The sequence below is a fragment of the Lactuca saligna genome, chromosome 8, assembly GCF_052625555.1.
Source record: "Lactuca saligna cultivar CGN05327 chromosome 8, ASM5262555v1, whole genome shotgun sequence".
Taxonomy (NCBI): Eukaryota; Viridiplantae; Streptophyta; class Magnoliopsida; order Asterales; family Asteraceae; genus Lactuca; species Lactuca saligna.
Genome location: NC_136424.1, coordinates 109764723 through 109836811, shown reverse-complemented (window position 1 = coordinate 109836811; position 72089 = coordinate 109764723). Strand labels below are relative to the sequence as shown.

General features: G+C 35.7%; 4 protein-coding genes across 4 annotated transcripts; 1 reads left to right on the top strand and 3 right to left on the bottom strand.

Annotated features, from left to right (window-relative positions):
• Positions 1–25985: 25985 nt before the first annotated feature.
• Positions 25986–31014, top strand: LOC145010717 (two-component response regulator ARR12-like). Its single transcript, XM_078969230.1, has 8 exons — positions 25986–26514; positions 26778–26930; positions 27393–27761; positions 27848–27924; positions 28528–28951; positions 29827–29877; positions 29978–30588; positions 30736–31014. Exons 1-8 carry the CDS (start codon positions 26373–26375, stop codon positions 30814–30816), a joined length of 1908 nt encoding a protein of 635 aa, XP_078825356.1. The 5' UTR covers positions 25986–26372; the 3' UTR covers positions 30817–31014.
• A 432-nt stretch (positions 31015–31446) lies between these two features.
• On the bottom strand, positions 31447–32815 carry NKS1 (ubiquitin-associated protein (DUF1068)). Its single transcript, XM_078972153.1, has 3 exons — positions 32418–32815; positions 32007–32030; positions 31447–31925 (listed from the first exon to the last, which is right to left on the bottom strand). The coding sequence occupies exons 1-3, from the start codon at positions 32611–32613 to the stop codon at positions 31624–31626; spliced, it is 522 nt and encodes a 173-aa protein (XP_078828279.1). The 5' UTR covers positions 32614–32815; the 3' UTR covers positions 31447–31623.
• Positions 32816–39977: 7162 nt separating this feature from the next.
• On the bottom strand, positions 39978–40861 carry LOC145012018 (temperature-induced lipocalin-1-like). Its single transcript, XM_078970782.1, has 2 exons — positions 40409–40861; positions 39978–40324 (listed from the first exon to the last, which is right to left on the bottom strand). The coding sequence occupies exons 1-2, from the start codon at positions 40778–40780 to the stop codon at positions 40139–40141; spliced, it is 558 nt and encodes a 185-aa protein (XP_078826908.1). The 5' UTR covers positions 40781–40861; the 3' UTR covers positions 39978–40138.
• A 23906-nt stretch (positions 40862–64767) lies between these two features.
• On the bottom strand, positions 64768–65699 carry TIL (temperature-induced lipocalin). Its single transcript, XM_078971740.1, has 2 exons — positions 65266–65699; positions 64768–65125 (listed from the first exon to the last, which is right to left on the bottom strand). Exons 1-2 carry the CDS (start codon positions 65635–65637, stop codon positions 64940–64942), a joined length of 558 nt encoding a protein of 185 aa, XP_078827866.1. The 5' UTR covers positions 65638–65699; the 3' UTR covers positions 64768–64939.
• Positions 65700–72089: the final 6390 nt, after the last annotated feature.

Here is a 72089-nt window from a genome sequence, read left to right as displayed (position 1 = left end):
CCTTCATCCTTATTGCTAGTGGTGTTTGTGACTCCATGAGAGGTGCAACACTTGGGGGACTAAGCTTTCTGAAGCCAATTACAAGGAGTAATAGATTCCTATTGCTACATAACAATCAAAGGTATTCTCTAAACCCTAATTCAGTTTATAATATGTTAGATCTAGTTTTTATAGCTTTGGATAATTCAATTGCATGTTCATTAGACAAATTAGATCCAAAGCATTAGGGTTTGCATGTACACCATAGGATTGATGTAGTGCTCAAAATCCATCAGTGGTATCAGAGCCTAGGGCTATTTGTTGATGAATTTCATTCTTATTTGATTGAATATTAACTAAAAATCGAAAATTTTGAGTTTTTAGGGTTGGACTCTATAATGCCCGTAGATCCGGGATAGTCAATTTAGAGACAATAAGTGTCGAAAACGACTTTTCAACAAAAGATTATTTATAATAAATCATCTTAACCAATTTGTAGAATATGTTACAAGGTTTCCGTACATATAAAGAACGCCGAAATCCGAGTTATAACGAAGAAGTTATGACCCGTTGAAGTTTCGCGACGGAACCGGTACGATACCGGGAAGCGTAAATAGTGAATTTACGATAGAGAGAGATTTAGCCTTAGCAATCTAAACGAAAGTCATAAAATATGTTAAACAAAGAACATCGATATAAAGAACGCCCAAATCTGACTTCGTATGAAGAAGTTATGATTTTTCAAAGTTTCGGATTAGCAGTGTACAACCCGAAATTCAAATATTAGATCGGGCGATTTTTAGCCAACACGACCTAAACGAGAATCGAAGATCCCGTTAAGAGTAGCGTAATGAGAAAAATATGGGTGAAAACGGACGTCGGATGAAGAAGTTATGAGAATTTAACAGACCAATCCTGTCCCGGCTTGTTAATAATATAAAATATAAAATCGAGTCAAAATTTTCCAACGAAGTCTAAACGAAAGTTGTAGAGTACGTTCCCACCTTCGCATGGATATAAAGAACATCGAAAACGGAGCTCATATGTGAAAGTTAAGATTTTTAGAAGTTGAGAGTGTAGTTTGCGAAGCTGGTGATGATGTGGCAAGATCCTAGCCTTCGCTTGCTCCCCACGGTCTCGCATCCGATGACCGACACGCCACCCCCGAATTATGCCCCGCGTCCGAGATTAGTACGCCCAGCGTACCTTCGCTTCCTACCCACCGGTGTGCGAGACAGCTAGCTGCGAGCTAGCATCCATATCCGAGACTACGCCCAGCGTAATCCGAGCAGCTCCAACACTATAAATACCATGCGAACCCCCTCGGAAATCTCACACCTTTCTCCACACTTTCTCTCACTACTTTCTCTCTCTAAGGGTTTTAACCCTCCCTAAAGTCTAGGTGAACCCCTAGCACCCTAAGGAAGCCCCGAGGCTCCCGGAGTCCCGAGAAAAAGGAGTCTTTCGGTTTCGAAACGCTGCTCCAATTAAGTTCTGGTTTTCGATAAAACTCGTTGTAAGTGTGCTACGCTTACGCAACTTTTAATATAGCTTTCAAATAATTATAGGAATGTTATTAGGTCCTTAAAATAACTATTTGGGCTATTATTATGAGTTATATTGAGTGTTATTAACGCTTATATAATAATAATAATAATAATAATAATAATAATAATAATAATAATAATAATAATAGTCAGACTAATTAATTTGTCGCGGTTATCGTTAGACTAAACCCTAGTGGTATTGGTACTAGGTTTTATCGAAGGAAATTGTTTTGAGAGTATCGAAGCGCTGTTCGAGTACTAAGTCACCACCTTTCAAGAGAGTGCATGGTCCCTTTCATCTTACACATAGATATGAAGTATTTTATTATAAATTACGTGCTATGTGCGCATATCGTCTGAATACTTGCTGTCTATGTTGGTGAAAGATTTTTATACATGTTTTAAATAATGTAAACTGTATAAAGTATTTTATATCTACAAAATATGTTGGGTAAAACATGGGTAAATGAATGATGAGGGATAAAAGCTGAAATAGAGGAACATTACTAGCATGGACCTAGTGCCCTATAGGTATACATTGGCAGCAGTGGACCTAGTACCCTATAGATGAGCACTAGCAGTTGCACCACAACCCGTAGATGTTTCAGATCTACGGTAAACGTCCTAGCAGCTGCGCTCTAAGGACAGTATAGGCAGCTGCGCCTAATAGGGAGCCTTATGACCATGACAGTAGCGTTTAAAGGTCAATACCGGCAGAAGCGCCTCATAGAAAATGTCCCAATTCTGGCAGTTGCGCCTAAGTGACCAGATTAGCAGCTGCACTTGACCAATGTGTCATTAGCAACAATGGACTTCATGTTATTTCCTTAGGATGATCCTTAGGAATGAATGAATGAGAAATAGCTGATTCTTAGGGTAGATCCTTAAAAATAAAGAAGATAATGGGGATGAGTAATTGGGTTGATTGTTTGATTGTTTGAACATAATAATTATATTATTGTGGGTTGAAAACCCTATGTACTCACCAGGTTTCCCAACCTGACCCACTCAGTTTATTTATATCACAGGTGTTGATATTAAGTCACATTACACTGAGAGATTTAAAGAGATGTAGATCACTAGTGTAAATAAATGTAAGTTCTGTTTATGCTTATGTTTCTGTACTAACGATGACATCCCAAACGTTTTGAAATGAATAAATATGTTTCTCTGAAAATATTTTAATAAGGTATTTATCATGTTTTTCTGGGAACAAATTCCGCAACATTTTTATTAAAAGAAGAACTTTGATTTTTATAAAGCATAAACAAAATCGGTCTTTTATGGCCGTGAAAATGGGGATGTCACAGACTCGCTGAGTCTATGACTGAACTCGCCGATTTCATTGGGTACTCGACGAGTCAGCCAGTCTGCCAGCTGATTTTCACAATTTTCTTGCTGTTTTGGATTAGGATTATTACCAAAAACGTTTTTAATTGATAAAATCTGATTTTTATTGATTTTGGATGAATATTCTTACCAAAATAGAAGATAATTGCCAATTAATCAAATATTTGTTGCCTTATAAGATAATATTTAATTATTTAAGTTATTTGGTGAATTATCTTGCAAGAAATTAGATTAGGTCATAATTAGATAATTACCAATTAATTGTTAATTGCCTTATTTGAATTGTTGATCTAGAATGTTCTTGATAAAGTTTGAAAAAGTTTCAACTTACACCCTTAAGGTTTTATAGTTTTAAATTTGAACTTAATAGTTTTAGGTATTGAAATTTAAATAGATAAACCATAATGTTTTGAAAAGTTTCAAAACTTGCCCTCAAGTTTTGGGATTTAAAATTTGATTAAAAGTTTAATTTTGAAATATTAAATTTAAAACCCTAGTATTTTTGAAAAAATTCAAATTACATCCTTACGGTCTTATTAAGTTAATTAAATGTATAATTAAAAGAGAGTTAATAATTCCATAAAGTTTTGGTTTACATTTAACTAAATTAAAAGTATAATTTAATAAATTAGACCACCTAGTATTTTAAAAGTATAAAATACACCCTTATACTATACGTAACATTAAAAGTCTAATATTATATATGTATGAGTAAAAAGTTAGTCTTACCGTTAGTAGGCCTCATTCACGAAGTGAATTGGTCTATAAGGGGTATTTAAGGAAATTGCCTATAAAATGATGATTGAATGGGTATCCACTCTTACCCACTGCACTCTTGACTAGCGGAGGGTCGTTAGCCGAACGGGTAGGATAGGACGAAACCATCCATTATAAGTATAATGAAGTACAAAGTAACTAAATGCTTTTACTAATTCCCAAATCATAGTTACTTTAGGCAAAATGTGAAAGTGTATGATAATCCATGAAATTACACTTCATACCCTTGTCAAATGTTAGTGGGGCATGTGTGGTTAACCGACACACTAATTTGGGGTTGACATTGGTAGTGAAGGGTGGCTCGATCTTTATCATAGATCAATGGAACGTGTGTGGCTAACCGGCACATTGATTAGGTGATAGTAGCATTGAGTGCACCATGTTGATTCTCATGGTTATTCACACCTTGTTTGTGATCCTCGGCATCCCAGTCACAAACCTGAAGGGCATAATCGAGATTTAAACATGCCATTGAAAATTTCAAAGAATCTCAAAAGATCTAGGAGTTTCAATTCATTTAAAACTTAAACTTCATTTTCGTTTTTCATGGTGGAAATTAGTAAATCGTTATTTACTTACCTTCAAATATTCTACAACTAGATTACGGCATCCCTCTTCTAGGTTGTAGAGTATTGTGTTGGATCCTAACCTTGATGTTTCATTTGGGTGTTACATCAAGGATTCTTATCAACTATCTTGAATTTTCTCCCGGTTTTGTACATGTCTGAATCTTACAATGGTCTTCCCAAATTCCATAGAACAAGCTTTCCAAATGAAGATGACATTCCATGATACGATCGAGGTACTCGAGGTCATGCTTCACTTCCTCCACCTCCTCCTATTGTTCTCCCTAACCCACAAGTTCAAAGGATTGAAAAGTTCAAGCTCACTAAAGCCCTATTGGCAAGTAAGCATGAAGATGGAAAGTCTGTGTGTGCACACATCTTACGGATGAAGTCACACATTGACATGTTGAGTCTGTTGGGTGTTGTCATCCCCAAGGAGTTGGCTGTAGACTGGATTCTTAAGTCACTTCTTGAATCATATAGTGAGTTCGTTATAGAGTACTACATGATGGAGCATGACGTGACTCTCTTTGATCTCGCCTATTTGCTTATTACTGCTAAATCAACAATGATTTGGTGCAATGGAGAAGCAAAACGGATTGGTAGATCGGCCTTCCAAACCTCCATGGAAATAGGCAATGGCAACAAAAGGCATGTTATGGTCAAAAGGTTTGACCATAAGAGAAAATCAAGGTCTAAAGTAGTGTTGTGTGCTGTTCCAAAAGGATCAATTTGCTTTTATTGCCAAGAGAAGGGGCATTGGAGATGAAGCTTCCCTATTTACCTGAGATATCTAAGATATGGGAGAGTCAAGACGTATGGCTCTACTTCAGGTAAAATCCATTAACTAACTCTATAAGTTCCTAGTTTTTTATTCTTAATACATGATCTGATAAGGTTACATTTTGATGTTTTGCAGGATCGAAGAAAAGAAAGGAAGTTTAAGGAAGAAGTGTGATGAATCTGATCATGAAGAAATGGATCGCATGGATTCAAAGATCGGATTTTTGAGCTGCTATTTTAGAGTTAGAATAGATTGCTTAGAAATATGTAATAGCATAGTTTTCATTTGAATTGCATTGTAAGGACAAGGTTTTCCGCAATAAAATAAATTTTGAGTTTTATCTTATTTATTTATCCTTGCAATGGCATGTGTGAAAATGGATGTTTGTGTATTTCTAATTTTAGCAATGTTGAATTGGATTTGATTCTTAATTATGTTATTTGTGGAAATGTAGAGAATTTTCCAAATAAGGAGAGTTTTCTCATCGCCCAAGTTTCAATTGGACAGAAACTTGGAATCATGCAACCTGCATTGTGTGATGAATGAAAAACTTTCATATTTGGAAATTAGACTAATTCTTTGATAAAGAGTCAAATAAAGGACTAGGGATCAGGTACACTTGGTTGTGCGCTGGTCAAGTCCACCACAAAGAGAGATAAAATATTCGTCATTATTTTCTAAAGTTTAGTAAATATGATTATACTTATAAGATTAAGTATAATTCTGAGTTGATTGAAAATATTTTAATAAATGACAGAACGAATAAGAAGAATCAAGAAGGCAGAAAGATAAAAGTTTCTCCATTCTAAGAAGAAAGGAGAGTACCTTTTATTGTGTTTTATGATAAGTCTTAATGATTAAGAAACATTCCTCAATTGATCCTCTAATTGAGTCTTAGTGTATTTGTATGTCTAAGAAGAGGAATCGAGAATTGTGGAAATGATAAATCAAGAAGTCGATCATACTTCGTTCCAATATCGTGTCTTAGGGTCATACTCCAAGATTGTAAATTGAGTGACATGTTTTTGGTATGATTGTAACACTTATCAAATGTAGAATAAGAAAGTTTCTTATACATTTGAAATTGGTAAGTTGTGATGTCTTGGATAAGAAAAAGACCAACCGGGACCAATTGTGTGTTAAACTTGATAAAAAGCTACACTAACTCTTGAATATTTGTTTGTCAAGAAATGTTTCTTGACAAGAGAATCTTATATGTCAAGGATTCAACGGGAGTCTTAATGGTCTTGAAAAGGTTCAAGAACAAATCAAGAATAAACCTAGTTGATCATCACTAGCACGCGACTTGAGGTTTATAACCTATCGTGTTGACATAATTTTGTTTCTGTGCCATTCCAGTTGAGTTAATTATGCATGTGAATTCTATGAGTTCTAAATTAATTTCATAAACGCAAGATACCCTGATCAATGAAAAGTACATTAATAGGTAAGGGTGAGTTGCTTAACAATCTGGGAAGCAATGGTGGGCCCTCGTGCTGCCATGAGGCAAGAAATTAATATTGAACAAGTTCAGTCCATATGAGTTAGATTTGTCATAAACATTGTATTATGATTGTTCTTATGCCAAATTTACATGGATAGGAACACATACGCTATAAAAAATCTAAGTGTAATAAGGTTTCTCTCCTTCATGAAAATGATTGTTAGGAAATGCTTTCACTAAGAGAAATTTTAAGAAGATAGCAATTGTGAAAATTGTATTCTCAAATTTGATTATGATTACGGCATCCCTCTTCATAGTTCAAAGTGTGAGATTTGGCAATTAGTCTGAACATTTTGAGACTTAGTAACATAAGTTTTAGAATTGTTTAGACGGACATATAAACTATCTAAGGAAAAGTGTATGAGTTTAAGAAGCTTAGATAAAGGATTATCAAAGCATTAGGTATTAGAAATACGAACTTAAGGAATTCAATAAGCATTGTTTTCTGGAAGTTCAGCTGTTTTCTGAATACATGTCAAAGCTAGTGGGAGCATAAGTGTTATGCTAGTAAGAAAATAATCATCATGTTAGTGGGAGCATGATTATTATGGTAAATATTGCAAGTTAGCAATATTAATTATAGAAAATAAAGATTCACTTTGCAAAGTTGTAGAGGTTGAAAATTTGTTTTTCTATAATTAAGGGAGAGAATATTATACTTCGTTTCAAAAATCTAAAGCTTAGATCGAGAAATGTTAATAAATTTAGTCAAGTATACATAATGCATTCTCAAAATTTGATTATGATTACGGCATCCCTCTTCATAGTTAGAATTGTGAGAACATGGCACATAAAATATTATGGCAAAATATTGATAAAGTATCATGTCTTTATGCGAGACATTATGCATCGTGTCCAATACGCTTCGGGTAAAGGATCGATTGCATATGCTGTAATATTTGACCATTCTAAAACTTTTCCAAATGCCTAGTGCATTTAGAGGGAAAAGGGACTAGAATCGGCTTTGACTTAAATAATTAAACAACTATCAAAGGACAATCCAAAGTTCGTTGAGGATTGGTTGCTTTTGAGTAGATGGAAGTATAGTACTGGATGGACCATATCGACATTATTATGAATAGATAAGATTCCATTTAGAATGAGTTGTCATATGGTAAATATGGAAATGTTTCCATATTGGGAGTTGGATATTAAGAATTTTTTATGTCTAGATTAGAAAATTTTATGCAAAAATGATGTTCAAAGGAATGTACTTTGAGTGAGAAACATCACATCTATAGAATTGTTTTGTAACAATGTCTGATAGAGTGCTTTGTGATTTCATTGGCTAAGTCTTTGTAACTTTTGTGCTGTGACTTCATGAAAAGGATCATTGCATAAAATGTTAGAATCTAACATATTATAAGAGTGGAAAGAATTTGTATTCTTACACTAACAATGAGGATCATGAATTGTGAAATTAGCATCATTGGAAAAGTTTTCAATTGATCTATTTCACAAAGTATGGACCATGGGTAAACAAAGTGTGCATGCTTGGAGCATGGGACAGTTGTTAGTATAATTTAAGTGTCAAGTTGATTATTTGAAACATTAAACAATGAATAATGAGTAATCAATATGGTGATTAAATAAAAGGTGTTTTATTTATACTTAAAAGTTTGGGACCATATAGGATTAAGTATTATCGTTGTGTTTCAGTTTGCATGTTTTGACTTCCAGAATAATTGGGTTATTCAAACATCCACAATCGGTCATACGTTGGGAGTAGGTATGAAAGAAGATTGTCATGAATCTATCTGTAGATTGTCTGAAGTGTTTAGACATAGTACAAGTTTGCTGCACAGTTCATGAGTGCTTTGATAAGATTAAAGTATTGGATTAAACCCACACTCACGAGAATCACTTCATGGATTTTATCACGAGTAATTGTGAGACGATAATATTGTATATTCTTGAAACTGAGACGTGTGAGTTGTAATTTCGATTCGGTTGCACATTGATAATATGTAAACGCACCAGTAACTTGGTGTTATAAAACATATTGTTGTGTGTGATTTGATAAGTAAGAGCAAGAGAGCATTTGATTCGAAGTTTATCCATTCCTTTTACCCAAAGCAAGATAAAAGCAATATCTGTGGGCCCCTCGATGATTTAGTGATGACACCCTAAGTGCTTGGCCAAGTCGGGACTAAGTTGATGTGTTCAATTGTAGTCTATTGTCAGTCATCATAAATTGGATGTCGGGAAACGATACATAGATAGAGAGAATGATTTAAATCCATGGCTCGTGTCTATACGATATCTTGAAAATGGAGGAATATATGATCCCCTATCTAAAGGACACGCGTATTTGATAAGATCATAGTTGACAGTGGCTTTTGACAGCTACGATTATTGATCAGGTTCTAAAGTTATGCATAATAGTTATTAGACTCATCCAAGTGGGAGACTGTTGGATTAGTGTCTAATTCCCTAACTATTTTGGTATGCACTTGACCCGATTATGAGCATGGTCCTTTTGGGTTGCCTTCACAATAGCAACTTATAGGAAGAATTAAGGAGAGAGGAGATTAATTATGATTTATTAATATATTATAAGAATAATATATTAAAGGAGAAATCATATTGTTTAATTAATATTAGTCAATAATTAATTGATGGTTAATTTTGTGGCTAAAAGACATTAAATAAATAAAGGGGACTAGAACTGTCAATTGTGTAATATTTGAATATTAGGCTAATGGACTCCATAGAGGATGGAGTGGACGAATTCTATGAGGAAACCCATAAGAAATCGTCCAAGGCCTCTAAGGAGGGATTCCATGGACTACTTAGAGCCTAAGCAGTCAGATTAGGGTTTCCTAAGGTCAAAACCCTAATAGCCTCACATATTTAAGGACCCCTAGGGCACCAAAACGTGTCTAACTGATTCCTTAGTGTTTCTAGACGTTTTTAGGTGCCTATTCTCTTTTCCTCCTTCATCCTTCTTGCTAGTGGTGTTTGTGAGTCCATTAGAGGTGCAACACTTGGGGCACTAAGCTTTCTGAAGCCAATTACAAGGAGGAATAGATTGGTATTACTACATAACAATCAAAGGTATTCTCTAAACCCTAATTCAGTTTATATTATGTTAGATCTAAGGTTTATAGCTTTGGATAATTCAATTGCATGTTCATTAGACAAACTAGATCCAAAGCATTATGGTTTGCATGTACACCATAGGATTGACGTAGTGATCAAAACCAAACACCTGTTTGTTGAAGCAGTCATCTCGTATCGGGAATGGATTTATGTTACTGTTGAGGCCGTAAACCACCAGCCATCACCATCGCGCTGCCGCTGCAGCTGTTTCATCGGTCCTTTCGTCGTGCCACCATCTGCTGCCACCTTTCATCCCCACCAGCCACCATGGAAGGTGGTTGTGTACGTGTTTTACTATCTTTTTAGGTGTGTGTGTGGTTGTATTTTTCATTTTTAGTGTGTTTTGTGCGTGTTTTTTCAAGCCGAAAAATCATGAAAGCCATCGCCATCACCATGAGGTGGTGGCTACCACCATGTACCACCGTCGGCCACCACTAGAGTAGTGTGTGTGTTTATGTCAGTAAGTGTGTGTGTGTTATTGGGATTTGTGTTCTAAACTGTAATAGTGTAGGAATAATGAAACGAAAACTCAAAACCACCACCATAGGGTGGTGGCTGCTGCCACCTGCCGATGTGTTAGGTAGCGGTGTGCTTTAGCTTGTGATTAGTTTAATTTTGTGATGTTTGGACTTAATCGGAATAGAACCCTAACCACCACCGTGACCGTAAGGTGGTGGCTGCCACTGTTAACCACCACTACCTGAGGTGGTAGTGGGTAATGCCCAACTTGTGAAACCCTAGTGGGCCTAATGAAACCCTAATGGGCATAAGGACTTAGCTTTTGGGCCTAATTGGGTTGTGAGGGGTTAGAAACCCTAATTAGGGTTTATAAAACCCTAATTTTGGATATATGGGACTTGGACTTATCGGGACCCACATTTGGCCATTGGAATGGAATTGTAAATTACATCCTATCACAACATATGATTTATCTAGTAGATTGATGGACTTAATGGATTAAGTCCTTAAAGATTTAAGTAAGAAACACTTAACCCTAATCGTCACATTGGGCTTTGGTGATTACGCTAATAATGGGCCATTCAAGAACAACTTTATAGACTAAGAATATATGAATGGGCTTTAGGGTAATACCGTGTAAAGGTTTGGGCCCAATTTGGAAAATTAGGTCATATGTTGGGCTTTGACTCATAGTTGACTTTTGGGCCTTTGGATTAGGCTTTGGGCCTAAATCAAGGTAAGTTAGGGATAAAGTAGTCTTTTACCCCAAGCATGGACTTATGGATATGTGTCGGGACACAATTATTAATTGGATGTTATTTTGATGTTGACGGATTCGGGAATCTGCTAGCCAGCAACCACAACTTTATCTGCGAGACTTCAGTAGTGTGAGGTGAGTCTCCTCACTGTTTGTATGGTTCGAAGGCACCAATGTAAGCCCATTTGGTTTATGTATGTTAAGAAGACCAGGGGTTAGCCATAGGCAATATGTATGAAATACCAGGAGGTGGCTCTTGGCACACTATATGCTATTATGTATGGTAGGAAGACCCGTAGGTTAGCCCTAGGCAATATGTATGAAAGACCATGAGGTGGATCTTAGCACACTGTATGCTAAATGGATAAGTAAATTAGTATGCATGCTAGTTGTCTTTGTGATGCTTCCATAGAATACCAGGAGTTGGCTCTTGGCACTTGTCTGTAAGACCGAAGGGGTGGCCCCAGGCTTAGCAAGAAAGACCACGTGGCGGCCCGTAGCATAATGGCAAGACTATGTTCAGCACATAGAAACTTATTTGATATATGACAGATATGTATGGCTCACAGTATGTATGGATCAGCGGATATGTATGGTATGTGGTATATGGGGAACTCACTAAGCTTCATGCTTATAGTTTTTAGTTTTGGTTTCAGGTACTTCATTTTTAAAGAAAAGGAGCTGGCTCGATTGTAGTGTATCACACTATGTTTTCCGCACATGAGATCTTTGGAATTACACTCTGATATTATTTTATGATAACAAATTTGAGTATTGACACTTTGGTTTTGACATGAGATGTTATTATGGATGTTTTATTACTTATGTTTTTATAATAACTTATTTAAAATGAAACTTTTGGCCTTGATTTTTGGGATGTTACACGGGAGCAATCCAAACATGAGTTGTGGGATCAGGGGTAATCCATTTTATATAGCTTTGGACCCATTACATGCTGTTATTATGTATGTTATTTGTCACGTATCGGTATTTTGGGAGAACTCACTAAGCTTCTAGCTTACAGTTATGGATTTTGTTTTAGGTACTTTGGATGATCGCGGGAAGGAAAAGGTTTGATCGTGCACCTCCTCACATTTTATGTCAGGATTTATGGGATTCTTTGAACTTATACTATTTTGAAAATAATTTGTGAACAATGATTGGTTTTGCGATGTTTAAAAAAGTTTAAATTTTTCATGAATTTTATAGATGTTACACAACAAAAGCCCCAAGCAATCTAAGCCCAAATGATAGCCCAAACCCGAAATGACACCATAAGGCCCACTAAGGCGTAAATATCCAAATTGGGGCCAAACCCAACATGGGCCTAACCCGAGAAAGCCCAACATCCAAAAAGGCTCAAATAACCTATGGTTAAACCTGATCAAACTTCTGGTCAACACTCCATTGACAACAAGTCACGAAACAAGAAAAGCCCAACATGCCAAGTACACCCCGCGTACTCAGCTGGTACGCCCAGTGTACACCCTTTGGGGCTAGTACGCACAATGTACCAGATGGGTATGCCAAGCATACTCCCCTGACCCCTAATCTTTAATCACTTAACCACTTAAGTCCTTGATTTAAATTCTCAAATCTACTTCCCATGGATGACTTATCATGTAAAGTTGGTAATTTTACTTGCATGCATGGATTAATGGGACTCTAGAGCTCAAGAGATCTTAATGAAGGGTCTTAACACATGCATGAGTCCAAATAAACCATAAAGATCAAATTTTTATGCCTTTAGGACACCTAAAACGTACAGATCTACAAGATCAAGCCTCAAACAACCTTAGCTCACAAGGACCAACCAAAGGGGTTAAAATGACCATAATCAAGCCCAAAAGAAGATTTAACCAAGGATATGACAAGATCAATGCTTTTCACCTTCAGTAGATTGCAAAAGATGGAAAACCTTTGTATCTACAAGCTCCTTTCCAGGTGGCGATTCTTCAACAAGCTCCAAGCTCTTCAAAGTGCACAAAATACTCCAAGATCCTTCAAAATTTCCTAAAAAAATCCAAGATAAGGGCTAAGGGTCGACTTCTAGGGTTTAGGAGGCTTAGAGGTTGATAAAAGATGAGGCTCATGAAAGAAATTAGGTTTAAATATGGTCAAGGACAAAAAAAAATAGGGTTTTATGGATGAAGGGAGTACGCCCCATGTACCCCTTAGTATGCCCGACATACTCAAGGCTCACACACAACCATTTAGCTCGGTACCCCTCACGTACTAGATGGCCCTCCATACTCCAAAACTTCATTCGACTCTAACTCCTTCGTGCCAAGTCCAATTCTAATGAACTTTATATCCACGGAAACGTGACAACAAGGCCTACGCTTCTCACAACTCACCATTGCCTTAAAACTTCCTAAATAAGAACCCAATATTCATAAAGGATTGAAATAACAAATTACGATTATTCCCTTGGGCTCAGAACCACCATTGAACAATTTGATCACTTAAACTATAGCACCCACATCCAAAAGGGGAAAATCCTTCTTCCCCAAGGCCCTAAGCCTCATGATAAATGATGAGTGGGCCACAACCCCAAATAATGAAGCAATTTGAAACTGAGTGTTACAAAATCTGATCATGTGGAGTAAAAAAAGAGAGAGAAGTATTTTAGTTTAAGTGTAACGCTTGGTTCCTAGTACATTTTAATTATAATGTACTCATTTTCGTAGAGCATCTCAATGAGTTGGGAGCCCTAAACTCATCGAGTATAGACCAGAAGTGACGTGGGTTTAATGTAACATACTCGACTAGTTGAGAGCCCTCGACTCGATGAGTAGGGCTGCCAGAATGAAACCCTAATTTCGGGGTTTTGCACCCTATTTAAGCATCTTAATCCCCAAATGTTGGTCTCATTTCGAGCCTCCAAGTCCCAAACCCTAGATTCCAAAACCCTAATGCATTTGTGATCTTGTGAGCCATTTTTTAGTGGAACCTTGTGTGTGTTGAAGATTGTGAAGGAATGAGAAGCTTGGGGATTCAAGGAGAAGCTAGTAGATCTAGAGACTCCATTTCTTTATCATCATTTTCTGGTAAGCAAGTCTCACACTTTCTTAGTAACTTCTTAGATCTCTTTATTATCTTTTTATTGGGTTTTTGGTCCAAGAAGCTTGATAGTTGGGATATGGACGTCCCAAGTGAGTGTACCGTCATATCTAGAACCATGGAGGGCTTTCATGGCATAAAGGTGCAAACTTTATGGCCATTGAAGCCGCATGCAAGCTATAGGATGTCATTTTGTCCTTTTCAGCTCCAAAAGGCCATGCATGGAGGGAAAGGTGGAAGCTTTACGTGCTCATGTAGTATCTAGGGTCCAGATCTCAGTTTATATGCCTTGGGTTAGAGTATTTATGGCTTTAGGATCGAGATCTAGCTCCTAAAGAGTTAGGGTTTGAGCTAAACCCATTAAGAAAAGGTATCGATGGGTAAAGTTGGAAACTTTACCCTTAAAAGGACATTTTCAGTGTATATGAGAAGTATGAAGCTTAGATCTAAAGAGTAAGGGCTTAATCCATTAAGATGGCCCAAACAGACTGAGGAAGTCATCGAGTCCTTAGAGGAACTCGACGAGTTGAGTTGATTTTTCCCGATTCTGAATAAGGTAGAACTCGACGAGTTGACTCGCTTTATCACGACTACGAGTAGCAAAGGAACTCAACGAGTCAAGAGGATGAATCGACGAGTTAAGTCAACTCAGAGTGTTGAATTTGACTTTGACCAAGCGTTGGCTTTGACTTTGACCACGGTTGACCCATGAAGGGGTCTTGAGAAAAGAATGGTATCTAAGGGTTTGTTTCTGTATATGGCGTGAGTAGAGCCGGTTGCAGGAGCAAAGACATACAACTATTTCACCAGACATCTAAGGTGAGTGTTCTCCTATAGGAATGGGTCAAAGGCACCAATGTCGACCCGTTTATGTATGTTAGTATGTTACGAACTAAGGTCCAATGTCGGGCGGGGACCGATGTAGGTTTATATCTTTTTTGGGTTTCTATCTGATGATGGGGCGGTACCCAATGAATGTTTGTATGCTTGATGTATTTGTGATTCATGCATGTTTTGTATCTGTATGTTTCTGGACTACGGTCCGATGCCGGAGCGGTTCCTGAGGAATGTTTGTATGCTTTCCAGATCTTGTTCTGATGTCCGGCGGGGCCCGAGTAATGTTTATATGTTTATGATTAGGTGATTATGCTTATGTTAATGTGTATTAGTGCATAACCTCATACATATGTCGGTATTTGCTCGATGCCGGGTGGGGCCCGATACCGGATGCGGTCTGATGTCAGGTGGGGCCCACGATATGTTGTTATGTGATCATGTGATCATGTGATATGTGTATGGTATATGGTAGTTTGGGGAGACTCACTAAGCTTTGTGCTTACAGTTTTCAGTTTTGGTTTCAGGTACTTTTGCTAGTAAGGGGAAGAGCCTGGGATGATTGTAGTGCACACACCATTCATTTCAGCTTGGGATGTTTATACTCTGATATATATACATATGTTAATGATATTTTTGAGATACACGACTTATGATTTTTATATGATGAATGATGTTTTATAGTTTTATTAATGATTAAAAATGAAATTTTAAACTGTATTTTTGGGATGTTACATGTTGGTCTCAGAGCCTTGGTTTGAGGGATTCGGATACAGTCTCAAGTGTGCCTGGACTCAAACTAAGTACTTGGTATAAATACTTTCAAAAAAATCATTTTTATAAAAAAAATGTTGAAAAGAGAAAAAGGGTGTTGTGCACGCAATCAGCCGAGCTCAAGTATGTACTCCCAAATTACCCATACAAGTTATGATATGATTATGATAATTGCATGCTAGATTAGGGCTAAGGATCTAGTAATGATGCCTTGTATGCCTATTATGATATACTTATGAGGAATGCATGCTAGATTAGGGCTAAGGATCTACTAAGGATGCCTTATGTGGCTGTTATATGTGCATGAGCTTTATGAACTACATGCTAGTATTGATTACTCAGTGATATGATAGCCTGAGTAGAATATGCTTGATTATGTATACTCAATGCTCGAATGCTGGTTGCTTTGTCCTTTTAGGAGTTCTGGTTATCTTTAACTAACTAGTAAACGAATATGTTAAGTTATATATTATGAGGACTAAATAATTTCAGAAGGTTAGGTTCAACTCTATTTCACAGCTCTAGTCTGAGTCCAACCATTTTAGGGTAGGACCTCTAATTCGAAGAATTATCTAGTCTTAGTGATATTTAATTGTATTCATGAGCTAGTTAGGGGAGATAGTAGAGACTTCTTATGCAGCTGATGGCGGAGAGTGGGTTGGTGATTACTTTAGGGCAAGCCTAGGATGAGATTAGCGTGTGAAGCAGTTGTAGTAGAAGGGACTTGGTAGAGTCAAGGCAGTTCTTGAGGAAACTATGGACAGATGTCGAAGGTAGTATGGGCTCGTACTACTGAAAGTAAAGGATCCATATTCGAATCACGGAAAGCTGAGATGAATCCAGGGAACTAGTAGTATATGTGATCCCTCAAGATATGATGAGCATTCTGATGTTTATTATGGTGTATTTTCAGTATGGTCACTCTATGCACTAGACCGGTTGGCACTTCAGGCATTGGTGAGGGATCAGGCTTGGACTCTAGAGACGGGCAGCAAGATGAGCAGATGAGAGAGTTCATTTCATCTGAGGTGACATGCAATATTATTGACCAGACTCCTGTGATTTTCGGTATGATCAAGGAGGGTATCTTGGAGCTTTTGGATAAGAGACTAAGTGCATTCTACACCGAGGTGGTGGCCATGATGGGGTCGTGCATGCTAACGTTCAGGGAGTCCAGAGCTTATGGAGCTCCATCCTAATTATCATGAGGCTCGGGACCTCATTGCTAGCAGCAGGTGCTTGGAGGATGTCACCAACGCCTTCTATACCAGCAGATGTATCGAGGGGGACAAGGTCTGACTTGCTTCCTATCTCCTGAAGGATAGGGCACGCGACTGACCAGAGGAGGTTGGGCAGGCTATTGGTGATGCTGCCCTTGACGCTATGATTTGGAGTGATTTCTCGGCCAGGTTCAGCACCACGTTTACACCTGTTATTGAGGTGCAATAGCTTGTGAGGGAGTTCCAGGACCTCCAGCAGGCTACAGAGACGGTGGCCGAGATCACCGTTATGTTCAGGGAGAGCTCCCTTATATTGTTTTGCAGTATGTAGCGGACGAGGAGATGAAAAAATCTTTATACCATGAGATGTTGTGGAGTGATACCCACCAGTTTGTGAGACAATATAGCTTCAAAGACACTGGAAGATATGATTGCTAGGGATCGAGAAAAGGATTTAGAGATGGAGAAGAAGAGGAAACCAGATGGGATTCAGACAGGTAGTTCGGACATAAAGCCCAAGGTATCAGATCACAGATTGAGGAGCTAGCAGGGCCGCACTCGGTGTAGCAAGTGTGGAAAGATGCACGAGGGGGCGTGCAGGGCAAGGAGTTTGGGTTGCTTCAAATACAGCCAGACTGGTCACATGAACAGGGATTGTACTGCTACCACCACCACCACAGCAGTTTCAGATCTGATTTGCTTTCGGTGCAATCATAGGGGCCACAAGAGGGCCCAATGTTTAAGTTTAGTAGCAGCAGGATAGGTGGCAGCACCCACTCCTACGACGTTGAGGATTCTAAATGGTCGTCAGGGCCGGGCTGAGGTACCTCTAGCAAGGAGCAGAGCTTTCTAACTTAATGTGGAGGAGGAACGTGTAGCTCCTGATGTTTTGACAAGTATATATCCTCTCTTTATCTCTTTATTTGCATTGATTGTCTTTTATGTTTACGTGTCTTATTATAGGATCGTTCCTAGTGAACGGTATATCAACTATGGTATTGTTCGATGTAGGACTAACCGATATTCTATGTCGATCGCACTTAACAAGCAATTTGTTGGAGCTCTGGGGGAGCTAGAATGTCCACTGGATGTAGAGATAGCAGATGATAGGACCATTCGGGTTGTAGGAGTTCATCGAGGATGCACACTATAGTTATTTGATGAGCAATTTTTTGTGGATCTACTCCATATTCCCCTGAGAAGGAATAAGGTTACAGTTGGTATGGACTGGTTGAGCCCCAATGGGGCAGTGATCGACTGTGAGCAGCAACTAGTGAAAGTTCGGACTCCTAGTGGGGGATGGTTAGTGATTCAGAGCAAGAGGCCACAGTGTTGGACCGACTATGTGTTTAGAAGCAAGGGCTATGCGTTACCTTCATTAGGTTTGCGTAGGTTATGTCGCTGATGTCATGGATACCAGGGATAAGGGTAAGGAGACAATGGATGATGTACCGATCATGCAAGAGTACCCGGACATATTCTCGGAGGATTTTCCTGGGATACCTCCAGACAGGCAGGTTGAACTCAGGATTAACCTAGTCCTTGGTGCGGCTTCGATAGCCAAGAACCCATATCGTTTGGCTCCTCCCGAGTTGCAGGAATTGTCTACACAGCTGCAAGAGCTGTTAGATAAAAGATTTATCAAGGCAAGCAGTTCACCTTAGGGAGCCTTGATCATGTTTGTGAAGAAGAAGGACGGGTCACATCGGATGTGTAAAGATTACCGGGAGCTGAATAAGGTAATGGTGAAGAACCGTTATCCCCTCCTGAGGATTGATGACTTATTTGACCAGCTTCAGGGCGCATCCTGGTTCTCCAAGATTGATTTGCGATCGGTTTATCACCGGATGCGAGACAGGGACGCCAATGTGCAGAAGACAGCTTTTCAGACTCGCTATGGTCACTATGAGTTCGTGGTGATGTCGTTTGAGCTCACCAATGCTCCTATCGCATTCATGGATCTCATGAACCGCATATGCAGACTGATGTTGAATTAGTCTGTGATAGTTTTTATAGATGATATATTGGTTTATTCCAAGACTCAGGAACAGCATGTGGAGTACCTGAGGGAGGTGTTGGAGACACTAAGTAGGGAGAGACTATTTGAAAAGTTCTCCAAGTGTGAGTTCTAGCTGCGCGAGGTGCAGTTTCTGGGGCACCTTGTCAACCAAAAGGGTATTCTGGTCGACTCGGCCAAGATAGAGGTCGTAATGCAGTGGGAGGTTCCGAGATCTCCAACCGAGATTCAGAGTTTTCTTGGTCTAGCGGGTTATTACTAGAGATTCATCCAGGATTTCTCCAAGATCGTTGTTCCTTTGACCCGACTGACCAAGAAGTCGGTGACATTCTGCTGGGGGGCAGAGCAACAGGCAGCCTTCGAGACTCTCAAACAGCGGTTATGCGAGGCACCGATTCTGACTTTGCTAGAGGGCGTCAACAACTTCATGTTTTACTGTGACGATTTAATCACAAGCATGGGTGCGGTTTTGATGCAGTGGGGTCACGTGATAGCTTACGCTTCGAGGCAATTGAAGCCTCATGAGGCAAACTATCCGACACATGATTTAGAGTTGAGGGTTGTGGTTTTTTCCCTCAAGATTTGGCGGCGTTACCTCTATGGGGTTCGTTGTACCATTTACACGGACCACAAGAGCTTGGATCGGACGAACCTGAACATGAGGCAGCGTCAGTGGTTAGATGTGGTGAAGGACTATGATTGTGAGATCCTTTATCACCTAGGCAAGGCCAATGTGGTGGCCGATGCTCTGAGCACCAAGGCAGTGGCTGTTGGATTAGTGTCTAAGCCTGTAACTATATTTAGTAAGCATTTGACCCAGTTGTGCATGGTCCTTTTAGGTTACCTTCACCAAAGCAACTAGATAGGATGATTTATGATGAAAGAGGTTAATTATGGTTTATTAATATATTATAGGAAAAATATATTAAAGGATACATCATATTGTTTAATTAATATTAGACAAGAATTAATTAAGAAATTAATTATGTGTCTAAAAGAGATTAATTAAATATGGGGGGACTAATATTGTAATTATAAGATAATTGCATTGTGGGCTATAGATTCCTAGAGGGAAGGGGATTGGACGAAATCAATGGGAAGACCATATGATTTTCGTCCAAGGGCCTTCTAGAAAGGTTCCATGGGTTGCTTAAGGCCTAAGCAGAGAATTAGGGTTTCTCCTGAAACCCTAGCAGCCCACACAAGTATAAATAGACCCTAGGGCTCCCAAAAACGTAGCAAAGCTTTCTTGTAGAGATCTTGGATGGTTTTGGTGCTCCTCCCCTCTTTCTAATATCATCCTCTTGCTTGTGGTGTTTGTAAGCCATTAGTGGAGTGACACTTGTGACTCTAAGCTCCAAGACAATAAGAATCAAAGCCATTGTTCAAGAGGTAATCATCTAGATCTATTTTATTATGTTAATTTCGATTATATATGCTAGATCTAGGGTTTATGAGCTTTGGATGATTAATTTCAAAAATTTTACATGATTGCAATCTGTTACATGTTCAAAAGTTAATTACAAAACCATGCTTCAAAAGAGGTTATTAACACCAGAGCGTAAATCTCCAAAAGTAGTTGCTAACCTTGCTTAGCGGTTTTCTGAGAATATAAGTTATTTCAAGAAAAAGTGTCAACAATTAAGTTGGTGAGTTCATAAGTAGTGTTTTGAGAAAATGTATGTCATTCGAAAGTTCGTTTATGTTTTCCAGAAAATCCCTTATTTTCCTATAGACGTATGAAATGAGTATGACAAATCGTTGTATGAATTGTAAATAGTTGAACCAGGGAAATCCCTTATTTTCCAAATGTGAATAGTAGTCTTAAATATCCAAGACCGTAAAAATGTAAGCAACTGTGACATGCTTAAAAGAGATTGAGGTATAGTTTTATATAATAAAGCTATAAGAAGATAGAGTTCGAAAATGAAAAATAACATTAATAGTTACTTTCCCACGAAATCATAATACCATAATAATTGTTTATCCGGTGAGTTTTTATAACCATAATATCATAATTTTGTCTGTGGCGATGTTCTTCAGGCGTCGAAATGTTATGACATTTGTCACCCAAAGGACTATAGCTAACAGTCAGGATGTGGGATCATTAGTCCCGTATAGATCTATACACACTTATCAAGTTCTCCAAACGGTAGATTATGATTATAAAGAGGACTTTTGTTGGTACCTTTAACAAAAGGTAGAGTGAAGGCGAATCGTCTCATGGATTCTCAATTAAGTCACGTATTGAAAGTGATGATTTTGTATGCAATGGTTATCCTTTTTCACAATGTTAACAGAGGCATAATTCGTGTTTTCTTGAATGAATAAAATGGTTTAGCAAGAGTGGTTACCCTTGATATGATGCATTTGTATAAATGAGGTTCGTAATAGTATAGTTTTGTTTCATCCCATAAGGATAACACCAAGAAAAATGTGTTTTGCATGTTTAACAATTCCATTTTATAGACAAGATAATCACATACAATGTATAGCAAAAGTTTTCATATTTTCACTCGGGATTAACCGGGTGTTTACTTGTATTCTTCCCTATAATATGTTCAAAAACATTTATAAAACATTTAAAAGCGTAGAAACGGGGGTATGAACTCACTTGGTTGAAGAGGCAGGTTGAAGAAGATAAGGCAATAATCTAGCAAAACTTCGATAGGAGAAAGCGGATTTCTCGGGATTCTTGGGAATATCGAGAGCGTAAAACTTCCTTCGGGACTTGGATATGAAAACTGGGACTTCGGGATACTTCTTGCACGCAAAATGAGGTAAAAACGTGAGAGAGGGAGAGAAAATGAGAAAAGAAACCCGGAACCCTCACATCCCTTCTATAGGGGCTAAAACCCTCGCGTACGCGGGGCGTACCTCTGGGTTACGCTGGGCGTACCGGATATCATGCATGACACACTTCGGATGGGAGGTCCGATGGGAGAGCCTGTGGCCGATGGGACGAGGATCCTATCCTCTGGTACGCAGGGTGTAATCCTTTACGTGGCCGATGGCCCATGTGGTAACCGATCCGGGAGGGAGTGACTTTAATCAATCCTTTGCAGCTCCTTTAAATGTGACAGGAAGCATGCGTAGTAGCTGGATCTCGCGGGGCACATTAGGTATATTGAAGTAATCCGCCACATCATTTACTTCATCTAAGTGCTTATAGGCATCTTCATGATCTCTCCCGTGAAAAGGTATCTCCTTGAGTTGAGCGAGAATATGGCCCTTTAGTTCAAACGTAACGGTAGCGGGGATCGCGGGTTGCACAAGTCCCGGGCCGGTGTCATCACGCATCCTTTTCTTCCACTCCCCCATGGGGATTTCGTCAATATTAGCCATAGCGGTGGCTAAGTCTTCTTCAAACTCGGATGTGTGCTCGCTTTCTTCTTCGGTCTCGTAGTCGGTGTCTTTTGGGATCGGATCTTCGGTTGTCAACGATGCACTGGATTCTCCTGCTTTGCTGCTCCTTTTCTTGCTAAAAACGGATTTGATGTTTTTGAGTGGTGAGTTCTTTGAAGAAGCGGTTTCTCCAACGGTTTTGCCCTTGTTTCTTCTTAATGTGGTTTCCGGATCTTCAAGAGGGGGAACTAGAGGCGTAGCAGATCCTCGGGTCATTAACCAACTGCAAACAAAAACAAAACAAAACGCGTAAAAAAGAACAAAAATTAAATCTGATTCAGCGTCAGACTCGCCGAGTCGGGGCGAATGCACTCGGCGAGTTCAAGTTAAAATCAGCGATAATTTTTTTTTTTTTTGACTAAAAAAAAAAACTTAAACAAAAATGAAACAGAAATTAACTTTGTATAAGATAAATCTTACACAAATGATCGATTGAATTAGAATTTTAATGCTAATTTTAGAACCGTTCCCCGGCAACGGCGCCAAAAACTTGATGTGTGTAAAATTCACTTAGTTTTAATCCTACTTTAATTATCAAATAACACACAAAAGGCAGTGAACCTATCAATTATGGTATAGCTAAATAAGTAGGGTATCGAACACAGGGAACGGCAAATTAAATTAAAAACTAATTCTATCTAAGTTGATTAAGCAAATAGGGGTTTTTTCTATAGTTTTACAAGACTAGAAACTTACTAACTAAAACTAATGCAAGACTAGAAAAGAACAAATTAACTAGATTCAATAATGGGAAAGAAACTTCTGTTTAGTTCAACTCGGTTAACTTTATGGTTGATTTTAAGGTAATAGTGCAATGGATTAATTCTTTCGTTGGTTACCAATTCAAGTGATTAAGTTTGTGTTCACTACCCTAATCCTTAGCAAATAAACTAATTCAAACAGTGGCCAATTGCTTAATTTAATTATATTTACTAGATTAATTATTCGGGTTAAGTTAGACTTGCAATAGCTAATTAATTCGTTATTCTTAATTAACCTCTTGTTCGATGATCATCTTACAAGCTTGCACATGATTTAACTTAATTTCCTTATTAATCCTAGTTTCATGTTCATTAATTCTAGACATATGGTATAGTGGTCACATATCATATGAGGTTGATAATCAATAGATGTTCATGCTAATCAATTATCTTCCTATTAACAGAAAATTAATTATCATTCATACACAAGGTTCTTTAGCAAGCTAAAATAACAATTAATCACCAACTTGGAATTAATCCTACCAATCAATCAAACCATATTGTCAACTTTGTATTCCCAAACAGAAGTATAAAGAAATTAGTTCATAACTAGGGTAAATAACAGCAAACAAATAAGTTCAAGTTGCTTAATCATGTTGACAAAACAAAAGAATTAAATAGAATGGTGAAATTACGCCTTAATTACTCCCGGGATTGGATTCTAGCTTCTTTGGTCGACTTCTAGGGTTCTTCTGGCTCCTTATTCGCAGCTAAGCACTTCTAAAACTTCCCAGAATTCTCCCTTCTCGAATTGTAGAGTTATCTTTATATATGCGTTCCGACTCGTCGAGTCATATGGTGACTCGTCGAGTCCCTCTCACAATAGTCGTAATCTGATAACTATCTTGACTTCCGAATGCTTATCTTTCTGAATCTGCGACCGGACTCGTCGAGTCAAGGGGCAACTCGACGAGTAGAAGCCTTTTATGGGTGTTTTCTTTCTTCTTTCCACTCTTGAGCTCCTAACCGCTTCTCTTACTTCCTTTCGCTTCCGAGCTTCATCTTTGGACTGAAAAACATAATTTAACACTTTTAAGTACCTTTTGTCCATAATATGCAACAATTTAGCTAATATATGAATAATAAACTACACTTAATACACACTAAATATGCACATATCACACCATCTCCAATTTCTATTCTCGAATCGTCTGAAAAGCCACCACCTTCCCCATGACAAAAATTGACAATTTTAACCCAAAGAGGTCTATTGTCATTAAGAAACCGCCACTTCTATTTATAAAGAATGCCGAAGTTAAAAACATCCAAACTACCAACCCCAAAGACCTACAAGTTTCTTATTTAAAAAGTAAAAATTTGCTTTAGGGGTTTATAGTTTCATACGGGGATAATGACTTAGAAGGGTAATAACGTTTCTCGTTTGTCCATATTAGGTCCTTAATGTATTTTTTTTGTGTATTACACCATTAAGTTTGTTATAACCGTTTAGAAATAATCCATTTTACCGGTTTCTTCCTGTTAAAATGACTATTTGTAAACGGTTATAATAACCTTAATAATGTAATACGCACAAAAAATACGTTAGGAACCTAAAATGGATAAATAGAAAACGTTATTACACTCCTAAGTCATTATCCCAAAATAAAAATATCCCATTTTTAGGCCATAAACAATCACAAATCGTTGAATCGTGGCGATGCCACTATTTATGAATTCTTTATTTTTTACTACTATAATAAGAACACAAAATATTAAATATTTATATAGTATTACGAAACAGAATTTGTTCTCAATCTAACAAAAGTAACGAAACATAACATGTTTTTATTTACTATGAAGCAGTCAGTATCACCTAATGGCATTTTTTTCATAACATGTTTTTATTTACTATGAAGCAGTCAGTATCACCTAATGGCATTTTTTTCATGACGTTAAGAGTTTGAGTCCTTAAGGCATCCACAATACATTGAACTCGATAGAATTCAATGGATTGCTATATCATCTTTTTATAATCCATACAATTTTATCATTTTTTTTCCTACTATGCATTGAACTCTATAAAGTTTAATAGAATATTACAAAATATAATTTATAGTAAATATTTAAGAATTAAAAACTTTCATTTTTCTCATTAAAGAGTTCAATGACCATTGAACTCCAAATCCATTGAATGCCAATATGGCATCTCACAATAGTGGAGTTTCATCCATTGAATAAAATATAGATTTGTCACCTCATTCAACTCTTTCATTGTAAATGTTGTTAGTGAAATAACAAATAATTTTAGAAGTAAATTAAAGTGAATCATATCTCTTAATGTCAAATATAATCAATTAATAACTTTGAATGCAATGAGTTATTTTGTGGCTTCAAAAGATAAAAAGGGATAATTAAATGTAAAATTCCCATGATTGTTTAGGTTCCTAAATAAATTCATATATAAATAAGGTTTTTAGTGAGTTTATAGATATATTTTCCTTTTATTTACGAGTTTCTCTATTTACAAACATAATATACTAAATTTTATGATTTCAAATAAATCATCATTAATACTTTGAGATTCTCAACCATCTAATTAAGCAAAATCAATAAATAGTTTTCGTTGCTCCCCTTTAAAAGAAAATTTTCATATCATTGACATTTAAAACACAATAAAAACCATTATGACGTGATCATGTTTAGATTATTTCCTACCTCGAAATTACCATATTACCCCAAACATACCCCTTTTAAATTGCTCTTTCCAACCAATTGTAGGGGCATTTCGTGTCAATTCCGTAAGAAGAAGACATCATTGGTATCAACCTTAAAATTCTTCCCAAAAATATGTTTATTACCATTATTGTGAGTAACATATGATTACATTACTATATGGGGCCCACACAAGAATCAACGACTAAGATTAATTCATAATTTGGAACTTTTAAGCCTATATTTAGTCTATAGTGCATAGCTTCATTTTTCACATGAGAGCTAGAACGAGAAATCGACAAGAAACACTGTAATTGGAATCGAGGTATCCTTATCTTTTTTTTTTTTTTTTTTTTTTTTTTATCATTCTAAACATTATGGATTTAAGGTTTAGATTTTTTTATTTCTTTAAATAAAAATCTGAAGACAAAAACTCTTGAGAGAAAGTAGGGGGTTTTGATGAGTGAAATAGTAAAGTAATTTGATTCCTTGTATTATTTATATTGAAAGCCATTCTATTTGTTCTGGCAAAGTTCCCATGATTGTCCATTTGCGTTGAGAGCTCTATTCCAAGTCACTATCTTGTTTTCTCTTTCTAAGATCCGCTTTCTCTCTCTAAAATCTTTGAGTTCGTTTCGTTCGTTTCGTTCCTCTTCCTTTCTGGGTTTGTTTGTTTGTCTTCAACAAAGTTCAAAAAAATCCAAAATTCTCTAAATCTTTGTGTCTTTCTTGATTCTTGATTCTTGATTCTTGTTCCCTGTTTCCACTGTTTCATCACCCTGGACTGATTTTTAAAACTTTTTTCACCAAAAGGAAAAAAGATGACAGTTGAGGAAATTAGAGGGGGTGTTTTGGGTAATGAAATTGACAGGTTTCCCATTGGGATGAGAGTTCTTGCTGTTGACGATGATCCAACTTGCTTGAAATTATTAGACGGGCTTCTAAGAAAATGTCAATATCAAGGTTAGTTTTTTTTTTTTTTTTTTTTCAATTTTTTGTGCTTCAAATTGACTTGGGTTTTTTCATAAACAATCGTTCCTCCTTGAGTTATAAGCGAATTCTGTCTTAATTTGTAGTTCTAGTCAACAATTTTCAAGTATGGATATTGACACAATTATGGACTACATATGATGAATTTGACCTTTTTCTTTTAGGGTTTCAATCCATTGACCTTACGAATGTTTTATGTGTTCATAATCAATGGTTTCGATTTTTACTTTTCACAGTTACAACAACAAATCAAGCGATAACAGCATTAAAGATGCTAAGGGAAAATAGAAACCGATTCGATTTGATCATTAGCGATGTTTACATGCCAGACATGGATGGTTTCAAGCTTCTCGAACTCGTTGGCCTCGAAATGGACTTACCCGTTATCAGTAAGCCCAAAACACTTTAATTTTACCATAATTTTAAGGAATAATAAAATAAATGACCATTTTATAATGTAATATTTAACAAATTTACAATCTTTTTGTTCAATTGCATAAAATGACCACCAATTTTGAAACCGAATCCAAAAAATTACAAAATTACATTTTAGTTACAAAACCGTGAATTTTTTTTTCACTGTTCAGTTGAGAAATTCCAAAATTTTGCACTGACAAAAAGGGTGCAATTTGACAATTATATGAACAATTTCACAATAATAATTGCAATATAGGATTTATTTTTCAGAATGAAATTTTTATTTCAATTTTTTTTGGTGGTGGGGACCATTCAGAAATCAAGTTTGCGATTTGAGACTAAACAATTTATCAAATATCATAAAACGGTAATTTATTATTTGTGATTTAAGGTTGTTTTTCGAAAATTAATGAAGTTTTTCAAAATGGTTTCAGTGTTATCAGGAAACAGTGACCCAAAGCTTGTAATGAAGGGGATCACTCATGGTGCTTGTGATTATTTAGTGAAGCCAGTTCGTCTTGAGGAGCTAAGAAACATATGGCAGCATGTGATTAGGCGAAAAGTTGAGTCAAAATCGCAGTCAAAGTCAAAGTCAAACAACGATCATGATAAATCGGATCAAGGGACTGAAAATGGAGATCAGAATGTGAAGTCGAATAGAAAAAGAGGAATTGAAGATGAAGATGTTGAAGAAAATGGACATGAAAGTGATGATCCATCGGCTCCAAAGAAGCCTCGTGTTGTTTGGTCAATTGATCTTCATAGAAAGTTTGTTGCTGCTGTTAATCAATTGGGGATTGAGAGTGAGTCCTTTTTGGTAATTTTACATATTGGGTGTGGATAACAATTTGACTAAAAGTTGGTTTTTTGGTGTAAATTATGTATGCAGAAGCTGTGCCTAAAAGGATTCTTGATTTGATGAATGTGGATGGAATTACTAGGGAAAATGTAGCAAGTCATCTCCAGGTACGTGAATAAATGACCGTTTTACCCTTGTGTCTAAGGGAATTTATAAATTCAACAGTATGTTGCTTTTTTGGACCGAATGAACCATGTTAGTGTGAGTAAACGACCATTTTATCCTTCTGTTTACAAGGGCATTTGTAAGTAACTATGAAAGAAAAAGTTCATTCTTGGTGACTGAATGTGAAAAATAGCGTTTTTTTGGGAATTATATGCTCAAAAGTCTGTTTCGTTTTTGTACCGAAAGAAACATATAAATGTGAGTAAATGACTGTTTTACCCTTTTGTTTACAAGGGCATTTACAGTTAAGTTTGATAGAAAAGATTCATTCGTGGTAACTAAATGGGAAAAAGATCGACTTTCTTTTGACAATTATTTTCAAACTGGTTCTTTCTTTGTCCGAATGAACCATCTTAATGAGATTAAATGACCGTTTTACCCTTTCGTTTACAAGGGCATTTACAATTAACTTTGAAAGAAATTTTATTCTTTGTGCCTAAACAGGAAAAAGATAGGTTTTCTTTTGTCAATTATATGTTGAAAATGAAAAAAAAAAAAAAATCCCTTTTTTGGCAATTATGCTAATTTGATCTTCTTGTTTACAGAAATATAGGCTTTACCTAAAGAGGATCAGTCATCAAGCTAATATGGTGGTTGCATTTGGTGGAAGCAAAGATGCATCTTCTTACATAAGGATGAATTCTCTTGATGGACTTGGAGATTTTAGGACAATGTCATCTACAGGAAGATTGCCAGGTGGCGCCTATGCGCCATCTGGCATGCTTGGTAGGCTCAACAGTGCAACGGGTGTGACCCTTCATAGCCTCACGGGCCCACCCATGGTCCAACCAAACCATACCCAAAACAAGTTGCAGCCAGTTGTATCGGCTATGCCCCCAAATCAACAAAATTTGAATTTTTTTCAGGGGATTCCAACATCTTTTGACCTTGAGCATCAACAATATAGTAATAAACCGAATACACAAATTGCAGATTTTGGTTCGGTTGAAGAATCTCGAATCTTTACAGGTACCCAATTGATTAGTTTTGATTCTATTAATGAATCTTGAATCTTTAGAAATGCATCATTGATGGATATCGATTCCATTGATGAATCTTGAATCTTTGGGAGTCCTCATTGATGGAATCCGATTATATTGATAAATTATGAATCTTTAGTAACAACCAATTGACATATTCTGATTCCGTTGATGAATCTTGAATCTTTTCAAGTATTCCATTGCCGGATTCCGATTCCATTATGGAATCTTGAATCTTTTGGAGTACCCTATTGATGGATTCTGATTCCTTTGATGAATCTTGAATCTTCACTAGTACCCTATCTATAGATTCCGATTCCATTGATGAATCTTGAATCTTTACTAGTACCCTATCTATAGATTCCGATTCCATTGATGAATCTTGAATCTTTACTAGTACCCTATTTATAGATTCCGATTCCATTGATGAATCTTGAATCTTTACTAGTACCCTATTTATAGATTCCGATTCCATTGATGAATCTTGAATCTTTACTAGTACCCTATTTATAGATTCCGATTCCATTGATGAATCTTGAATCTTTACTAGTACCCTATTTATAGATTCCGATTCCATTGATGAATCTTGAATCTTTACTAGTACCCTATTTATAGATTCCGATTCCATTGATGAATCTTGAATCATTACGAGTATCCTTTTGATGGATTCCAATTCCATTGATGAATCTTGAACCTTTGGGAGTACCCCATTGATGGATTCTGATTCCATTCATGAATCTTTGATCTTTAAGGTTACCCCATTGACGGATTCCGACTCCATGGTTGAATAATGAATCATTACAAGTATCCCCATTGATAGATTATGAATTCATTGATGAGTCATGTATCTTTGAATATTTACAGGTACCAAACTGGCTGATTTCAATTCCATTGATGAATCTAGGATCTTTACAGGTGCACCCATTTAACAAGATTTCAATTCCATGATGTATCTTCAATGTTTATCAGTTTTCAACAAAAAAAAATTTTTTTGAATATTCTTGAATGTTTACAGGTTCTAGCACCTTCACGGATCCAAGTGCAGTTCTTGGAAGTCAATCTATTTTAAAGCTATCTTCTACAGGCCCGGAATCTCTTAATCTTCTTTCAACTAGTTCACCCTTTCTTGATAATCAGTCAACAAACTTCTCTTCAAATCAACTGCCAATCGAAAACTACAGTTATCCTGTTACTGTTAATGGCGGATTTGCTTCCAACATCACCACTACCGCCTCTGTGCCTCTTGAACCTACTGGTGGTGGTTTGGTTGGTGACATTATTCGGAATGCTAATCAATCTTTATCAAATCAAAACCAAAATCACATCCAAAAAAGCGGGCTATATACTGGTAGCAAACAAGATTATATCCAATACTCTCACAATGCTTTTAGCACACTAGCCTCTTCAGCTGCTGCTGCTGGTGGTGGTTTGGGTGGTGGTCTGGTGAGCCATGGTAGATCAAATGGTGGTGGTGGTGGTGGTGGTTCAACCCTTACCCAAACCGAGAAGCTAAGTATGCGCTCCAATGAAGATTTTCCATTTGATCAGACAAAATTGCAAGGTGGTTTTGTTGCAAACGATGGTTATGGTTCATTGGATGATCTTATGACTGGAATGATGAAAAGGGTACAATCTTTTCTTCTATTTTTTTTGTTGAAACTATTTCCTCTTTGATGAGTCGACTCACTTGCCATGGAAAACATTCAAAATGAGTCAAACTCTGTTCAAGGAACCCTAACTAACATCTTTTTGTGCAATTTTTATGATTCTTAGGAGCAAGAGTCTACAATCATAATGGATGGAGAATTCGGATATGATGATTATGGTTTTGGGCCGAATGATGATTCTAGTTAGGTGTTTGACTCGTAGAGAAAGATTAAAAAGAGTCTCTGCAACTTCAGCAACTTAGGTTTTTATCGTTTTCCTCGTATGTAATTTAGAGTTGCTCTGGGTTTTTTTTTATCATCATGGATGTGATGGCGAATATTATATTAATTTTGCTTTAGTATTTTTCAGCAATGCATGTTTTTCTTGCAGTTTAATGTTTCATAATGCAAAGGCATATCAATTTCTTGATACTTATGTGGCTTGTAGCACCATGCTTGAAAATAGAACTACCCCATGGTGGTATATTTGTAAATAATGTCAAAGGGTTGTGGTAGTTTTAATTTCAATATGAATTGGGCTTCTTCCTTGTCAAAATTCAATAGGTGTTGGGCTCTTTATAAGCCCAAGACTTTTTGACAACCACCTAACAGGTTGCTCATCTTAGACTAAATCCACATTGTGAGTGTTTTAATTCCAATATGAATTGAAACGTTTTGTTAATACTATGTGAGTTTTAGTTCACCTAATGATATGGACAATTTTATGTAAGTTTTAGTTCCACTATTTGGGTTGTTTGTAGGCACTTTTTATGCTAAGTGCCAAAATACTATTATGTACCTGATATTCTTTTTTAAGGGATAGTAGAAGAACTGGAAATGAGTCCAAATCCAACTAGAATAAACACAAATGATACACTACTTGAAAAGGGTCTTCTTGATGCAAGCTCAAACAAAGCTAAAATAATATTTAATTAGAACTATGCCTATAATCAGTAATACAACACAAACTAAAATGCATAAATAGGAAACAAGAATAAATATATTGGTAAAACATTTATTCTCCTTCCCAACCAAGTTCTCTAGCTCTTCTCTCCCATAAAGAAGTGATCTTTTTTTCTTGTCTCATGAGAGCCTCAGCTTGTTCTCTTGCTTGTTCGCATGTTTCAGTTGCAGTGTTGCATTTTTCAGCCTCTTTTTGATATTGGGAAGCAACCCTTCTTGCTTCACCAAATGTAATGTTCATATGGCGAATGTGTTCTTCCCCTACTGCTTTCTGTAGTTTAAGCTCTTCTGATAGTAAATCCACAAATTGTTTCTCCATTTCTTCTTTGAGATCTGGATCATCCTTCCCACAATCTGGTTTTTGGAAAAGAATCATTAGATTATACTATAAAAAAGGTAATCAAAGATAAAGAATGAGTTGGTGAGAGAGCTCACCTGTGACAGAAAGATTGACCAAGCCTGCAAAAAGAAATGTAGATATACCAGTTTTAGTATAATTTGATCTTAAGTAATCAAGAATTATGGGTATTTTGAAGTACCAAAGGTCCAAAACCTAGATCTTTCTCCTCATATTCAAATTCAAGAAATAGAAATCAAATTAGGTATTCGCTAATTTCGCAAAGAATGAAAAACTTATTAGAAACTCCGGATCAAATACGACCAAACTAATGAGGAAAACGAACAAGAAATCAATGAAAAGCGAGACATGGATAATAATAGCGAGCAGAAATTGGGCTTTATCGTCAAATTCTATTGAAATTCAAAATTTTGGATAAACCCAAATCATATAGGGTAAAAAAGCTAATAATCAGATCGAATACCAAAAAAAAAAAAGGGTTTGATTACCAGGAGCGAGCTTGAGAAGGGAGAGAGGAGGAGGGCAATCACAGATGCATGGAGTACAATGGATCGAAGAACCGGGTTTCAAATTAAACCCCCGTTTGAGCTTCCAATAAAGAGCTGGCCCAGATACACACAATGCTGAAATCACAGCCAAAATTACCAAACAACACCGGAAACAAGACCCAGATCTCCTTGTCATCTCTCGTCCACTCGCGATTCGGTTATCTCTCAGTGTGTGTGGAAGCTGTATGTGATCTCATGGAGTAAAGCTCTTTTATTGAAGAGTTTATTGGGAATCTATCGTGTCAGTATTTATGATGAAGAAAGGGATTTTGCACTTCCCCGACCAGCTCTCTTTAGAGGATTTATTATTCATCAGTTTTTGTACGCGATAACGGCATTTTGCCCTTTCAAGTTTCAACCCTAATGCTAAAATTATATATAAAATAAAAAAAAAATTATCACATTGAATTTTTGGACTAATCACAAAAATCCAGGAAAAGGTTGTGTATAGGATTGTATATATTTCAAATAGTAATCACAAAATAATCACATATTTAAAGAATATGGGTTTCATAAAGTGATAAAAACTACTTCAATTCGTAGAAGATTTTTTCAAAAATATTGAGTTTACAACTTTTTGCGAGACACTTAATTTCCGTGATACATCTTTTCTATGATAGTAGTGAATTTGAATTTTTAAGATAACTTTAAATTTCTTGAGGTATATATGTGTGCTAATTAGTGAGCATATTTTACATCTAAAAGTGAGTTTCAAATACCTAGGGTCTATGATCCATAAGAAATGAGATGTGGAGGAAGATGTTACACACGACATAAAGATATGATGGCTAAAGTGGAGGGCATCGATGAAAGTTTTGTGTGACAAAAACGTGCCCTTAAAACTAAAAGGGGAATTTTATAAAGTGGCGATTAGGTCAACGTTGTTGTATGTGTCTAGTTTTGTTGTATGAGTCCGAATGTTGGCCAATTAAAAAGGAATATGAGAGGAAGATGAAGGTCGCATAAATACGAATGATGAGGCGACCATGTGGAAGAACAACGGTGTACCAGATTCCTAACATGATAATTAGAAATTTGCTGGGAGTGGCATGAGAAATTAAGGAAATGAATATTATGATGGTTTGGACATGTTTATAGAAGACACATGTCGGTGGTTATAAAGAGAGTGGTGACAATCGCAATCGAAGGTGTGAAGAAGAGAGTTAGCCTGATGATAAAGTTGGAAGACAATGAGAGATTAAACTTGAAGGGGTTAGCTCTTATTGGGGACATGAAGGTTTACACCAACTCCAATGGAACACTAAAACAACATTTTAGAGGCAAAAAAGGGACTATTTCATTCCAACCAACCTCTAAATATCATCATTTTAGTGTGTTAGATAGCTTCGTATACCAAATATGAAGGCTAAAACACATTGCCACTAAAAATCACCATTTTAGTATGTGATTGGATTGGAAACATCATTTTAGTGTGTAAACATCACCATTTTAGTGTTTTCCATTGAAGTTGGTCCTAGAATTAGGGCGATCGAGTCATAGTGACCTATTATGGGGAATAATTTCCTTTTATTTGTTATTGCTTGCTTATCAGTTTCATCCACTTACTCATGTTTCAAACTGGTTTCAACGAGTGTTAGTATTGTATGTCATTTGCTTGCTTTTGTGTCTACTTCCAATACTTGTTTATCGATTCATGTTGTACCGATTGACCCTTCCCCTATCTACTTACATACAAACTTATCTCGTTTATCAATATATTTGTAGGTACACATCTTTGCTTTTTCTTGTTCATTATGGACTTATGTTTAAAATTCAAAGATCTTATATGTAGGGATCATTTCGGCTTGGACACACTACAATATTTCTTTATTTCTTTACTTTATATTTTATTCTATGCTTTTTTTGTATTTTTATACTTCTTACTCCCCATTACCCATCGGTAAAGGTATAGGGCAGTGTTGTTATGGTTTAACAAATGTGGAAAGTTTGTTTGTGGAATCACTTCATGGATTGAGTTCTCATAATTTCTTTCAATAGTCATGTTCTAATATCTCTTAGTATTGTTCAACAATTTGTTCTTTCAATCAAAATGTGAGTTCGTTACATGATTGTACCTTTGAGTTTGTGTAAACCATCGTACCTTTAAAAACACCTCTAGTCCAACTTTCACTATTGGCACCAAGTTCTGTGATAGATCTATCTAATTTTTGTATAGTTTTACGTACTACATTTCTTGTGAGATTCTATTACTGGTGCCAAGTTTTGTGACAAAACTTTCAGTGCAAAGTTTTGTGATGAATTCATCTAATTTTTTGTATGGTTTTCCATTGTCCATTTCGTGTGAGATTTAATTATTGTGGTAATATTGAATGTGAGAACGAAGAAATCAAGGAAGACAAATCTATTTTAATTTTTATTATTCAAGCTAGGCGTAAAATGCAGCACCAAAATTTGTTGGTTTGATTTACTGAATACCGATGGTTGAAAAGGAAAGTTGAAGCTCGCCCTACATTTTTAATATAATAGGAAATTTAATTCCTCAATTATTAGGAATGGTGATATTTTAGAATTTTAATACTTTTCTTGTTTGTGAAGATGAAGATTTTAGGGCCCAAGTTTATTTTAGAACGATGCAAATTCTGAATGAAAGATATTTAAGTCTAATAATATAGGCTTCATTGCCAAATAAATTCCATCACACAATCCCTCACTGAGAATGATGAAGGTTTGTGGGTTTAAACAGATGTTAACTATTAGTTATTTACTATATCGTTGGGTTCAAATCTATATAGCATATATGTATTATTGTGAAGTAGCTATTATTTACCATCCATTATACTTAACATGAAATACTCACATGTGCATGCTATACGATTTTCTGATTAAATAAAGTTACATCCAAAATCAAGCATAATGAATAATACAAAGTGACAACGATTAACATGAATTGGAAATTAAATGACTTTAGTGTTTGTTCAAGTCTAATATCAATGAAGATAGTGGCAAGATTAGACTACTGAGATGGTTGGTAAGTTGGTTATACCTTGGAGCTTTTGAACACATATCATCTCACGATAGTGTTAGCAAGTGAATGATTGAGTGGTAGGGTCATATCATATTCAGCAACACCTAAAAGCACCCAAAAAAGATTGAAAATCACCCTTGGATCATTAGGGATGATGGATGATTTACTTGTGGCATAAAGTTCTTATAAATTATAATACAAAATCGAGTTACAAGTTTTCTTAGTTGTACTGTTGTAGCTCCGATCATTCCCTTTATATTTATCGAGAAGGTCGAAGATATGATGTGTTTACTACTTTATGTCGATGGTACCATTCTTACTATTTTATTTCAATGATATTATTCTTATTACATCCTTTCACACATTAAAGGAACCTTTTTTTTGGGAAAATGTGTTGAAGTTTCCAAGAAAGATATAGGTATGTTAGTTATTTTCTCAATAAACGTGAATTTTCAAAACAATTTTTCGTTTTTCAAACAACATAAACCATCATTCAATATTCTCAAATCTCATGTTTAGCAAATGTCATCATAATAAAAATACATCCCAAGATCATAAAATAAATCTTCCGGCAGTGTGTACAGATCATGCATGCGCCTTCCCACGGTCCTCGCTCGTACCTGAAACACATAACACAACAACTGTAAGCATAATGCTTAGTGAGTTCCCCAAAATACCACTTACACACATACGCCGTTCCAGGCCATGACCTTTCGGTCCATGTGTCTCAGGGGACTTCCGTCCCAACCCGGTAAACCTTCCGGTCCTACCTGTGTCGACCTTCCGATCCATAACTCACTGACCTTCCGGTCCACATCATAATGCCTTCCGGCCCATAACAAGCATAACATACATAGCACATACAAAACGGTTAACTAATCACATACAATGCATATATCTTATAGCATATCCGACCTTCCGGTCACACATAGGTACCCTTCTAGGTACAGTATAGTGAGAATACTCACCTCTGATATCTCGGTAAAGCACTGACTCGGTAGAAATACGATCTAGCCTCCGCCTAAACACATAAAGCAAATACTCCCATAAATATAACTATACTCCAACCTTTCTTAACATCCTTAGAAGGGTAAAAGACCATTTTACCCCTCTTCTGGCTCAAAAGGCCTCACTGCTAACCAAACCCTAAAAGTCAACCAAAGTCAACGGTCAAACTTTGACCCGACTCGGCAAGTGCACTTGGGCAACTCGGCGAGTCCACTTGTGTCCACTTAACTTTTTAGTCCCATTTAACACGTCGAGTCCCTCCCTTTACTCGACGAGTCCCCAAGCAAGAATCGCGGGGCTACCCTGACTCAACTCGCCGAGTCCCAAGAACAACTCGTCGAGTACATGCCATGCACAAGTTCTATTAACCTCCTGAGGTCAGATCTGTTCCTCAAATCCATAGATCTGTCCTTCCCAAGCAATATAATTACGTAAAGCTCGAAACTTGATGCTTATATATATACATAATGGCATCAAATGGTGATTTAGTCCCAAAAATGGCAACCTAAGTCCAATCACCCCACAAAGACTCATAAAGCTTCATGGGTTGAAGTCTCTGGACCCCTTTGAGTCCAGATCCAAACACAAACTCGAGAGGGACTAAATACTCTACATATTCTTCCTCTAAAGGCCATAACAAAGCCCAAACTCTATGAATCAACACCCAAACTGGAGAAGGTCCGAAGGAATACCTTAATATGAAGCCTTTGATCTCTGAAAACACTAGCTTTGCACTTCCTTCAGCCTTCTTTTGCCTTGGTCACCTTTTCCTTCAAATTTTACCAACAATTGATCAACAATGGCCTCTCTTCTCTTCACAAGCGATCTAAGACTCTCTTTGGGGTGTGGTAGCCGCAATGGATGGCCATAAGGGCCTTTAAATAGGCTCCAACCACAGAGGATTAGGGTTTCATTAAATAGCGTGGACTCGCCGAGTCCACTCATGGACTCGCCGAGTCCAACGCGAACCCGGATGATCAACCACGACCCTACTCGACGAGTCTACGCATAAACTCGCCGAGTTCCTTCACATAATCCAAAAAAAATATTAAAATAATATATATGGGATTCCAGATGTTACAAATAATGTCATCCGACACGACTACTGATCGGTTCAGTCACCAAGAGAACATGCTACCGAAATCCAACATGTCGGACATGTAAAACAACAACGACACCTATTAACACTAAACGTAAATTAAGTGTAAACATAGGCCCTTTGTTTCTGGATCAAACCTTGTTTATCATCTTCTAGTTAAAGCCCCATAATGCCTTAAATTCATACGGCTAGACATTTCTTATGTCCCCCATCAAATTTATCTTTACATGCGTACTCCTCATAATGATTACATGACACCTCTCAAAAAGACCATTTGATACATTCGAGGCACTCAAAATTTCGGTGTATATGTCTATAAATTTGCATTCTCTTGACTTTCTACATATATGGATGCTAATCGGACATGTTGCATCAGTACTCGTCTGGATATTGTGTTTTTATGGAACCAATCTCATTTTAATGTTTCATGGTTTTTAAAAATGCACCCACTATATAATGTTCTAGCGCCAAACTAAATATCAAAGAGCAACAAACACCATTTCCAAAACCTGACGGATTCGAAATTTATAACTAGAGTTTCATATACCGGTATGAACAAACTTGTTTAATGTGATAATGTGACTGACATAGTGCCATTATATGTTTCAGTAGTCGTGTTCAAAATTAACATACGAAAGCATATTGAACTTGGAATTAACTTTGTTTGGGAAAAAATAGCTAAATGACAAGTATGGTTTCTCAATATCAACTTGTCAATATTTTTACCAAATAGCTAAAGTATCCTATTCTGGAAAGATCGATGGTATTGTTCCTTAACCTTACAAGAACGGTTCCCAAAGTTATATGAACTAGAGGTAGCGATATGTTTGGTCTCTGATAGGATCGACAGTTCAGGCTTTCACTGGAGATGGAAAACAAATGATTTACATGAGGAAGCATTTGATGATTTTCATATTTTTAGCTCTATGATTCAGGGGACTAACACACAACCGGTACTTAATGGATTTCGATTCAATATGAGCCTCGATGGCAACTACACAGTCAGTATCCTACGCCAAAGGATCGATTCCAATCATACCCCTCTCAATGGAATAGTGATAAATTCATCAAAGGTTGTTCCATTGAAAATTCGATGCTTCATTTGGATGGCAGTTTTGGACAGGCTTCATGTAGCATCAAACTTAGCCAAGAGAGGTGTTAGTTTACAATCTACCCTATGTCCCCTGTGCAATAATGAACAAGAAACAAGTGATCATCTATTAATTAGATGCAGTGTGGCAACGGAGGCTAGAGCTTGGATTCTCAAATGGTACGGCATACATGCCACTCCATTTGACAATGTGGTTGAATTTAGTAACTTTGCAGCTACGTGGGGGAATTGCCTAAGGAAGAGGAAGAAGATCATCACGGTGTTTATGGGATATTGTGATTCATCTGGATGGCTAGGAACAACAAGTTGTTTAAAGGGTTGACAATGAATCTTGCTAAGATTATTGATGAGGTGGTTTCCCTGACTTTTGCTTGGTTCAAGTATAGAACGTCGATGGTAAATTGCAGATGGATTGATTGGAGTATCTTACCCTTTTGTTAATCTTTATTTATGTTTTATGTTTTGCTGCACTCTTATTGTATGTTGTACTTTGCCCTCTATTTAGTTACTTGCTAATTGTGTGACCTTTTATTTTTATATATTTGCTGTTTCCAAAAAAAAAAAAAGTTATCAAATGATTTCACGAATCAGGAGTATATGAGCATGAGATGACCTCTTAATTTGATTGAGGTGGTGAATTAAATAAACATTATGTTTTAAATAGCAACTAGCTATAGCAACATTAACGATCAATGAGAAAGTCAAGCGATGTTTTCTTATAACATATTAGTTTTAGGTTTTAAAAAAATAAACGTAATTAGGTTTACCATCTCCATCCCCATCCCTATTCGCATCCCTATCTCTATCCCAACCCCGGTGGGTACGTAAAATCAAATTACTTCCACTTTGAAAATTGATCTATCCCAAGCTCATCCTAGTCAATCCTCGATCCATGGATGTAAACATTGTTAAAATAAATTATTTGATAATATAGTATGGGTTAGTAAAAAGATATAAAATTCCACCCCATCCTATTCAATTCAATGTCGATTCAGTTATAATGAGGACAATTAACGAACACAAAAATCCAGAGTTTTACTTTCTACATATTCTAATTTATAAGTACAAAACATAATTAAAAGACCCATATGGAAAAATCAACAGAAGGCAGGCTCCTAAGCTTAAATCATCTACCCAATACCAATAGTAAGCATATTTATTATGGGTCGTATGAGGGCGGGTTGAGGAATGAGCGCCTCAGACATAAGTTTGAACGCCATCTTCCTTTTAGGACATGTTGATCTAAAAAACCAAGTGAGTATCAACTAATTTGATAGTTAATGAGGCATATGCAAATTGCAAAGAATAACGACTTTGTGTTACATGTCCATATATGATTTGTGATATGTATTTTTAGAATTATACATGATTTGATGAAACATACAAACGAATACAACATATACATTACTACATGAACTAAATATACATAACCAGTAAACCACAATATCGACCATCTTTTATTTCCCGAATATTGATTTCAACCACCACACGCCCTTGGTGTCAGCCGGAGCACCTTCAGTCTCCGGCGGTGGGTCTGTGTGTGTCGTCTTCTTCAGATTGCTCACATCATACCCTTCTCCCTTCGCTTTCTCAATCAGCTGCTCGTATATCTCATCATCCAGATGGTTTTCTCTGCACAATATCTACACAAAACCCCAATTATACCAATCAATTTCAATACAATTGCACAAACCAATTAACACAAACTATGCGAGATTGAAACATACCCAGAGAGACTTCTTCGAAGGCTGACCAATCAAAGCATACTGATAATCATCATCTAGAAACAGCACCCAGTAATCGCCCGTAACAGGTATGATGGGCAAAAATGGCGGAAGGTAGAATTTCACCTTCAATTTCGCTTCATCGCTATTGGGATCAGCTTTATAAGCAGTTCCTTCAATGAATCCTCTCTTTCCATCACTCCAAGTCTCGTTTAGAACATGAACAGTGCCATCGTCTTTCAGTGTGTATGTAGCCCTTGTATCGGTTCCGTTTTTAGGCTGATTTCTTGATGGAAATGAAGCAATTTCGTACCATCGGCCCATGTATCTCTGTAGATCAACGCCCTTTACAACTTCCATCTCTTTCTTGGCCATGGAGTTTCTGTGTGTGAACTGTGAATAGGAAGGTGATGAATAATGGAAGGAAAGATTCTGGGGAGTATATAATTGATGGGGGGATAGATAAAAGGTGATGTGGAGAATTGATAACCTCACAGTTTATTGGATTGCAAAAATATTTTGAATTTATAAGTATTTTTTATTTTATGTTTTAATATTCTCCAGCTTCCCTCTAAAGATTTATTGTCGACAATGGTTGTCAAAAATAGTCAAAAGTTGAAGATTTATTTTCCAATTGTTGGGTTTTTATATATAGATTGGGAGATTAAACTTCTTTTATGAAATTATCATTGAAAGTTTAATACTATAGTGGAAATTATATAATTTGAGGATATGAATATATTCTGAGGTGAGAAGTAAAGATGTTAAAATATTTGATACTATGTTATAGGTAAAAAAAAAAAAAAAATACGTCCTTTCTTCATTTCCTTGTGTTTCTAAATAAAAAGATAAATCTTAATTAGCGTTAACGAAGACGGTATTTTAGATCTTATTTTGATGTTAAAAAGGATTTTTTGATAAAAATGACTTATTGATCTACGAATGAGAGAAAAAAAAGTTTTTTTTTAAAATGTTTAAATTAATTTTTTAGTGGAAAATATCAATAAGTCAATAAGTTAAAAAGTGTTTAGCTTAAATAAATTATTTGTTTTTTTTTTATCCTAATACGTTATAAGTCATTTCAAAAAATCACAATTTGTTCTTTTTAAAAAAACTCATTTTCAAATGCTAAACAAACAAAAGTTTTAAAAGTTATTGTTAGGTATCCAAACATTTTTTTAAATTTTAAATATTACTAAAAGAGAAACTTTATAACATCATCTTAAATAATCTGGACTATTGATTGTATTTCAATATTATTTTTTCCATCCTTAGATCTAATTGCTGACATCATCTTCCCCATATAGAATGTATTTAATTCCAATAAATTCTTTCCAATCATCAATCAATAACTTACATTCGTTGAAATGGAATGTATTTAATTCCAATAAAAGTTTTCCATATTTTACATCTTGAATTTTCAGTTATGAAGATTTTAATATGATCAATTTTAAAAATATATTACTAACAAATCATTTCAATCAAGGCCTTAATATCAACCATTAATATAAATCCGTTTATATTAGTAACCAGTAATATAAAATCTTTTTTTATTAGGAAATCATTAATACTGAAAAATCATATTCAAATTATCACATACATATACGATTCATCGTTGAATCTGCGACTCACATTTATTTTCAATCGTTTCTTTTCTTCAAACATTTTCCTACAACATCGTTAATATTGCTTATAACTTCCATCATCATTTTCTGCTATCAACATTCGCTCTTGTGTGCTAGAAGGTCAGTACCTTCTTTCGCTTTTTATATTTTTTTTCGATCATTTTTTGTTCCTATATCAAATGTATGTATTCATATATTTCGATTTTCTTTGTCACAAATTACATGAAATCAGTTAACTACTTTTTTGAAACTTTTCAAATAAACATGAAAATATATTAGGTACCTTTAACAAAACAAAAATTAACTATTTTGGAAACTGACATTAATTACGAAAATGTTACTTTTATATATTAGAGACTATTATGATTTTTTTTTAAATTTTTATGTCATAAGAATCCGGTTAATTTTGGCATGATTTTAAAATATCATTGAAATTATTATGTTTTTGTATATCATATCAACCTACTTTTTATCTTCGTATAATAACAATAAAATTTATTAATTTGCACAACAAATATAGATATTTCAAATTTTGTAATATTATTATACCTTACAAAATACAACTCCTTCCAAAATAAATTTTCGTCAGTAATTTCATCCATAATTTCAACAAATTTAAATTTGTATTTTCTTTATATAAATTTTTTCTAATGATGCTGATTTTTTTCTCCAAAAAGTATATCAAACATTTACGTTTTAGATAATGTTATCCTATTATAATTATTATTTTCCAAAAATATATCCATTTAATGAGGAATTTGATATAATAAAGGAAGTGAATGTTAATTAAAATGAGATATATATTCCATAATTATTACATGAGTTTATTAAAAAAAAATTAATATCAAGGTGTAAACATTAAGCATTTTTAAAGTGAAATTTCAGAATATATACAAACGATGATGTTGTATAATGAAATATAAAGTTGAATAGATTGAAAAAAACACTATTAAAGCAGTCAATCTTGAAAATAACATAGTTATGAAAAATTATAAAGTAAGATTAAAATTATAAGATATTAGGAGATTTGTAAAAAGTACATTTAGTAAAAGCATTACGGTTATTAGAAAAAATAAGACCGTTAAGAATAGTGAAAATACAATATATAAACTAAATTATCACAATAGTAATGAAATTTTATTATTTGATATTTCATATAGTTGACAGATATATCAAATTAAATTGATGATATACTAAAATTATTCAAAGTTGCGCCAAAACTAATGCAAAGTTTTTGCGAACACTAAATAAATAAGAACAAACATAAAAGCTAGCATTTATATTTATAATCAATTTAAAATAAACCAATCATAATTTAGAAAAGAATCTTCATTGATGATATACTAAAATTAAATATATATATATATATATATATATATATATATATATATATATATATATATATATATATATATATATATATATAACATTTAACATTTTATAAATTATATTACATAACTTTATTTGAATAAATGAAATAGTTGTTAATATTTAATGCAATAGAAAAAACGGTATACTGATTGTCAATATATGTTTAAATTAGGTAACATTATTATGCAAGGAACATCTAATTAAAATACTTATAAATATATAAATATCATAACTATATAAGACGAGGAAAGTCGTTCAACTAATAAAACAAAAAATGATATCTACAAAGAGATCTTTCAATGATTATATATATTTATCGTTTTTAATGTATTTTCTACACATTTCAATAATACCAATAACCATATTTTTTTTATAATCATTATACAATATCTATAAACGACTATATGTTTTTTTATGCGTTTCCCGCGTTTAACGCAGGTTATAATCTAGTTTATTAACTATTTAAAATTTCAATTAAGTTAATAAAGAGTTTTTAGATGAATCCTCAAACACTTTCAAAATCTAAATAGAACATTTAAATAAACAAACACCTTCAAAATCTAAATAGAACATTTAAATAAAGAAGCGTATAACCGTTTAATTAAGAATCAACTTTTTGCTGGCAAATTTGCGCTTCTTAGAGTATTTACAATACAAATTTGCAAATGAGTTGTTTTTGTTTTAAATGTTGCATGACTATGTATTACTTATTCACATCGGCCTACCTGAGGACAATAGGAGGTGTAGGAAGACCAGCAAGAAAGATTTCTTCAACTATGCTTTTCAGATGTCACAATTCCTTAGAGGATATAAGACCTGAAACCCTTGAACAAAAAAAAATACTATATTGATGTATATCTTTTAACAGGCGGATTCATTATGGATCGCGGGGTATCCCTGGATACCCTTCAAAAAATTTTAATAGTGTTAATTTTTTCAGAAAAGTTCGTTATATGTTGCGTTTTTATATCGGAAAATATATTGGGTTACCCTAAAAAATTTCAAGTTGTTTTTTAATGGACCAAAATACAAATTAGCCTAAATTGTCCAAATATTTTAAGCCCACACCAATTAATTTATTGAAACTAAGAGGTCTTAAGCCTAATAAAAGAAAAAAAAAAAAAAAAGGATGTAATCGGTATTGGGACTTGGGTTATTCGATCATTACTTCGTGAATCGTGATTCATCAATCATCAGTCGACTTCTCAATTGTCGACTTCCAAGCTCCAATTAGAAATTGTCTTCTGACTTCTCCAAGGATGCTGCAGTCATCGACATTGGAACATCAACCATTCTCAATTGCAAAATTCCGGGAACCTCCTCCGCTCCTTTGCTCTTCCATCACAATGAAACAAACTATAACCAAAATACTCATCCCTATTATGTGTTTAGGTTAATTCTAATTCTAATTTTTTGTTATTATGTTTGAAAAATTAGAAATTAATAATTAACTTTGTTAAATTAGGGACTTAGGGTTAATACTTAATGATTATTTGTTGTTGAAATTTGAAATCAAGCTAGGTTGTGTGCTTATGCAGCGAGGAAAGGTTATTGTCTATGCCTTGAGACAACTAAAGGCACACGAAGTCAACTACAACACTCATGACCTTGAGTTGGGAGTCGTAGTTTTCACACTAAAAATCTGAAGACATTACCTTTACGGTACCAAGTGCACTATCTTCACTGACCTCAAAAGTCTTCAACATATCTTTGATTAGAAAGAACTTAACATGAGACAGCGACGATGGGTAGAGTTACTCAATGATTACGAATGTGAATTCGGTATCATCCCGGTAAGGCCAATGTAGTAACGGATGCCCTTAGGCGAAAGGAACACTTAGGTCGTAGGGTGAAGGCACTAACCATGACAATCCATTCCCATCTATCCACACAAATCAAAGAGGCTCAACTAGAAGCCTTAAAACCAGAAAATGTGGCAGACGAAGTCTTAAGAGGAATGGAGAAGAACTTTGAGATCAAGGGAGACAGAGTTCATTATTTCATGAACCGGATATGGACCCCAAAGTTCGGTGGTTTCAAGGACGTAGTCATGAATGAAGCACACAAGACTCGATACTCCATCCACCCAGGTTCAGATAAGATGTACCTGGATCTCAAGAAACTTTATTGGTGGCCAAACATAAAAGCTGAAATTTCTACCTATGTGGGCAAGTGTCTAACTTGTGCCAAACTCAAGGTGAAATATCAAAAGCCCTCAAGTTTACTTCAAATCTAGAAATACCTGAGTGGAAGTGGGAACGGATTACAATGGATTTCATAACCAAGTTACCCAAGATAACGGGTGGTCATGACACCATTTGAGTAATCATTGACAGATTAATCAAGTCCGCTCACTTCCCGCCAATCAAAGAAACAAACAAGATGGAGAAACTGACCAGAACTTAAATCTGAGAGATAGTATGACTGCATGGTGTGCCCATATCTATTGTCTCAGATAGATACAGTAGATTAACCTCACGATTTTGGCAGTCACTTCAGAAGACTCTTCGAACTAGGTTGGACATGAGTACAGCCTACCATCCACAAACTGACGGGCAGAGTGAGAGAACCATCCAAACACCAAAAGACATGCTAAGACCGTGTGTGATCGACTTTGGAAAGGCATGAGATACCCATTTGCCTCTTGTTGAATTTTCCTATAACATCTATCACTCTAGCATCAAAGTTGGCCCGTTCGAAGCCCTTTATGGCCGTAAGTGTAGATCCCCTCTGTGTTGGGCTAAAGTGGGTGACACGCAGCTAGCTAAGGGACAAGTTCCTGATAGCACTCTCATTGGCCCGAAGATCATTCGATAAACCACAGAAAAGATTATCCAAATCCGAGAACGAATGAAAGGCTTTAGAGATATACAAAAGAGCTGCATGGATAAGAGACAAAAACCCTTGGAATTGTTGTGATACTATACATGACGTCCTCCGTCCCCGAACGTTTCTTCCGTTCCAGTTTTGGGGTGTAATAACCTGCAACAAGATCGTCTCATGGATCACTATCATGAATGATACTTGATTAAAAGGTACTATCTTTGTATCCTTAACACATGAGATACATAATGGGACTTAAGTGTAGGGAGTACTATGATTTGATATGGTCAAATATTATTCCTTAACCGGGGAGTTATAAAATCCATTTTCAGGTATGGTCTGAACTATGCAAGAGGCTTATGTAGTCAAGATGGGATTTGTTCCTCTTATGTATTGAGTTAGACATTTAAGGCGCCTTACCAAAAGTTGAACAACTAATAAGATTGATCGCGATCCATATCTCATGTTCAATATGATGTCTATAGCAAAGGGATAACTGATAACTTACCCTATACACCAAATGTAGCCTTGGGCTTCTAGGAATTGGGTGTTGATAGAATGGCACAAAGTCGTATGTTATGGAGGCAGTGAAATGTTGCTAGATGTTCACCATTATCTATATCAGTCTAATATAAATCTTGTGCAACTTAGAGATTGAAAGATCTAGTATGCTCAAGAATCATATTAAAGTGATATTGCTAATTAACATATGATACTAATGGGTCACACTAACAACAACTTGATATAATTGATTATTTATTAGAAATTGATTTTAATAAATATTCAATAAACCCTTATAATTAAATTAGAAGTTGTTTATTTCTAGGAAATATTAATTTTCATTAGCAAGTAACATTATATATAATTCAGATGGTATGGATTAATAAGTCATGCACAACATTTTGGACTAGATAAATTCTTTTGCCTTTTACCAAAAAGTTAAAGTTTATATTTTATAAACTTGGTTTATAAAATATAAAGCTTTTGTCTTCTTCCTTTTATTATTTTTTATAAAATAAGAGTCAAAAGACAAGAGTATGACTTTCATGTTTTTTTAATTAAAAGTAATAAGAAACATGGGAGATATGTAAGCTTTAGGGACATGCTTGTCTAAAGTGGAAGGGTCTAATGGTTAACGACTTCACTTTAAGACAATAAATTAAAATACGAGGCTTAGACTCTTGAATTAGGGGGCTTCATTCTTGCTTCCCAAAACCATACCCTCCTTAGAGGAGGTTACTCTATCTCTTTTCTTCTCTCTTCTTGAAGATTACTTGCATTTTCATGACATCTTTAAGTTCATATTGGTTATGAACTTAAATCTTAAGGGATTAAGAGTTTATGAGCTAGCATCTACATCAATTTGAGTCATTGTTGGTATCTCAAAGGTTCCAAATTCTTTATCAACTTCCAAGCCTCCCAAGAGGACCCAAAGAACTACAAAGGTTGTCATTTCTTCACCTCTTCTTTTGTTGGTGTTTAAATCCTTCTACAACTTGCAAGGATATCCTTGGTGGGTATAAAATGTTATGTTATGTTCAAAATTTTAAGTCTTCCATTGCCATATTTTTCTGGTTTATGAAACTATTTTTGAACTAAAACCCAACATAGCCTCCATAGTTGTGTTTTTTGAGCTCTTGAAAAGAAGTTGTTGTTTGTTTTGCTCATTTTGAAGAGATTGAAGAGGGTTGAAGGTGCATAGCTTGGTGAAAAGCTTAGAGATCCAGAATCATCACTCATATTGCAAGTCTTTTGAGGTATCAAGTTCATACCTTAATTTGTGAATGCTTAGATCTCTTCATATCTTAGTTTTTAAGGTTTTGGTCCCTTTTGGGTTGGTTTGATGAGTTAGGATGTTTGAGGGGTTATCCTTTTAGATCTGATCTTGTTATGAGGTTCTCAAGCATAAAGGTGCAAGCTTTATGAGGTTTATGGTCACATACATGTATTAAGTCACCTATTAAGTCCTTTTGAGCTTTAAGAGCTTTATTAAGCCATGCATTCATGTAAAGTTAGAAACTTTACGTGATAAACCAGCTCAAGGAAGTCGGATCTATGTTTTGGAACAATGTCTTAATGGATTAAGAGCTAAAAATGGAAAATGATCAAATGGGGGAGTACGTCGGGCATACAAGCAGGTACACTTAGCGTACAAGCCCTAAAGCGAGTATGTTGTGTGTACGTGTTGAGTACACCCCGCGTACTCAGTCAGATGGGCTTCACAACTTGGATCCTTGGTTTGGGCCATTCTTTTGGGTCTAGATGGTTAGAGCTTGTTGGGCCATCTAAATTCTTAAGTTTTTGGGCGAACTATATATTGGACTTTGGATTAAGGCCTATGGAAGGGATTTGAGCCCAATTTGGAAAATCAGGCCATGATTTGGGCCTTGGGTAGCTAATTAGGATTTGGGCCTTTTGGATTGTAAGTTTGGGCCTTAGTCTTCGACCAAACTAGGTAAAGGGTAAAATGGTATTTTTACCCTAATTATGGACTAATAGTTATGGATTGGAATTGTGACATCCCTTTTTTCACGGCCAGAAAAGACCGATTTTATTTATGCTTTTAAAATAAAATCAGAGTAGTCTTTCAAAAAGTGTTGTGGAATTTGTCCCCCAAAACAAAATATGATAAAAAAAATTATCAAAACATTTCTTAAAGAAATGTATTTTCATTTCATTAAAAAACTCAGGATGCCCACATCGATATAGACCAAAAGCATAAACAGTACAATATAGGCCTGACAACATTTATTTACATCTACTAGCCTATAATTGTAACGCCCGTAGACCCGGGCTAGTCAATTTAGAGGCAATAAGGGGTCGAAACGACTTTTCGACAAAAGAGTATTTAGAATAAATAATCTTAACCAAGTTGTAGAATATGTCTCAAGGTTTCCGTACATATAAAGAATGCCAAAATCCGAGTTATAACGAAGAAGTTATGACCCATTGAAGTTTCGCAACGGAACCGGTACGATACCGGGAAGCGTAAATAGTGAATTTACGATAGAGCGATATTTAGCCTTAGCGATCTAAATGAAATTCGTATAATATGTTAAACTAAGAACATCGATAAAAAGAACGCCCAAATCTGACTTCGTATGAAGAAGTTATGATTTTTCGAAGTTTCGGATTAGCAGTGTACAACCCGAAATTCGAATATTAGATTGAGCAGTTTTTAGCCAACACAACCTAAATAAGAATCGAAGATCTCGTTAAGATTAGCGTAACGAGAAAAAGATGGGTGAAAACGGACATCGGATGAAGAAGTTATGAGGATTTAACGGGCCAATCCTGTCCCGGCCTGTTAAAAATATAAAATTTAAAATCGAGTCAAAATTAGCCGATGAAGTCTAAACGAAAGTTGTAGAGTACGTTCCCACCTTCACGTGGATATAAAGAACGTCGAAAACAGAGCTCGTATGCGAAAGTTATGATTTTTAGGAGTCGGAATATGAATTTGCGAAATGTATTGTGAAATGATGATGTGGCTCGATCAGGTCCGTTGCTTGCTGAACACGGTCCTCGCTTCGGATCTTGACACCTGCCCTCGCTGTACGCCCCGCGTCCAAAGTCGGTACGCCCCGCGTACCCTCGCCTTATCCGTCCGATGTACAAAGCCAGCTGTATCCGACCTGGAAGCCTTATCCGATGAACGCCCCGCGTAGAGCGAACCTACACCCAACGTAGCGCGAAGTCTCGCACCTATAAATAGGGGTGCGAGGGCATCCGGTTTCTCACACCAAAAATCAACTCTTTCTCTCACTACTTTCTCTCTCTAGGGTTTTAACCCTCCCCTAAGCCTACGTGATCCCCTAGCACCCGAAGGAAGCCCCGAGGCTCCCGGAGTCCCGAGAAAAAGGAGTCTTTCGGTTTCGAAACGCTGCTCCAATTAAGTTCCGGTTTTCGATAAAATTCGTTGTAAGTGTGCTACGCTTACGCAACTTTTAATATAACTTTCGAATAATTATAGGAATGTTATTAGGTCCTTAAAATAATTATTTGGGCTATTATTATGAGTTATACTGAGTGTTATTTAACGCTTATATAATAATAATAATAATAGTCAGACTATTAATTTGTCGCAGATATCGGTAGACTAAACCCTAGTGGTGTTAATACTAGGTTTTATCGAAGGAAATTGTTTTGAGAGTATCGAAGCGTTGTCCGAGTGCTTAGTCACCACCTTTCAAGTGAGTGTATAGTCCCTTTCATCTTACACATAGATACAAAGTATTTTATATAAATTACGTGCTATGTGTGCATATTATCTGAGTACTTTTTGTCTATGCTAAATGAACGATTTTATACATGTTTTAAATGATTTAAACTGTATATGTATTTTATATCTACGATAATGTTGGGGTAAACATGGGTAGATATAATAGATGGAATATGAGTTGAATGATGAGTTGAGAGGTGTTATAGACCACGAGGTGAGGGTGAGAGGTGGATAATGTGAGAAGCCTTTTTCCCAAATGATGGCCCCGTCATTAAGCAGAGTATGGATGACAACCACAGACTATTCTAGACAGTCAGTGGAACACTAGCAGGCTCGCAACCTGTAGGTGTTGTGAACGATGTGTTCACTCGGTGTACTCTAAACCCTGGTGATCATGCAGACTTGATGCCTAAACCTTGGTGATCATGCAGACTTGATGCCTAAACCTTGGTGATCATGCAGACTTGATGCCTAAACCCTGGCGACTATGCAGACTTAGTGCCCGTTGTGTAAACCATGGCAATGATGGACGTTATGCCGATTCCTTAGGGTAATCCTTAGGAATGAATGAACGAGGAATAGCTGATTCTTAGGGTAGATCCTTAAGAGTAAAGAAGATAATAAGGATGGGTAATTGGGTTTAATTGCTTGATTGTTTAAACATAATAATTATATTATTGTCGGTTGAAAACCCTATGTACTCACCAGGTTTCCCAACCTGACCCACTTAGTTTATTTATATCACAGGTGTTGATACGAAGTCACTTTACACTGAGAGATTTAAAGAGATGTAGATCACTAGTGTAAATAAATGTAAGTTCTGTTTATGCTTATGTTTCTGTATTAACGATGACATCCCACACGTTTCGAAATGAATAAAATACGTTTCTTCGAAAATGTTTTAATAACGTATTTACCATGTTTTTCTGGGAACAAATTCCGCAACATTTTTATAAAAAGAAGTACTCTAATTTTTATAAAGCATAAACAAAAATCGGTCTTTTCTAGCCATCATCGTCATCGTCCAACTATCTCTGGTTCCACTACCTGTAAGGATGTAATACAGAAAGCTGAGTGGGTAAGGCTGAGGAGCCTGGTGAGCATATAGGATTTTCAACCCACAATAAATAAATTTATTAATTTCATCAAGCAACAATAAATTTATTAATTTCATCAACCAACAATACCCATGATTACCCGTTCCCATTATCCTCACTTTACGTCCCTTAAAACCTATCACAAGGGACCTAGCTTAAGGATGATCATCAGGATGGACTTTACTGCTAAGGGGATTCCTCGTCCATATGTGTTCGTAAGGAAACCATGAGGGCTATGGAGTATACCGATGAACACATCGTTCACAAACACTTACAGGTTGCAAGCCCGTCAGCGTTCCATTGGACTGTCTAGAAAGGTCCGTGGTTGTCATCTATACTCTACTAGATGACTGGAACAACAACAACATTGAGGCCTCTCATCATTTTATCACACATCAACTATGTCATCTACCCATGTGTTACCCAACATATTTGTAGATAACAATACATATGCAGTTTAAAACATGTGTAAAACATTCATTCAACACCCATCTCAAATAAACAAACAATATATATATACTCATATCACGTATTTGATAGAAAATACTTCATATCTATATGTAATATGAAAGTGACTACACACTCACCTAATAAGATGGTAATTAGACAACACTTCGTCCCTTAAAATAATCATTTTCGATAAAACCGAGAGGCTTCCTAAAAAACCGGGCTCTACGCAGGCAGAGTTTGGACTCGAAAAACTCTTTTTCTTGGAGACTTCGGACTCTCCGGGGCTTTCTTATGAAGCTAGGAAGGTATTCTAGGCTTGGGGTATTTATTGCAGCTTAAAAGAAAGAAAAAAGGGGTAAAGGTGTAAATTTTGTAAACAAATTTCGAAATGCCTCGCATTCTATTTATAGTGGCCGAAGCCTAGCATTACGTGTTGGATTAGTGTCTAAGTCCATAACTATTTTGGTATGTACTTGACCCGATGGTGCATGGTCCTTTTGGGTTGCCTTCACCAAAGCAACTTGATTGGAGAAATGAATAAAGAGAGAGAGGATAATATGATTTATTAATATGTTATAAGAATAATATATTAAAGGAGAAATCATATTTGTTTAATTAATATTGGTCAATAATTAATTAAGAATTAGTTTTGTGATCAAATGTAATTAATTAAACTAGAGGGGCTGATTTGTAATTATGTGATAGTTACAAAATAAGGTAAGGATTATCTTATTTATATGGTGGACGAATTTAAGGTTGGAAATCCTTAGAATTCGAGTATGATAAGGATTCAAGGATTATCTTATTGGTTGCTTAATGGATAATCAACTAGATAAGGATAATGACTGAAACCCTATCTCAACAACTATATAAACACCCCTAGGGTCATGAATTCGTGTATCCCTTCCCAAGAGGTCCTAGATACGAGTTCTAACCTCTCACTTCTCTCTTTATACCTTCTCCATTTGCTTATGGTGTTTGTGAGCCATTAGAGGAGTGACACTTGTGACTCTAAGCCTTCCAAAGTCAATACAAGGAGATTTGGGATTGTTATTGCTACATAACAATCAAGGTAACACTATAAACTTATTCTCATGTTAATATGATTATATGTATGTTAGAATTAGGGTTTATAGTCTTGGATCCAAAGCATGTACAATAGAGAAACCTAGATCCAAGCATTAGGGTTTGTATGAGCACATAGGATGTCTTATGACCAAAACCCATCAGTGGTATCAGAGCCTAGCTTGGTTTCAATTGTATTGATGCATTGTATAACTGAAAAAAATTCGATTTTTTGGATTGTGGAGGCTGGACTCGCCGAGTCCATGGCTGAACTCGCCGAGTCCATGCAGACTCGACGAGTCCATGCCTGACTCGACGAGTCAACTCGTCAGATAATGCTTATCTCGGGATTTCTTGCTGTTTTTGTATTAGGATAGTTACCTTATCATATTAGATCAATATAAATCCGATTTTATGATATATATGACTATATTCTTGATCTAATTAGAGATAATTATCAATTAATAAGATAATTGTTTCCTTATAAGATAATTGATTAATTATCTTGAGTAAATTGATAAATTGTTTTGCAAGAAATCATTAAATAAATCAAATATGGATAATTATGTGATTAAATGTTAATTTAAAATTATTTGTTATTTGATCCTTGTTGTTATGAAAGGTTTCATATTTTCCCCTTTAGGTTTTATAGTTTAAATTTGAACCCAAAAGTTTTGGAGTTTTGAAATTTAAATAGTTAAAACCCTAATGTTTTGAAAAAGGTTTCAAAACTTGCCCTCAAGTTTTGGAATTTAAAAGTTGATTAAAGGTTTAATTAGAAATGTTAAATTCTAAAACCCTAGTAATGTTTTGAAAAGTTCAAATCACACCCTTATGGTTTTATTAATTAATTAAGGGGTATAATTAAAAGAGATTTAATAAATCCATAAAGGTTTAGGTTAACTTTTTTAATTGAATTAAAAGTGTAATTGTTAAAGTTAACCATATAATATTTTAAAAGTATAAAATACACCCTATACTATATATAAACATTAAAAGTCTAACATTATATATATGTATGAGTAAAAGTCAGTCTTACCGTTAGTAGGCCTCATTCACGAAGCTGGTCTATAAGGGGTGTTTAAGGAAATTGCCTATAAAATGGCGATTGAATGGGTATCCACTCTTACCCACCGCACTCTTGACTAGTGGAGGGTCGTTAGCCGAACGGGTAGGATAGGACGAAACCTTCCATTATAAGTATAATGAAATACAAAGTAACTAAATGTTTTCAAATTCCCAATCTTAGTTACTTAGGCAAAAGTGAATTGATGCAATTCCATGAAATTACACTTTGTGCCCTTGCGAAGACGTTAGTGGAGTGTGTGTGGTTTACCGGCATACTAAATGGTTCTAAGCAAAAGTAGCAAAGGGTGACTCAATGTTTGTCATAGTTCGGTGGAGCGTGTGTGGTTTACCGGCACATCGAATAGGTGATTGTAACATGTGAGGGCACCATGTAGTTTGCATGGTTATTCACACCCGCTTTGTGATCCTCGGCATCCCAGTCACAAACTAGAGGGGCATATCGAGATTTAAATATGCCATTGAAATGTTCAATGAATCTCAAAGGATCTAGGAGTTTTCATAGATTTAAAACTTAAATTTCTTTTTCGTTTTTATGGTGGAAACTAGTGAATCGTCATTCACTTACCTTCAAATGTTCTGCAATTTGGGTTACGGCATCCCTCTCCCGAGTTGTAGAATATTGTGTTGGGTCCTAGCCTTGGAATTTCATTTGGGTGATTTACCAAGGACTCAATCAATCAACTAACTTGAATTCGTTTTCTCCCGATGTCAAAGTTCGACAACTATGGTCTTCTCAAATCCCGTGGAACAAGCATTCCACATGAAGATGATATTCCACGATTCGATCGAGGAACAAGAAATCATGCTTCACTTCCTCCTCCTCCTCCAATTATTCTCCCTAACCCACAAGATTGTAAAATTGAAAGGTTCAATATCACTCAAGCCCTTTTGGCAAGTAAACATAAAGAGGGCAAGTCGGTGTGTGCACACGTCTTAGGGATGAAGTCACACATTGATAGATTAAGAATGATGGGATCCGTTGTCGGTGAAGCGATGGCTGTTGATTGGATTCTTCAGTCACTTCCTAACTCGTATAGTGAGTTCGTAAGAGAGTACTATATGATGAGCTACAACGTGACCCTTATAGATCTCACCTATATGCTTATTGCTGCTAAATCAGCAATGGTTTGGCGCAATAGAAAAGCAAAGTTGATTGGTGAATCTGCCTTCAAGACCTCTATGGATATAGAAAATGGCAATGAAAGACATGCAATGATCGAAAAGTTTGATCATAAGAAAAAGGCGATGTCTGAAGTACTTCCATGTGTTGTTCCAAAAGAGTCAATTTGCTTTTATTGCCAAGAGAAGGGGCATTGGAGACGAAGTTGCCCTATTTACCTAAGAGATCTAAGAGATGGGAGAGTCAAAAGTATGACTACGCTTTAGGTAAGAATCCACTATCTAACTCCATTAAGTTCTTATTCATTGATTCTTAATACATGATGTGATAAGATTGCATTTGAATGTTTTGAAGGATCAGTGAAAAGATAGGAAGCTTGATAAGAGAGCAAGATGAATCTAATCACAAGTGATGGATCTCGATCGCATGGACTTGAAGATTGGATTTTGAGCTTAGATAGTTATGATAGAGTTGTTAGAAATTTTCGTTTACATAGTTTTCAATAGATTTTGCATTGTAAGGACAAATGTTTTTCCGCTGCTTTTATAAATAAAATAAATTTTGTTTGACTTATTTATTTATTTGTTTACTTCCTTGCAATGAAATCGTTATGTGAAAATTGATGTTTGCATATTTCTACAACGAATGGATATGATTCTTAGTTATGTTATTTATGGAAATGTCAAGAATTTACCAAATAGGGAGAGTTTCTCATCGCCCAAGTTTCAATCGGACAGAAACTTGGAATCATGCAACTTGGTTGCACGATGAATGAGAAATTTCATATTTTGTAAATTAGACTAATTCATTGACAAAGTGTCAAGTGAAGGACTAGGAGATCGAGTACACAAAGTTGTGTGTTGATCAAGTTCACCATAAGAGTAACAAAGATATTCGTCATGATTTACTAAAGGTTTAGTAAATATGATTATACTTACAAGATTAAGTGTAATTTTGAATTGATTAAATGGTTTAGATCAATAGCAAAACGAATAAGAAGAATCAAGTAGGCAGAAAGATAAGAGTTTCTCCATTCTAAGAAGAAGGGAAAGTAGCTTTTATGCTTTAAGAACCATATCTCAATTGATCCTCTAATGAGTCTTGGTACCATTGTATGTCCAAGAAGAGGAATCAAAGATTGAAGAAATGGTCAAATCAAGAAGTCAATCATACTTCGTTCCAAAACAAGTCTTAAAGTCAAGATTGTGACATTGAGTGAATAGTATTAAGAAGGTTTATAACATTCATCAATTGTGGAAAGTTGTGATGTCTTGGATAAGACAAAGACTAACTAAGACCAAAATTATGAAGTGTTTTGTTTTGATATAAGCTACACTAACTCTTGAATATTTGTTTATCAAAAAATGTTTTGATAAGAGAATCGTATATGTCAAGGAGTCAGTGGGAGTCTTAATAGTCTTGAAAAGGTTCAAGAACAAATCAAATAAGCCTTATCGATCATCACTAGCACACGAGTTGAGGTTTACAACCTATCGTGAAGACATTATTTTGTTTCTGTGCCAATCCAATCGAGTTAATTATGCATGTGAGTCCTATGAGTTCTCATTTGAATGCATAAAACACAAGGACCTTGATCAATGGAAAGTACATTGATAGGAAAAGGTGAGCTACTTAACTACTTGGAAGACGTGGTGGGCAGCTGTGCTACCATAAGGCAAGAAATCAAGATTAAGAAAGTTCGATCCATATGCGTTTGAATTTGTCGTAAACTTTGGTTTTTAACAAATTCACATGGATAGGAACACATACACCGTTTAAATCTAAGTGTCATAAGATTTCCTCCTTCATGAAAATGATTGTGAGAAAATGCTTTCACTAAGAAAGATTTTAAAGATAGTGATTGTAAAATTGCATTCTCGAATTCGATCATGGTTACGACATCCCTTTCCATAATTTGAATTGTGAGGTTTGGCAATTAGTCTTAATTGTTAAGACACACATATGAACTATCTAATGCAAAAGTGTATAAGTTCAAGAAGTCTTGATAAAAGATTATCAAAGCACTAAGTATTAGAAACATGAACTTAAGAAATTCAATAAGTATTGTTTTTCTGAAAGTTAAGATGTTTATGAATACGTGTCGAAGCTAGTGGGAGCATAAGTGTTATGTTTTATAATAATCATCATGATAGTGGGAGCATAAATGTTATGATTGTATGATTATTAAGGCACGTATTGCATATTGGCAATATTAATTATAGAAAACAAGAGTCATACTTTGCAAAGTTGTAAGAGTTGAAAGGTTGTTTTGCTATAATTAAGGGAGAGAATATTATGCTTCATTTCAAATCTAAAGGATTAGGTTGTGAAATGTTAATAAACTTAGTCAAGGGTACATAGTGTGTTCTTAAAATTTCGATTATGATTACGGCATTCCTCTTCACAATTCGAATTTTGAGAACATAGAAAATAAAACATTGTGCGTCGTGTCCCATACGCTTCGGGTATAGGATCGACTGCAAATGCTTTAATGTTTGACCATTCTAAAATTTTCCAAATGTGAAAAGGGACTAGAATCGGTTTTGACTAAAATAATTAAACAACTATCAAAGGACAATCCAAAGTTCGACGAGGATTGGTCGCTTGTGAGTAGTTGGAAGTATAGTATTAGAAATTATGGAAATGTTTCCATATTGGATGGACCATATCGACCTAATTACGAATAGATAAGATTCTATTAAGAATGAGTTGTCATATGGAAAATATGGAAGCGTGTCCATATTGGGAAGTAAATATTGAAAATCTATGTCTAGATTAGAAACTTTTATGCAAAAGGATGTTCAAAGGAATGTACTTTGAGTGAGAGACATCATATCTAAGGAATTGTCTTGTAACAATCTCCGTTAGAAAACTTTGTAATATCATTGGCAATAGTCTTTGTGACTTTGGTGCAATGACATTACGAAAGGATCGTTGCATAGAATGTTAGAATCTAGCATATTCTGTAAGTAGCAAGAATTTGATATTCTTACACTTATGAAAAAGGATTTGGAGTTGTGAAATGAGAATGATTGGAAATGTGCTCAATTTGTCTATTTCACAAAAGTAAGAACCATAGGTAAACATTGTGTGCATGCTAGGAGCATGGGACAAGTGTTGGAATTCAAGTAAGAAGTTGATTACCCGAAACGATAAATAATGAGTAATCGATATGGTGATAAATAAAATGTGTTTTGTTTATACTCAAAGGTTTGAGGTCATATGGGATTAGTATTATTCTTGTGTTTCACCTTGCATGTTTTGACTTCCAAAATAATTGAGTTTATTAAGAATAATCGAATTATTCAAACGGGCCACAGTCGTTCATATGTTGGAAGTAGATATGAATGAAGACTGTCGTGAATTGGTGTGTGGATTGTCTAGAAGAGTATTAGACATAAGCAAATGTTTGCTGCAACGTTCATGAGTGCTTATGAATATGATTTGAGCATTGGATTAAACCCACACTCACTTGGATCACTCCATGAATTGTATTACGAGTGATTAGTGAGACGATAACATCTTATATTCTTGAAACCGAGATGTGTGAGTTGTATCTTGCTGATCGGTTGCACATTGATAATATGTAAACGCACCAGTAACTTGGTGTTATAAAACATATTGTTGTGTGTAATTCGGTGAGTGAGTGCAAGCGAGCATTGTATCAAAGTTTATCCGTTCCTTTTATCCAAAGTAGGATAAAAGCGATATCTTTGGGCCCCTCGATGGTTTAGTGATGACATACGTAAATGCTCGGCCGGGCTAGGGCTAATTTGATTTGTTCAATTAGTCTGTCGTTATAAATCGGAAATCGAGATATAGTACAAAGAGAATGATTTGAAATCATATCTCATACGATATCTAGAATGGAGGAATATATGATCCCTTATCTAAGGACACGCGTATCTGATATGATCAGAGTTGACAGCGGCTTTGGAAAGCTACGATTGCAGATCAGGATCTGAAGTCATACGCAAAATAGTTGTTAGACTTATCCAAGTGGGAGACTGTTGGATTAATGTCTAAGTCCATAACTATTTTGGTATGTACTTGACCCGATGGTGCATGGTCCTTTTGGGTTGCCTTCACCAAAGCAACTTGATTGGAGAAATGAATAAAGAGAGAGAGGATAATATGATTTATTAATATGTTATAAGAATAATATATTAAAGGAGAAATCATATTTGTTTAATTAATATTGGTCAATAATTAATTAAGAATTAGTTTTGTGATCAAATGTAATTAATTAAACTAGAGGGGCTGATTTGTAATTATGTGATAGTTACAAAATAAGGTAAGGATTATCTTATTTATATGGTGGACGAATTTAAGGTTGGAAATCCTTAGAATTCGATTATGATAAGGATTCAAGGATTATCTTATTGGTTGCTTAATGGATAATCAACTAGATAAGGATAATGACTGAAACCCTATCTCTACACCTATATAAACACCCCTAGGGTCATGAATTCGTGTATCCCTTCCCAAGCGGTCCTAGATACGAGTTCTAACCTCTCACTTCTCTCTTTATACCTTCTTCATTTGCTTATGGTGTTTGTGAGCCATTAGAGGAGTGACACTTGTGACTCTAAGCCTTCCAAAGTCAATACAAGGAGATTTGGGATTGTTATTGCTATATAACAATCAAGGTAACACTATAAACTTATTCTCATGTTAATATGATTATATGTATGTTAGAATTAGGGTTTATAGTCTTGGATTCAAAGCATGTACAATAGAGAAACCTAGATCCAAGCATTAGAGTTTGTATGAGCACATAGGATGTCTTATGACCAAAACCCATCATTACGTTGGGCGTAATCTTCAGGTAAGCGTGGCGTACTGCCTTGTGGTGCTCTACGTTGAGCGTACTCATGTACACTGGTCATAAGAGTGGATTACTTCAGACGTGTTCATCAACGTGTCAAGCATGTGAAGGGTGTGTCGTGGATAATTTTGGACCGAGCAAATATAAGTATGTTGGGCGTACCGACGTCGTACGTTGGGCGTACATCAGTATGCTAAGCGTACCCCTTAGTACGTTGGGCGTTCTTCCAGCCTCGAAGTTTGTGCCTCGAATTTCAAAAATTCATAACTTTCACATACGAGCTCCGTTTTCGACGCTCTTTATATGCACGTGTAGGTAAGATTGTGCTCTACAATTTTCGTTTAGACTCCGTCGGCTAATTTTGACTTTATTTTTAAAGTTATAGTGCGTTAAAAATTCATAACTTCTTCATCTGACGTCCGTTTTTGTCTGTTTTTTTACCGTTAAACTACTATCGACAAGATCTTCGTTGTGTTGGCTAAAAATTGCTCAATCTATATTTCGAGTTCCGAGTTGCATACTATTATGTCAATTCTTAGAAAATTAATAATTTTCTCATACGAAATCAGATTTGCACATTCTTTTTATACACGCTCTCTGTTTAACGTGTAATACGACTTTCATTTAGATCGCTAAAGCTAAAAAGCACTTTATCGTAAACTCACTTTTTACGTCACACAGCGTTGTGTCGGTTCTATCGCGAAACTTCGACAGGTCATAACTTCTTCGTTATTACTCGGATTTCGATATTCTTTATATCTCCGGAATCTTTGTTTCAACCTCTACAACTTTCTTAATATATATCGTATTTATCTAACATTTGTTTTCGACACTTATTTTTATCTTTAATTTACTAAATCATGATAATTAAGTATAAAACACATAATACTCAAATAATATTGTTATTACTTCAAACGAGTTACAAAGGTGGACCTAAACTATTACATCATCTTTAATGCTTTAGCCCAGAAACACGGGAGTTTAGGAATTTTTAGGGTTTAGACCGTATTTAAACATCCTTAACTCTCAAGGCTTCTTTCTTTCATCAGCCTCCAAGCACCCATTTCGACCCTTTGCAACCCTAATCCATTTGAGAGCATCTTTGAGCTTGGCATGTGTTGTTGGTGAACTTGAGGAAGGAAGAAAGAAGAGGATACCATCTTAGAAGAGTGGAACACTTTGGATCCAAAATCACATCACCATTTGACACCCTTTGAAGGTAAATAGCTCTAAACTTGACTAATATGTGCTTAGATCTTGTTTAGCCATGAAGTTTGTGTTCTTTTGGTCCCATTAGGATGGTATTATGATCTTGGGTTACTCTAATTCATATAAGTTGTCCTTTCAGACGTTTTGGAGGGTTTAGAAGCATAAAAATGTGGTTTGGGTCATTAGTTCCCTCCCATGCATGAGCTAGGGTGTCTTAATGAGTTAAGATGTTAGTGTTTTGGTTATTAGCACTTAATAGCCATGCAAGACCTAAAGTTGGAAACTTTATGGTTAAGGACAACATTTGAAGACTACATCCAAATTTTGGGTAAAAGAGCTTAAGGATTAAGCTCTTAATAGAATGGAGGGAAGGCAGTCGTGTACGTTGGGCGTACCAAATGATACGCTACACGTACGCAGTCAACGTCAAGTCTTTTAGTCAAACTCGAGTAAGTGCAGCGTACTCTAAGTTGAATTAGTTGACTTTTTGACTTTTTGATTTTGATCGGGGATTGACCAAGTTTGACCTAAGGGTATTTTGGGTATTCTAATTATAAGTTAAGTTTGGTCATGTTCCAATGAATATGTGACTGGTAAAGCAGATATATGGAGCTGTTTCCTGTTATACGATCTTTTCAGACTGAGAGGTGAGTTTTTCCTCACTATACTTGTGGGTCGAAGGCACCAACGTCGACCCACTAGATTGTGTATCATGGTATCTAGGATGTTGCTATGTTGTAATAAACTGTTAGATATGCATGTTTGTTTGATGACTGGTTATATGATTATCTGTTGATAGATATCTATTATTTGTTATGTATATATCGACATGGTATGGTGGGGTTGAGACTGTAATGCTTTGTGTTGTTAGTCAACAGACGGGGGCATTCCAACCGAAAGGTTGTGGTCGGGGGCATTCCAACCGGAAGGTTGTGGGTCAGGGGTAATCCAACAAGGAGGTTGTGGACCTAGTATGTATTATGCAATCGAACCAAAAGGTTGTGGGCCGGGGCATTCCAGTCAGAAGGTTGTGGGCCATGGGTAATCCAACCAGGAGGTTGTGGACCTAATATATGTTTGATTATATGTTTGCAGTACCTTGGGGGAACTGACTAAGCTTTGGCTTATAGTTTTGGTTTATTGTTTCAGGTACTTCAGATGATCGTGGCAAACCGAAGGCGTAATCGTGCACATCTTTCGAGTTTTATGTTATTAGATTTTGGGATTACTCTTATTTATGAATTATACTTTTGAAACAACATTTTTGTAAACAATTATTGTCTTGGAGTTGTTTTGGAAAAATGAAAATTTTACTTTGATTTTTGGGATGTTACACTACCTCCAAGAACCACCCTCGTCTCACACTCTCAGGGCCCCTTCCTTATTCCTATGGCGCTGCATCGAAAGCCACCATCCTCATCTTAGCCCCTCCCTCTTCCTCACAAAGCCTTCATGTCATCATGATCACACCCCTAACATGTATATGCTTTGTCCTTGCTCCACCTTTGCTTGTTTCCAATTTGGATATATATATATATATATATATATATATATATATATTATTGCATTGATCTAGCTTTGCTTTCAATTTTAGATGCATGTAACCACAATAGTTTTCATTTCATGACACCTCCACATTATGTGATCGATATAATGTCAATATTTTGGTGTTTCGATATGAGCTTTATGAATATATTTGTGTACTAGTTAAGGCTTTTGCTTCAGCTACTAAGATATATGGTGCATTTGATGCAAAATTAGATGCATCTAATACATATCCTTAGGGATGAGCAGAAGTATGGAAAGACGTGTAATGATTTAGTGTTCAAGTATGTTTGTGGGTTGGTTCAACTTAATTTGAAGTGTTCAAAAAAAAAATTGCTACATGACTCAAATTAAGTTGAACCAACCCTAAAAACAAACAATATAACAATATAGTGGGTTTCAGTTATATCCTTAATTTGGAAGCTAAAGACATATGGGTTTGGAAGGGCAATTCCTCACGGAATTTCTTTGGTCGATCCTTGAGATTGTTAATTGTGGATGCCAAGGCGAATGGCGTTTCTTGTATGTTCAATTGGATGAGTTGGGATCCGATTAAAGTCAATTGCTTTACTTGGAGAATCTTCCTGGATGTGATTCACGTTTCTTTAAATCTTGTTGTTTGGGGGTGCATATGATATTTGACATTTTCCCCTTATGTAGTAACGTTGTTGAAAGTGTTAATCATCTGTTTTTTATTGTTCTTTTGTGGGGGCTATTTGTTTTCTTTCCTGTCCCGGAACATCATCAAAGCTTATGGTTGGTATCGATAACTTAAATCTGAGCAAGAAGGATAGGAAATTATGTTGATCTCTGATCAACATATTATTTTGATCGATGTGGAAGACGTGTAATGATTTAGTGTTCAAGCATGTTTGTGAGTTTGCGATGAAGACAATGGATGATATACAAATCATCTCTTTCAAATGGTTAAAATCATAAACTAAATTGTAATTTTTTAGATGGTGTTGCTCTCCTACGTATCTAAATTGAATTATGTAATCTTCTAGCATATTTGCTAGTTTTGCCTTTATAAAATTTTACCGTTCAAAATAAAATAAAATAAAAATCTAATTTTTTCTAGTGCAAAAAATAACAAATATAAATATAATAATCAATTTCATTCTCGTTTAATCACCTTCTAATAATATTTTCGATCTTGATCTTACGATTTTGAAATCCTACAAGCCAAAAACAATATCGAACTCACTAGGATGTATATGAAGCAGAACGATATCGAACTCACTAGGATATATAGGATATATATAAAGCAAGATTTACATGTGAGATCTTAAAATCCCAACAATGCTCTTAAAATCTTAATGTGATCAAATTCCACCTCTCTAGTTTATTATATAGTCAAAAATTGATCATCGCAAGTTCTAAGAAACTTCATATATCATCACTTGATCAATTCATCGCATTTTAAACATATTACACTCATATTATTTCATTTATATATTAAGCCTTTAAATTTTAGACATATTACATTCATTGATATTAAGCCTTTAATTATATATCATAATGATCTTGTTCCATTTTATAATTGAGATGTTTTATTGCTAACTTTTATAAATTTAAGTTTTACACCAACAAAGATTATGGTTCATTTTGGTAGGATCCTGATCCAATCTTACTAACATATAAAAAGATCTTAGTAAAATTTCAATATTTGACAGTCTTAATATACCTATTCAATGGATTATGGTCAATAAGCGTGCACACAATATCATAAAACCAGGAAAACCAGTTCACTCGTCTATTCAAGATAAAAGTTAATTGAATTGGTTTCTTGTGTCTATCATTTTCACATAGACACGTCCCAATCCCGCGTTTCCATACAAGCAACCCACCCACATGCCACCAGACCCACCGCAAAAACCCATAAACATAATTTCAATCTCCAAATTGCGATCAAACATTCAAACACCAATAACATTTTCATTGATCATTACCATATGAACTAGAAAGAAGTTGTACCACACACAGGTAAGCAATATGTACAACTACATAACCACTACATTCTTCCACACTTCAACTGAATTTAACATCAATATACGTTCATTTATTAAGAGTCTTCCTGTTTTCAAGGTCTATTTGCCAAATAATGATTTAAACCACCAAATCCCTTTGGTATCGGCTGGAGCATCTTCGGATTCCGGCGGCGGTTCTGTCTGTGTTGTCTTCTTCAGTTTGCTCACATCATACCCTTCTTCCGTCGCCTTCTGAACAAGCTGGTTGTATATCTCATCATCGAGATGAGTTTGCCTGCATAGTATCTACACATACCCAAACCACAGTTTTCAGATTACAAATCTCAAATTCCCAAATCGAAATGGCTGAAAATGTATTGAATTTCAACAGAATCTCCACTAAATGAAATTAGAAACAAAACAAACAACAGGAAATAGAAACGTACCCAGAGATAACTTCTGGAAGGCTGACCTATCAGAGCATACTGATAATCATCATCAAGATACAACACCCAGTAATCACCTGTAACAGGTATGATGGGCAAAAATGGTGGAACGAAGAATTTCACCTTCAATTTCGCTTCATCGCTTTTGGGATCAGCTTTATAAGCAGTTCCTTCAATGAATCCTCTCTTGCCACCACTCCAAGTCTCGTTTAGAACATTAACAGTGCCATCGTCTTTCAATGTGTACGTAGCCCTTGTGTTGATCCCATCTTTGGGCTGAAACCTCGATGGGAATGAAGCTATTTCATACCATCTGCCCATGTACCTTTGTAGATCTATGCCTTTTACAACTTCCATGGCTTTCTTAGACATGATTTTGGGGTTTTTCTCTATCGGTGAGTGCTAACGAAGAAGATGAGTAGAATGGAGAACAGATTCTGCAGATTTTATAACTGAGGGGGTGTTGATAAGTGTGACATGGAGAAATCGTAGCCGTCCATCTGTAAAAGTGAATATTTTGATATCGATCATTCTAGAGTTTTTATCATCCATGAGATTTTTGTTGAAAATAATCTTATCCCTTTCCCTCCAAGTTTTGGCTTTTGGACTGGTTTCTAGACATTGAATTTTGAGAGATTTGAAAACTATGTGCCAAAATTTCCTCTACAAAAATATGGCCCAAAAGGTTAATATTCCGAAATTATATCCGTATATTTATCATTTCTTTCAAAAACACCAATTTTATTTACTTATTCATATGTTCATTTTATGCTTCCCCGTTTACTTTCCTTCTATATATTCTCCTTAGCATTATTGCTAATAGACTTTCAAAAGGAGGTCAGGTTATTAATGGTAGTGAATCTCGTAAATACCATACGAACCCTTTCTTTAAAAAAACTTCCATCTTGAAAAAATTACAAAAATAATAAAATTATGGGATTTTGATTCAAAAAAATTTGTTGATGCATACCTCGTCTAAATTCGGATACCATGTGTTGTCCCTTCGTTTATTATTTTTGTGTAGTATTGATTCATACCCCACATGATTGACAAATATACATTTCATTACTTCTTTTTTAATTTCTTTTATTTAATTTATTATTATTTTGATTAAAAAAAGAAAATGAAATATCATCCACCCACTTATTTACTCTGTCTGTGTGTGTTTTGTGGTGTGCTCGAGAAAACCTTAGCTCCAACAAGAATTGTGATGTTGCTCCAGCTACAACAGGAAACCCAACTCCTACTGACTCTGTTTCTTTATCACTTGCCTCTACTTCTTTATCACTGTCTGTCGGATCTGCATCACCAAAAAAATCCGACAAACTTGAAAAGAGTGATGTATATCTACAAATTCAACTTTTTAATGAAAAACCATGGAGCTTATGATTGCTTTGCTAATATTTTCGCAAACATAATTTTGTAGATAAGGAATGTCGGCTTAGAACAACAACAGGAAGCCATCTTTTGTTCATCACAGTAGAATAACAAGAACCAACCTGTAAATATCACAACTAAATCTGCAAACCCAAATTCAAGCTTCTGGTTCTACAAATCTATAAATACCTTTGTAACCTCGTCAATTGTGAATCCAACATTATCCCCTTTATTTGGCTTCATTCATCCCGTTTAAGGACCTTAGATTGTTGGACCATAATTAAATAATTAATTGTGATACCATAATAACCATCTACATCATCTTTAGAAATTAATCATTGGATCTTCACGAATCTCCGTTTTCACCGGACATTCGACGTTCTTGAAACATCCATTGCTGATGTTAATCAATGCTTGTAGATGATGAATCGAAGAAGATGTTGTAAATTGATTTTTCTTCACAGTTTCAGATCCACCACCATTAACCTTCGTCGTTTGATTTTAGATCATGATATAAGGAATTTAGAGTACAAAATGATGTGTTTTCCTTACACACAAGGAGTGGCGTGGGAGGCGGACTAGCTGTTGGGGATGGCAATTCTATACTCTTCGAGAAAGTATGGAAGAGAAAGAGCTGACATGTTGAAGGAGGGGAGGATATTACCGACAGTGGAAGGCTTGTGCAGATGACCGGTGATTTGGAAGGGTTTTCTGATGAAGGTTATAGACGAAGAAGGGAAAAGGGAGTACAATAGGTTTTTTGTTTTCGAAAAATGTAATTTAAATTAATTCATGTATTACAATAATTAAAGAAAATAGAAAATATAAATCATAAGGGCATAATTGTCTTTTTAAGTGAATAGGGACCAAAACCAATAAAAAGATCCAATTTTGGACTATTGGTGCACCCTCGAAACTTTTTGGACCAAAACCACATAATTTTATCAACCATAAGAACGATTTTTGCAATTTTATCTTCCATTTTTTGAAAGGAAACTTGGTCATCACATAAAAATAACATCACTTTTTTTTTTGAAATGAAACTTTCCTAATGATGGTTTTCAGAACAAGTTTCGTGTACCGATAAATCTTTTGTTATGAATATGAGGCGATGCCTCATGTTCATGAATCAATTCAGGCAAATCTTCATGGTCATAAGGACTGAGTAATGTTAAGATTTGAACACGACTCAATCGTTTCACCACATTCCAAGTGGAATAGTTTTTAGTATTTTGTTTCAAGTTCATCTAGTATTTTATTCAAGGTTTGACTGCATTCCATTATTATGATATAATTTATTTATTTTCAATTAACCAGGAAAATAAGTTAATCATGATTGTAAGTGGGGATAAATAATATAAATAGTAACTATATTTTAATTGTTCCATTTAGACAACTTAATCTATTTGAAATTGATTAAGCACTCAAATTGTTATGTAATATTTATACAAATACAATATAAACAATAATTACCACATTTCACTCCTAACAATATCTATATTAATACTAATATCACTATGATACATCTATGTTACTCCATAGTCAATATCACCAAGAAGGCCAGTCGTATATTCATGAATCATGTCTAACCGTTTAGCAGTATAAATATAAAGATTTCATGTCCTCATTTCGTATAAAGTATTATAATGATAACAATGCATAATATGTCGTGTCTCCATTTTGTTTAAGGTAGTGAAGGAATCAAAATTGTGGTTATCTTTTTTATATTTTGAAACAGTCATTTTGAATTTCCATTAGAAGAATGCATAATCTTTCATGTCTCCAAACTTATGGTTCCTTGAGAACATGAATACTCCTTATTGTATGTTAAAAGTTATAATTTTCCTCCACATGTGTTGATTTGTTGCAAAAACACTCTCTAAAACGAAGTTTTGTTACACTTTATGGTCGTGAGATCATGTAATTGCCCAAATGAACGGCGCAAGACAGGAGCAATTTTTCACTTGATACTACCGGAAACACCCTTCTGGTGACTCGATACCAAGGTTTTTCATCATGTATAGGATACATATCCCGTTCCATCCTCATTTAACTGCATCATGTTGTAACATCCCGATGTTAAGGTAATTCTAATTTCAACCCTTTAATTTTATTATGTTGCATTTTGGTTCATAAGTCTAAGAAATTGTGCATTGGAGCGATGATGGCATTTTTGTAATTATCGCAGGAAGGAGTACGCCATGCGTACTAGTGTGTACGTTGAGCATACTAGGGTGTGCCCTAGTACGCCGGACATACATCTATGTATGCGGGGCGTACTTGATAAATGTGGAAACCCTAAATTAGATTATTAAGATAGCATTTAAGCATCCTTATGGCCTCATTTCCCTTCACCTTAACAACCTTCACCCTCTCTTTCATGATTGTAACCCTAGAACCACCATGTGAAGCCATTTCAATCATTAACGTGTACATTTGTGTGCTAAGAAGAAGAAGGAAGGAACCAAGCTCATCTTGGATCTGGAAGTTTTGCTCCATTATCCATCATTTCAAGGTATAAAGTTCATAACCTGATGGCTAGTGATATGGGCATATTTAGTTATAAAATTCATGCATTATCTTAATACTTTATGTTGTTTTGTCTCATTTAATGAACAAAAGGTGCTTAATTAGTTTATAATTTCATTTTTCAGTAACAATAACATGCTCAGATGAAAAAGGAAGCGGAACTAGCGATTGGAAGCTTGGATCTTGGATTTTGAAGAAAGAAGGATGTTGCTGGACAGCTTGACCCCTCTTCAGTGTTTTGGACATATCTCATGAACCGTAACTCCGAATGATGAGATTCAAAATATTATGAAAACTAGACACAATTTAGGACGACTTTCATGTTTTGAGAAAATGTTGATTCCAAACGGACTCAACGAGTAGGCCATAAACTCGACAAGTCACTTCGAACTTTCGCGATTCTGGACGCACTGACTTGCCGTACACGGGTTTTAAGTGACGAACTCGCCGAGTAGTTCACTGGACTCGCCGAGTATCCCCTATTTTGTGAAAATCTATATAAAGGGACTTTTAGATCGATACCCTAGCAGATAGATGAACCCTTGGAGGCTAATTGTCGACTAAAGGTACTGCTGGAGCATGGGAAGCTAAGGAATCAACACTACATTCAATTTTAAGGAGAATCAAGTCAAAATCAAGTTTACTCTTACCTAATCTCTTGTTTGAACTATGTTTTTACCAATTTATTTCGTTTTTGAGCTTGTTTCTGTTGTAGATATGAGCTAAAAACTCATAACTTGTATTTAGGATAGATGATTTTGTGATTATGGTTTGATTTATGGTAGGATTGATTTAATATTGGTGATTTTGTTGATTTTAGTTTGTTAAAGAACCTTATGTGTGAATGATAACTATTTTTCTGTTAATAGTAAGATAATTAAGCTGCATGAACATCTCTTAATTGTTTACCTCATATGATTTATGTGAACACTTTATTATATGACTAGGATTAGCGAACGTGAAACTAGAATTAATAAGAAAAATAGGTAAATTCATGTGTGAGCTTGTGTGATGACCATCAACAAGAGGTTAATTAAAGGACCAAATTAGTTAACCATTACAAGTCTAAATTAACCCGAATAAATAACCTAGTGAATTGAATTAAATTAGACAACTGGCCACCATTTGAGTTAGTTTGTTCTCTAAGGATTAGTGCAGCGAACGTGAATCTAGTCACTTGTATCGGTAGCCAATAGAAGAATTAATCCATTGCACTATTACCATAATATCAACCATAGGATCAATTGAGTTGAACTAAACAGAAGTTCCCTTCGTTATTGAATTTAGTTGAATCTTTGCTTATCTAGTTTTTAGTTAAGTAGTCTAAGTATTAATTGTTTAAGTTTCTAGTCTTGCAAAACTAGAGAAACCCCCTTTCTATTACTTGTTTTATTTAGATAATATGAGCATTTCTTTTAATTGTTTACCGTTCCCTGGTTCCATACCCTACTTACCTGAACTAAACTACTAATCGATAGGTACACTGTCTTTCATGTGTTCGTCTGTGTATTTAAGTTAGTAGGATTAAAACTAGTTGGTTTTACACACATCAGCTAGTTTACTAGATATTGTTTATGGGTGTTTTGTGCTAATTTTTTGGTCCCAAAGGTCTCATCTTGAGCATGACATTTTCTGGACATTTTGAGTTTTCCTTTCAGACTCTAGGAGGGTTCATTAGCCATAAACATGAAGTCCCATTGATTAGAATTGATCCATGCATCTTGTGGAAGGTCTTGATGGATTAAGACCTTGATTTAAGCACTTATTTGAAGTTTGCGAGTGTACGCCCCGCATACTCTGAGTACGCCCCATTGTAACGACCCCAAAATACGACCCAAAAATATTTGTTTAAATAATACTAAGGTTATCAACGATTTATAATATATCATGAAATCGCACGTCATAAATCCCAAAAGGTTATAATAGATGTGTCATAACAAAAGAACTGTAATAACATAACATAGTATCTGAAATAAACTCCCAGGAGAAAAGCTGAAGTTATGGTGCGTGCAATGTCATCATCCCGAGCTCTTCCCTTAGCTTGCAGAAATACTTGAAACCAAAACCGAAACTGTAAATACAAAGCTTAGTGAGCTCCCCCAAACTACCACATACCATACAATAACATATAAAGCACATATTGGGTCTTGCCCACTACATCAGACCGAAGTCCGGAAACTGCATCGGACCGATGTTCGGAAACTAACCACGACCTCGCCCTCTGCATCGAACCGAAGTCTGGAACTGACTGGGACTTTGTCCCCTGCATCGGACCAAAGTCCAGAACTAACTGCATCAGACCGAAGTCCGAAACTAACTGCATCGGACCGAAATCCGAAACTGACTCGGACCTTGTCCCCTGCATCGGACTGACGTCCGGAAACTGACTAAGCATAACATAGCATAGTGTGAACATATCAACTAGCATAAACACATATAATGCATACTGCATCGGACCGAAGTCCAGAACACATAACACCAAGACATGCTTGAATCATAAAGACGTCAAGCACACTGAACTACTGCATCGGACCAAAGTCTGGAACTACTGCTAACTAGACGGGCCGGCATTGTGGCCGTAGACCCGTTCCTACTAGAAGGAAAACTCACCTCGTACTGCTGGCTGCTGAGATGCTAACTCTAAAAGTGGTTGACTGCTGCTCCGGAACTGTCCGGCTACAAATTCCAAAAACACTAGATCAGTTACTGGTAAATGCTCTCAGGGTAAAATGACTATTTTACCCCTAGACAAAGTCAACTTCCAATTGACCGGACTCGCCGAGTCAGGATGCAGACTCGTCGAGTCCTTTCTTTACTAACTCTAAATTTAACTCACCGAGTCCTCTTTCCCACTCACTGATTCACCCTGAACTCACAAACCGAAGAAAGACGGGGACTCGCGACTCGACTCATCGAGT

Bases quoted from the DNA above. Each gene is read 5' to 3' on its own strand.
- LOC145010717 (XM_078969230.1), top strand. From the start codon at position 26,373: ATGACAGTTGAGGAAATTAGAGGGGGTGTTTTGGGTAATGAAATTGAC. The intron at 28,952-29,826 runs GTACCCAATTGA...GAATATTTACAG, and splicing joins AGAATCTCGAATCTTTACAG to GTACCAAACTGGCTGATTTC. The intron at 29,878-29,977 runs GTGCACCCATTT...GAATGTTTACAG, and splicing joins TGAATCTAGGATCTTTACAG to GTTCTAGCACCTTCACGGAT.
- NKS1 (XM_078972153.1), bottom strand. From the start codon at position 32,613: ATGACAAGGAGATCTGGGTCTTGTTTCCGGTGTTGTTTGGTAATTTTG. The intron at 32,031-32,417 runs GTAATCAAACCC...TTCTTTTTGCAG, and splicing joins CCTTCTCAAGCTCGCTCCTG to GCTTGGTCAATCTTTCTGTC. The intron at 31,926-32,006 runs GTGAGCTCTCTC...TCCAAAAACCAG, and splicing joins GGTCAATCTTTCTGTCACAG to ATTGTGGGAAGGATGATCCA.
- LOC145012018 (XM_078970782.1), bottom strand. From the start codon at position 40,780: ATGGCCAAGAAAGAGATGGAAGTTGTAAAGGGCGTTGATCTACAGAGA. The intron at 40,325-40,408 runs GTATGTTTCAAT...GGTTTTGTGTAG, and splicing joins CTTCGAAGAAGTCTCTCTGG to ATATTGTGCAGAGAAAACCA.
- TIL (XM_078971740.1), bottom strand. From the start codon at position 65,637: ATGTCTAAGAAAGCCATGGAAGTTGTAAAAGGCATAGATCTACAAAGG. The intron at 65,126-65,265 runs GTACGTTTCTAT...GGGTATGTGTAG, and splicing joins CTTCCAGAAGTTATCTCTGG to ATACTATGCAGGCAAACTCA.